The 60948-nt window shown below is 42.8% G+C and overlaps 1 protein-coding gene across 1 annotated transcript; it reads right to left on the bottom strand.

Moving 5' to 3' along the window:
• Nucleotides 1-702: 702 nt before the first annotated feature.
• On the bottom strand, nt 703-42574 carry KIAA0319 (KIAA0319 ortholog). The gene is made up of 20 exons (XM_035549613.2): nt 42428-42574; nt 34627-35402; nt 28659-28842; nt 26365-26469; nt 25629-25726; nt 25168-25255; nt 24530-24622; nt 23546-23678; nt 19851-20079; nt 18195-18318; nt 15308-15440; nt 14273-14421; nt 12212-12363; nt 10939-11077; nt 9532-9691; nt 8106-8248; nt 6700-6822; nt 4001-4091; nt 1715-1806; nt 703-881 (listed from the first exon to the last, which is right to left on the bottom strand). The coding sequence occupies exons 1-20, from the start codon at nt 42474-42476 to the stop codon at nt 703-705; spliced, it is 3240 nt and encodes a 1079-aa protein (XP_035405506.1). The 5' UTR covers nt 42477-42574.
• Nucleotides 42575-60948: the final 18374 nt, after the last annotated feature.

The following is a 60948-nucleotide window of genomic DNA, read 5'->3' as shown; positions in this document are numbered from 1 at the left end:
TGCAGGCATCATACCTTTCATGTAAATACAGAGAACACTGCATCCCACAGGACACAGATTTGTCACATTAGTTTACAGCTCAGTACAACTGCTAGATTGCAAACCTCTTTTAAAAACAGATGTTTTCATCTGATGATCACTACCCTAGAAAAGGAAGTCACGAAGCACATTCAGAGAGGAAAAAAACATTACAAATGTTCCTTCTGTGTCCCTGATCTAAACTGAAAATTAAGATGGAGCCTGCAGTCACATATTGCTCTCTATAGCTGTAACAGAATTTACGTATGTTGGCTTTTGCTGTTTTAGGTCAGCTTCATAACCCCATTGCTCCTCTGAGAAAAAGACAGGAGCACACGATACAAATATATATACACATCTCAATTACCACTGTTAGTGGTGTAACAGCCCTGGCTAGTTTTGTAGCAGTGATACAAGAAAAACATCTTTCTGAAGTTCACACAAACATCAGCACGGAACTCCCGAGAAATAAAACGTGCTTTTCCTTGTTCCTTGTGGTGGCAACAGGAGTTAGCTGACCATGAAATACTTCCTCCGCCCTTCCCCACCACTGTGCTAGAAATCTACTCTTTCACCTGCAATTAACTAATACTTTAGAAAGCTTTTGATTTGGAAAAACAGAAGTGGGCCAACATGTTTTAGATGTGTTGGATCAGCGTGTTTTGTGCTTTTACCCTCATTCAGTTATCTGTCTTTGGAGTTGTAGTGGAAAGAAACTCCATTTCTGATTGATCCATTCAAAAGGGTTTTAGGATTCTCTCTTTCAATCTTTTCTCTGCTGAAGATAGTGTCCTGATCACTGTCAAACTCTGATTCGGAGACCATCAGACTGGAGTTGTGTTCTGTACTTCTGTGTTTTATACCTAACCAAAAAAAACAAAGGCAAAACAAGCTCATTAGAAAAATTCCACTATTAACAACTTAATCATCATATCCTCTGCTGAGATATTAAAAATAATTGAAAACACTCTCTGCAGTCCAGCCTGTACCACTACCCATGTCAAAAGCTGGTCTAGGCGATATAAAATACTGTCAGACAGATACTCTTTTGACCTCAGTGTAGCCCCACTGGTTTATGGCTCTGAAAAGTGAATATAATTCTAATAGCCTGAATCTGGAAATTAGCTTGTTTAACCAGCTACCTGATTTAAGTGACTGGTAATGAAAGGTCATGATTTCTACTGAAATGTTACATCTTTCTAGGACAGCAATTTCTAAGGATGATTTTATTTCCCTGCATTCCAATATTTCTCTTGCTAAAAACTGAAATAAGGTAAATTAAAACATATTTGAACAGAGCAGCTGAAGTCTCTAATGTTTAACAGGGCACTTATGGTCCAGAGGGAAGTGTTGTGTGCACAAATAAAAACAGATCCAAACTATAAAGTGTGTGTGAGGGGAAAGGAGGTTATATGTAAGAAGTCTGTGGGACAATTAGATGGTCTAAATTAAGGTTAATGAAGAAGCTCAGAGCTTTACTTAAGCCCAAGGACCCATGCAAGAAATGAAGTGATTCTTGACCAACCATTTCCCCATTTATGTTTGCCTCTGTCATTCTCAACGTTGTGCTCCAGCTTCCAGGCTCCTTTTGATTGCAAGTGCCAACTAAAAACATTAACTGTAAGGTTGGTGGATGAGTTCACAGCTTAAAGATTCACTGCTTAAATAAACCCCAAGTGAAAGAGAGAGCTCTTACCATATTTGGGTCGCAGCTCCATTCTCTCCTGCTCATCTATGTTATCTAGGATGGTATATTTTGTTTTCTTTCTTATCTTTGTCCTCTTTCTGCTAAAAAAAAAGTTACCAAAAAGATATTTAGCTTTCACATACACACATAGATCTGCTCCTTCTCCTTTACTGTACACATAGCTACATGCCCCATATACAGAGCCTCAAAAAGAACCTCCAATCAGAAAGAGCTACTCCAGTATATACCTGTAAAAAGCAGCTGCACAATCTGGATCAAAGGATAGCATTTACTTGATCTGTTTGATATATAGAGATGAAGAAAGAGTGACTTGCTTCCCTAACCCAAAGGAGTTCAGTTTGTTCAATTTCAACACAGTAATTAGACACAAGATAGACACACTCATTAGTTTCCAAACAGAATTTCTGTAAGAAGTGTTTCATTCCTAAACTGTTTAGGTATCTTTTTTGTTGCTGTTTATTTGGTTGGTTGTTTTAAAACTAAGAGAATTCAAGTAGAGCTTGTCTCATTACATTTACAGAAAAGACCAGTCAAAAATGGAGATTGGCTCCTTCATATATATGCAGGGACAAAGCACTACTGGTCTGTAGCCAAAACCTGACCTAGTCTTTCCTCATTTAAATCCTTCTTCTGCATTCACTTCTACGATGTGGCAAATCTCTACCTTAAGTTTTAGCTGTTTGCCAGAGTTACCTTTGTGCTTTCTACCTTACTGACTGTAGAAAGATTTGGAGCTAGAGGAACAGACAGGGCTGTTTGTTTTAATGGACAGGGAACAACTGAAGGATTTCAGAGTAAAAGCAAGGGCATTCATGCATGAAACAAAGGGGGGGCGCCTCCCAGAAGATGCTGTCACACCTCAGGCATTTTCCTCCCTTTCCTTCTTTTATATATATATATATATATATTTTTTTTTTTTTTGGGGGGGGGGGGGAAGCAGGGAGCATGTGCCTTTTTTCATGGCAAGACTTTTAACTCCGACAACATCTGAAAAAGCACTCCCAGACACCATAGGTCAGATGTGTCAGATGTAACTTTTATATTTGAGAAGCAGCTACCTCTCAGTTGGCATCACAGCAACAGCCAGCCACCTGGCTTCTCCTCTACATTCTTTTGAAAAATTATTTCATTTGGCAAGTCATCAAAGCCTTTAAAATCCCCAAATTCCAGACGAATTTTGGACTAAAATGCATCTTCTTCCTGTAGTTTCAACAATGCAAAGGGCATATCTTGCCATCTTGTCCTGTGCAACACTGCCCTCCTCTTTTCACATGTATCTGCATCACTCAGCACTCATTCTGGCACCAGCCATGTGAAGACAAAGGCATGGAAGCAGCTGAACTCCATAAACACTCCCTTTCTCATCAAATCCACACAAGCCTGCAAGGCTGTGCCTCATGCTGATATGATATTCTATTTAAACCTTTCTACTAACAGCACTGTTCCTTCAACCATAAAAAAAGCAAAGCAGTATACCAAGTCCAATGCATTTCAAACAGCATCCCTTACATGCTGCAAAGACACCCTAGACCAAGTTAAAAATCAAGAAAAATTTTGATAGCATCTCATTTTTTATAATACCTGAATACCCTTTTGCTGTGCTTTTTTGTGAAGCAGCAAAAACACTCTAGTGACAACACTTGCAAGGATTGTTACTTCAAAGAATTTCTTAATGGCTTACTAGGAAAGACAACAGGATGTGGGGAGTGACATGCAGAGGGAAATATGACATACAGTGGTAGGGAAAACTGTTTAAGGAAAGAATCAGTAAGTATTTTGAGACAGATTCTTGGCTTAGAAAAGAAGCTTTTCAAGGCTCCTATCCTTGCCTGCCAGCCAGATACAGCCTACATATCCATTTTTCCTGTCAAAGACAGACACCAGGTTGGGAGCAGCTCCCTTTGCAAGGCCCAGAACACTCCTATCTCAGTGACCTTCAGGATGTACCTCTTTTTTTCTTAGCACGGAGTACCTGAAGGGCTCAGTAAGAGACCAGGAAGATGTGCAGTACACACTCAGCATTTTTCCATAAATAAGCTCTTAATTTGAAGGATACTCCAGCACTGGCTTTTTATTTTTCAAAATGCAGAAGAATACACATAGCCTCAGACAGATACTCCTTTTTTCAAAAAAGTACATATTTACAGAAACAGCTACAGGAAGCTCCTCAAGTGTCTGAGAAGTTGAGTGGTTTAGTGCTAAGGACTCAACTAAAATGTGGCAGCTGTGTGCAGTTGTTGCTTACACCCCCTCACAATGAAACATATTATGTACCTTTTGCAGCAGCAGATGCAGAACCAGGCAAGCCCTATTGTGACCACAATCAAAATAAAAGCAGATAGAGTCACATAGAGTATACTCCACTCTGAAAAAAGAAGCACAACATTTCTTTGTAAAGTAATATGGATAGGATAATTTCAACTACTTCTCTATTAAATACTTCTCCGATCCTGGGCAATGGAGAGTGCCAACAGGATTTTAGCAGAACATGGCACCTACATATATTCTCAGAAGAATACTCAAATATTCTTAAGTTTCCATACTGAAAATGCTCATGTTCAAAACTTTTCCTCTACCCCATCCCTTTTACAATACCAGGATATGCAAAGTTTACATAGGAGCTGGAAGCCAAGAAGGTCATGTAACCACCTCAGCCATCATTCTCTAACTAAAGCAAGCATAAGTGTACTGTCAGTCATTCTAGCAGCACCATAAGAGAGAAGCTGATTAGTGATACATCCTTCTACCTACATGCTTAGATTTTTAAATCCTGGAAAATCTAAGAGGGATTCAGAGAGATGTGCAGTAATGCGAATCTCCCACACGCATATACTATTTCAGTGTTGTTACTGCACTATGGAACAACAGAGCTTTAAAGGCAGAACTGCAGGAAGCCCCAGCCTCACGCTTAAAAACATACTGTCCCATTTCATTTGGGCAATTACCAACCACTAATCACTAACAGCCAGACACGTGCCCCACAGTTACTTAATGGCTTGTAGCAAATGGCACATTTCCTATTAATTTCTACAGAACTATCTGAAGACTCGCTCATTGCCCAGCAAAATGTCTCCAAGTCTGCACAGTACTAAAAGTTCAGCTTTACTTGAACTTAGACCAATTTAATTACATTAAAATTGTGAAATACTTTAATTAGAGAGTTCCCATGCAATATCAAATTGGCTTAGTTGATTTGTTAGGTATGCCACAGAACACCAACATGATTAAGTTGCACCTGGGAAATAGTCTTGTTTCATCAATACACACACTATCAAACAACCCTTCCATCTGGCCCAAAATTGTCTCAAACTCTCTCCCTTGACAATGACAGTTTTTATAATTCCCCGGCCCACATCTCAGACAGTGATATGTTTTTAATTCAAGCTCCTAAAATATTTAAAATATTAAAAATAAAGACTACTATAAAATAAAGACTTTATCATTTCAAGACATTAGTTAAATAATTCCAAAGATATTGTTTTCTACAGAAGGTTATTTGGGGGGGGGGCATGGGGAAACAGTGACAAAGGATGAGGAAAAGGCTGAGGTACTTAACACCTTCTTTGCCTCAGTCTTTAGTAGTAAGATGAGTTGTTCTCTGGGTACCCAGACCCCTAAGCTGGTAGATAGGGATGGGGAGCAGAATGAAGCCCTCATAATCCACGAGGAAATGGTTAGTGACCTGTTACACCACATAGACACACAAAAGTCTATGGGGCCAGATGGGATCCACCCAAGGGTACTGAGGGAGCTGGTGGAAGTGCCACTTTCTGTCATTTATCAACAGTCCTGACTAGCAGGGGATGTCCCAGTTGACTGGAGGCTAGCAAATGTGATGCCCATCTACAAGAAGAGCTAGAAGGAGGACCAGGGGAACTGCAGGCCTGTCACTCTGACCTTGGTGCTGGGGAAGCTTATGGAGCAGAACATCAAAGTGCCATCTTGCAGAACCTACAGGACAACCAGTTGATAAGGCTCAGTACGCATGGGGAAGGCAGGTCCTGCTTGACTAACCTGATCTTCTTCTGTGACAAGGTGATGCACTTAGTGGATGAAGGAAAGGCTGTGGATGTTGTCTACTTAAGACTTCAGCAAAGCTTTTGACACCGTTTCCCACAGCATTCTTCAGGAGAAACTGGCTGCTCACGGCTTGGACTGGCGTACGCTTCACTGGGTAAAAAAACTGGCTGGGTGGCTGGGCCCAAGGAGTTGTGGTGAATGCAGTTAAATCCAGTTGGCAACTGGTCATGAGTGGTGTCCCCCACCGCTCAGTATGGGGGCTGGTTCTCTTTTAATATCCTTATCAATGATCTGGAAGAAGGGATCGAGTGGACTCTAAATTTGCAGACAACACTAAGATGGACATGAGTGTTGATCTGCTTGAGTGTCCAAAATGGGCAACAAAACTGGTGAAGGGTCTAGAGAACAAGCCTTATGAGGAACTACTGACAAAACTGGGGTTATTTAGCCTAGAGAAAAGGAGGCTCAGGGGAGACCTTATCGCTCTACAACTACCTCAGAGGAAGCTGCAGTGAGAAGGGGGTCAGGCTCTTCTCCCAAGCAAGAAGCAATAGGACATGAGGAAATGGCCTCAAGTTGTGCCAGGGGAAGTTTAGGTTGGATGAAATGGTTGTGAAGCATCAAAACAAGCTGCCCAGGGAACTGGTTGAGTCACCATCCCTGGAATTATTCAAAAGATGTGTAGATGTGGTGCTTAGGAACATGGTTTAGTGGAAGACTTGGTAGTACTAGTTTAATGGTTGAACTTGACGATCTTAGAGGTCTTTTTCAACCTAAACAATTATATGATTCTATCATTTTGGTAGGCTGTAGGCTGAACAATAAAGAGACTGTTCTACCCCTTCCTCAGCATCTACCTCCTATGTAAGTACCCCATTCTGATGGCAAATATTCAACAGTCTCACAAAAAGGCAAATGATTCTTGGAATACATCCCACAACATGCAAACTCACCACAATTACTCTCGCCATCATTTAGGTAACGATGAATCAAGTTTTCCATCCACAGCTGGTAGCAAATGCAGCGCTTTGTTATAGGGTCACAGTGTCCATGTCCAGAGCATTTTAAAAGACATGCTATGAATAATGCAAACAGATTAGTTGTGTAAATGGTCAACTTGCCATGCGTTCTCTTACTGTGAGGACTAGATTGGTGGTAAAGCACCTAGTTCATAACATTCTGATATTTTAAAATCTCTTATCTTTGATGTTACATATTAAATAGCTGCACAGTTCAGCAGGCTGTGAAAAGATGAGAATATCTTATGCATACAATACTGAAACTATATCCAAGTCAACATCAGCTTATTCCAAACAGAAGTAAAGATGAGTTGAAGTTACAGAGTTCAGACCTCCTCCTTTCTTTATGACATATTTGTAAGAACTTCTGAAGTACCTGAGAACTAAAGAATATTAGTATTCTCAGGTAGTGTAAGGAAAGCATCACACCGATAAACTATAGTGTATTTCAGTATTTCAGAACTCAATTCCAGCAACTGAGGCCTGAACATTTATGTATTATTTGCTTACAGTAATACCTGTTGTTAGATCAATGCACCACGTTAGAATAAAATAAATAAAAAAAAAGTTATCCCCATTAAACTTACAGTAGCAGATTTGCAATGTCAGGAAAACATTAAGGACCATTTTCAAGTGATACCTACACATTTTGGTAATCCAAGTACATTTACAATAAAACAAATCCTTTTCAACAGGTGAACAAAGCCAGAATTTATTACAGAACTTATGACTATTTAAGTGCTAGAGTTTATTCACTCTGTTTTCATTTGGATCACAGTCTCCTAATTTTAAATCTAAGAGGTAGTCATATCTGTAATATCTGAGGATCATAAAGGGTTCACATTACTAGCGTAGTTTAATATAAGGCTAGGTTTTGAAGTTCAAGATTCTTTTAGGAGAAAAGAAGAAGTTCATTATGAGAAACCTCAGAGGCCTGTCCGTGATGCAAATACAACCTCATTAGAAGACGAGGTTAAACCACAACGATGACCTGACCATTTTGCCTGCTATAGACAGATAAAAACAAATTACATTACAAGCCCATCACTGAACACTAAAAGCCTTGAACAAATCAGACATTGAACATTCTATATTATGGCTACATTAGGTTTTGCCCATCTTCCAACAGAAGATGGTATCAGAGGGGTACCTTTCTCCTCATTCCTCAGGACTTCCTGATGCAGAACTGATAAGACTAACAGCATGCAAAAGCATTTATTTTAACAGAACACAAGTACTGGCACCAGTCTGTCACAAATGAGCATGCATTTTAAGTATTGTCTTCAATGTCATCTTTCAGAAAGAAAAATCCAAGCCCAGACACCAGATGGCAAACATACCAGCCGTGTCAACCCGCAAGACTTTAAAAAGCAGAAAGTCAGCCTTCTCTTTCAAAAGCTGCACATGCAGAGTTCGAGAGACATCTGATGCCTTGAACACCTTGGAAGGATGCCCGTTCTGGACATAGAATACAACTGCAGTGCTGCGGAGAGAACAGCATAGGTTAGGACTACGGTCAAAGATTACTTTTGTCAGGCATTTAATTTATGGCCTTTGTTTTGCTTGTTTCTGTATCACCACTGATACAGATGCAGCAACTCTGTCCATGTCCATCCAAATGTCATGACTACTGTACTTCATTCTGACCCAGAAGCACCAATAGTTCTCTGGTTCCTTGGTTTCACAGAAGAACACTGAGAACAACAAGAAATTAATTCCCTCCTTGGTCTTCCTGACTCTCACTTTAAGAGAAGTACATATGCAATGTTTGCTTTCCCTATTCTTGTCGAGAACCTGCCACAAAGCGCTCTGAAGCAGTGAGAGTAACTTTAGAAAACTGAATTTAAGAAGAGGAAAAACATAGGACCAAGAGAAACTTGTGGCAGCTTTTTATTTTATTTTATTGGGTGGTGTTGATCTCATCCTATGTCACATGCTTCAGGCAACATCTGAAGCTGAAAATCAATAGCTGGAAGATGTGATTAAAATATTATAGCTATACATGCTATATTTATTTTTCCCCCTTTCCTTTCAATTTTATGAGGTTCCCAGAGAAGTGAATAGATAACAAAATAGATTTTAAATCACCAAGCAGTTAGCAATAAGTAATTTAAAGTAAGATAACTCATGTCAACAGGTTTTTAATCAATCATGCTGTGAAGTTCTTCTGGCTACATACAGCCATTTCCACTCCTCTAACCCTAGCAGAGCAGGCATCTGCTTTGAGTAAGATACTACATGTAGCATACAACATACTACAAAGTCTGCTGTTTTCTCTGTGAAAAAGGATTTTTGTTATCAGTAGAACAAAAGTACAATAAAACAAGTTTGAGCAGATACAGCTGGAAACTTATTTTGAAATACAGTACTTGCTTCTCTATGAGAAGGTCTGTCTGTCTTATTCCAGCCAGCATTCAGGAAAAATAATAGTACAGTATGGAACAGAGACACTGGAATTTCTGCAATTTCTGCATGTGCTTTCTTTGAAGGAATGTAAAAAAATTAAGGGAATAAAAAAACTGATCACCTGTATGGAAGTTTTTTTTTTTTTTTTTTTTAAATAAAACATTTCAGACCTAAGCCTTTGGAGAGCTCACTTCATCAATCTTCTACCACAGAAGAAGAAATTAACTTCTTAAAGTATATACTGTTGAGAGCTACAGCATTTCTGGTAATCTTTTCTACATTATTTTGTAACTAAATATGAGCTGTGAGACAGTCAATGAAAATCACAAATCTTCTTGGCACAGCAGTGCATCTTTGTACCTTATATCTGAGTAGGCTTGTATCTTCTGAACTTTGATATCTGAATCCAAGACATTCAGTAATACAGCCAGCTGTCTCACCAGGGTGTCCTTCTGCTGTTCACTCAGCTGTCCCACTCCAACTTGCAAAATCAGCTCCACCAGACCACTCCTTTTGGGATCTAACAGGAGAAGATGATATGCTATCAGAGTTTTGCAAATATTTCATTATCAACTGAAGACAACGCTCTGTACCAAAAATATTTATTAATACTGTATTTTCCTGCTTAAGACCAACATCTCTTACAATCCACCCCTTTTGTGTTCTTAGAAAACTACTAAGATAGCCTACATCTCCACATTGCTTCTGAAATAAATCTGGTAGGTCCTAAGATAGCAACCCTTCTTTTACTAGCTGGAAAAAGGCACTTCAGTGAGTACTTCAGTTCAGCATTACTGTATTTTTGCACAGAATAACAACTTCTGTTTCACTAAATGCTGCCATCTTAAGGTAAACACTACGTGAGTCTAATTCTTACATTCCCTGCTAGTGATCTACTACTGGCTACCAACCAGAAAAACGACTCAAAGATGAACTCACACGGTAGTATGCAAAACTGTGTGAGTCTAAATGAGGATGGTCAGCTTCAGAAATAACAAATATATTTCCCTTCAAAAAAAATGGAGAGTTGTTAAGTAATACTTGCACTTCTAGAGTGCTCTGCAAACTAAACAAGCTTCACAGATAGGCAGTGAGAATTCTGAACCAACTATCATGTCTACATTCAACGACAAAGTGAGGAATAAATAAAATCTTTGCTCAGGAACCAGTCAAATAAGAACTCTGTGACAGACCCATGACTTCACACTAATATCCTGAGACCTCAACTTATACTTCTATCACATAGCCGTCTAGATTACAATTGAAAACAAGACTACATACAATTGAAAACAAGACTACATATGAGCAATATCAGACCATGAAAAGCCAATTTAAAAAAACTGAAAGTCTTTGGGGTTATTGTCCTTCAAAATAAAAAAGGAAAAAAATAACACAAGTACACTTTCAACAATCAAATGTGTTATTGCAGCATTTGCACCTAAACTTCATGCTCAGCTCTCATCTTTCTAACTGCTGAACTAGTTAACGACCAGAAAAAAAATGCAAGAAACGAAAAGCAACAGAGTAACCAAGTGAAAACATTAACTAAGAAGTATGATTTTCGTATCTCCAGTACAGCAATGATGTAATTGGTGGGAGAGAACAATCTTCATGTGCCTTGTTCTCCACACACAGGTTACTGAGAGGTAGGAAGATAGACAGACTTAGTGTTTTAACCTGAGAGAATCTTGTCAACACTGAAATAAGTGAGAAGGAGAACAAAGATGAGGTATTCACAACGTATCGATGACCTTTTAATTGTCATACCAGGCCGCACTTCAACAGTAGCAGAGTCAATATCTGAATCTCCTTTGGCATCTGTCACTTTCAAGTGAAAAGTATAGGTTCCTTCCACCAGATTGGTTAGCTGCAGTACTGCCTCACGGTCTGAGCCACGGATCACATCCTGAAAAAAAAAAAGGTACAAGAATGATTATACCCTCAGAGAAAGTTGCAGGTGTGACTATCAACTCAGATATCTAATATAACAGTGTTGGTCCTTGCTTTGGCTTTTGGACAAATGTGATGTGCCCCCAGTTTATAGCACAAGTGGGAGTTAAATGAGGATGTCTGCACACAGTAAGAATGCTTTTTCATAAAAACACAAAAAAACCCACACGACTCAGATATAACAGCTGACATCCTCAAGTACTCATCTGCCTGAAGATCTGACAGTTACATTAGTATTTCTGAATCCTTAGTTCTGCTTTCTTACCTACTAAATCCTAAATTATTTCCTCTCCTTGGTGTTTATGTATTTCCAACAATCATCTCTGCCAGCTCTAACTTAAACCTCTTCAGTTCTCCCCATATCCTTACATGAATTACTTCTCTAAGTGTTGCTATCATTTTGCTGTTTCTCCTCTCCCAGTTCTTGCCAATTTGCCACTGCCTTTCTGGCTGTGAAGAGCTGCCTACAACGCTTTGTGGGGATAGGGAAATGAAGAACTTATCACAGCTTTAGTAGCTGATATGTAAACTTCAGTTTATCAGGAGTAATTCAGCTGTCTGCCCACACCCAGAGAAGACTCCACTGCCCTAATGTCCAGGCTATTCCCTGTAATCCGCTAGGCAAGATTCTACTCATCCAGCACTAAACACCATTTTTATTATAACAAACTGGCTATCTCACCTCATCTGGTACTAGACAGAATTCCTTCGTATTTATTGGCACTTCTTGCTCTCTCAGAGCTTTCCTGTTTTGGAATACCTGCATTTCAGATTATTTGCTTTCAAACATACTAGGTCATTACTATTGCTGATTAGTTGTGAAGGGTCATGACTTTATTCTTCTGTCTCAAGTCTTTCCCAACTAAATCTGGACTGCTGCAGTCCTCTTAACTAAGATATTCAATAGCTGTACTGGAAACACCACCAAGCTTCTTGAACCAAAGCATCAGAGAGAGCTGGGAAGACAAACCAGAAATAGATACTATCCCTCTCATAGCAGCTCATGAGTCGTTATCTGCTTGCCCTACTGCAGTGAAGCTACATGCATAATTCAAAATTTGACTCCAGTTAAAGCCTTCAAGAAACTTACCCCAGCTGCTGGGCTTTGACCATCCCGGATCCACAAATATGACACAATCCCCTGGTCATCGGAAGATCTTGAGCCATCCAAAGTAACAGAGTTATTGGGAAGCACCAGCACATGCTTCCCACCAGCATGTGCCCGGGGTGGACTGTTGTTTTCTAGCCATGAAAATAGTGGAAGAAAAGGATTTGCTTTCAAATCATGTGAGATGTGACACGCAATTGCCAATACACCCACACTGCAATTCTCTACCTGATGATTACAGGCAGTAGCAAGAGAATCTTGTGCCAAATGGACAGGGAAATGATGAGCGAGTATCCAGAATTTGGCTCTGAGATTATTAGATTTTAACAAAAGCAGAGCTGCACTGTGAGTAGAATAGCAAAAAGAAATACCATCTAAAAAGATCTTTGACAAAAAGCATTGTGGGATACTCTGTTTACAGTCTCACAGTAACATCAGATCTCAGTCAAGCAAAATTTTTTCTATCTGCCTTAGAAGCCCAGCCTAGCATAACATCACCATGCTGGGCTCTTCTCTCTTTCAGAGACCATTACTCAGTTCTTAATAGAGGTTTGTGTAAAGCCCTTACATTTTCACAATGTCTATATTAAAGCAAAGTGTATCCACTAGTAAATACAGTTCCCAAATGCTTTTTGCTCATTGTAAGCAGTGAAGTTTGAGCATGCATTCGAAGTATGGCCAAAAACACCAGAGAAACATGAAAACATTTTCTTTCCAGAAGCCAGACATCACTGGACTTTTTTTGTAGAACATAACTGGTAAGACAGTACCACGAAGCTGTGACACTAAACGTAATACCTCACTGGTCTGAATATTAGGTTGGATGTAAATCATTCCACTTTGGGCAGATGTCCAGTGCATTGGCTGTAACTCTGTGCTTCAGAACAGCACAGTTCTCTGTGACAGAGGCAATCTTCTTGCCTCTTCCTAATGAGCCGGGTCTAAACTTGGCTACTGGAGCACTTATTCTTTTTAATATTGAGCCTGTGACTGTAATCAGTATACGCTGTGGCTATAGTCCAATGCAAAATGAGGCCATGAGATAAATTTAGGCAGAGCTGTTGCCATGTATTTCTGATTAAAGACCTAACTGAAACTCTGAACAGTTCAACCGATGATGCGCATGGGTAAAAATGAGTTCAGCTCCCTCTCCAAGATGCATTCGTTCTTCAGTGATGTCACAGTGAAAAAGAAACAAGTCTGTACTGTTTTAGAGAAAGTCAGCAGCTAAGATTCTGATGCAACTCTACTATTATTTCATAAATGGCACTGGTATGACATTTTCAGTCAGAGTGCGTTGCTCCCCTCAGAAAACAAGGTATGCAAAACAAAGCTTAACTCTGTAAATTGGAAATCTATCAGGCCACCTTCTTTAAAAGGAGGCATAGGCCCATACAGATTGCTAAATTACTCCCAAAGGAGCAAACTGGGTTAAAAGATCATTAGGTTATCATCACTTACAAACTCACGGATTTAACACTGGGCAAAAGATATGAAATCTGTCAGAGTACCTGCCAGTATCTTACACAATAGGTCCTACAGCCCTACAGCCTTTTCTACATCTTGCATACCAGGTTGGGGGGGGGGCAGGGAACATAACTGTTTAGCAAAATCAAAATAAATACAGGTCTTTTAATGTTAAGTTTTAAAGTAGAAATTGGCATATCATGAAACCTCATTTCTTGGATGAGACTTAAAACCGAGTGAAATTGCTTTTCTGATCAAAGCTTAACTTTAAGAGTAAAATTAAAACATATCCTCTTATGGAACTAGAAGCACTATGGTCAAAAATATTTTGGAGTATTTTTATTACACCCAATTCTACACGTATTTAACTTGGAAAAAAATGCAGGAAGTGAAGCAGTTTTACCAGTTAATCTGAATACTCCTTTATTACAAAATGATGGCAACTCTTCTTGAACACCCTTGAAACATGACAACAAATGCATTATCTGTTTCTGTTGCAATTTCTTTTACATTGTCAGTGATTGAATTAACTGGCAAATTGCCTACCACATCCTAAGCAGCAGCAACTAGGCTTACCTTCCTTCACAGTAATTGACAGCACAGATGCACTGCTTAAACCCTGCTGGTCTTTTACTGTCAGCCTGAAGCGATAGGTGCCAACCCGAAGACCAGTCACAGTTGCTACTGCTTTGTCACCATTTTCCATTTGTACAAAGCTTGGCCCACTGAAACAAAACATCTCATGAAAAATAATCCTGCAAAGCCAGACTAATTTTTCCTCTAAGCGGCATCACTCATACCATTTGTCTTTATGGATGCTGGGGTTCTACCACTTCTACAAGCATTGATAATAAGAGAATTACAACAATGAATTTAGATCAGAATTTATAATTCAGTCTTTTGCAAGACTTTGAAAACATGCAAACAACACATACCTTGTAATTAGAAAAGCAGAAAATGGAGCCCAAGAGTCCAGTCTCCTTGCTGTACTATTCCATAAGAGCTTGCAAATGCTGTTGGTCTAACAGCCACTTACAACAGGGCCAGGGTGCCACCAAAACTCTTTCTGTACCACGGACAGGACAGTGGCACAAGCTAATACCTTCATCCTTTTATTAAGGATCAATTAGCTTGATCCTTACTACAACCTTCTGTAAAGTATTTTCAATTATTATTTCAGAGTGTCTTAGTCATCTACTAATGAAAGCTCGGGCTAAACAGATTGTGATTTTACTTTGTTATTCAACAAATACAAGTGACTGAGAAAGCACTTGACAGTAGAAAAAAAAAGTACATTACAGGAAAGTACCAAAGTACCATTACAGAAAAGTATCCAAGCCTGTTACTCGCTTTATTGAGAGATATGGGAGTTTATGTAACTTTTTCATAAAATAACTTCGTAACTTAAGATGACACAGAGAAAAACATAGGCAGGCCAATTTGAACATAAAATTCTTGTCTCTCACCCTATTACCACCTGAGAAGGAAAAGCCTCAAAGCAGTTCTCAAATACTGCGTCACCCAACACAACTGCTTAAGAGGCTCTGGAACTCAAGCACTTTCACTTTTTTTTTCTTTTTAAACCAGAGACAGTCACCTCTCTCTAGATACCTGATATTTTCCCAGTGATAGAAGACAATGCCTTGGTCATCTTGGCTTCTGCTTCCATCCAGTGTTGTACTTTCTACTGGGAAGGTCAATTCCTTGTCAGGGCCAGCCACTGCTATTGGAGGACTGTTATTTTCTGTAAAAATAGTATTTAGTGCATCACATTTGCTAGCTAGTCACCATCAAGGACTGTCAAACAAAGGAAAGATTTTACACAGAATATTAGATTACAAGCCTTGTATATCGGCTCAAAGGCGTAAATCACAAAATGGTTGAGGTTGGAAGGGACCTCTGGAGGTCATCTGGTCCAACCAACCTGCTCAGTCAGGGACACCTAAAGCAGGTTGCCCAGGACCATGTCCAGACAGCTTCCAAAGATATCCAAGGAGGGAGTCTCTACAACCTCTCTGTGCAACCTGTGGCAGTGCTCCGTCACCGACCCGTACAGTAAAGAAGTGCTTCCTCATGTTTAGATGACACCTCCTGTGTTCCAGGTTGTGCCCACTGCCTCTCATCTTGTCACTGGGCACCACTGAAAAGAGCATGGCTCTGTCTTCTTGCACTCTTCTTTCAGTTATTTATAGACATTGGTAAGATACCCCTGAGCCTCCTCTTCTCCAGGCTGAACAGTCCCAGCTCTCTCAGCCTTTCCTCACAGGAGAGATGCTCCAGTCCCTTCATCACCCTTGTGGCCATTCATTGTACTCTCTCAAATAGCTCCACGTCTCTCATGTGGAGTCCAGACCTGGACATAGTACTCACTCCACTGGCAGCCTCACCAAAACTGACTAGAAGGTAATTACCTGGACGTATCTACTAATGTAGCCAAGAATGCCATTAGCCTTCTTTGTGGCAAGGGCACACTGCTGATTCATGTTTAATTTGGTGTTCACCAGAAGCCCCAAGCCATTTTCTGCAAAGCCGCTTTTCAGCTGGGTGACCCCCAGAACGTAATGGTGCCTGGGGTTGTTCCTCCCCAGGGTACAGGACTCCACACTTCTCCTTGTTGAATTTCATGAAATTTGTCAGCCCACCTCTCCAGCCTTCCAGCCTGTCTAGGTCCCTCTGGATGGCTACATGACCCTCTGGTGAGTCAGACACCCCCCATTTTTTTTCCCCATCATCCACAAATTTACTGAGGGTGCACTCTACCTCATTGTCCAGATCATTTATGAAGTTCTTGAACAGGACAGGACCTAATATTGACCTATGTGGTACTCTGATCATTACAGGCCTCCATCTAGGCTTTGCACCAGTGATCACTACCCTCTGGGCACAGTCATTCAGCCAGTTTTCAACCTACCTCACTACCTGCTCACCCAGACCATAATTCAGCAGATTCCATGAGTATCTTAGTGGAACCTTATGAGGAACGGTATCAAAGGCCTTACTAAAGTCCTGGAAGACAATATCCACTGCTCTCCCCTTATCTAATAGGGTGGTCATTTCATCACAGAAGCTTATCAGGCTGGTCAGGTATGACTTCCCTTTGGTGAATCCATGCTGACTGCTCCTGATGACTTTCTTGCCCTTCCTGTGCTTGCAAATGGTTTCCAGGATTAGGTGTTCCATCACCTTCCCATGGATATACTTGTGAGTCTCAAGTCTAATGTGCTCAAACCAGCAAAAAGTACTAGGTGGGAGAAATGAGCTTTTTAACAAGCTGAATTCTACAGCAAGTACTTCCCTTTTTCACAGTCACACCTGGTGGCACAGTCACACTTCATGAACTTTACAGTCCACTCAGTACACTGCATCAGAATGTTCTTATGACAAGAGCGGTGTGGTATTGATCTCGTTCCATCACTGTGACCCTTTCAAACTACCCACATGAATATGGTTCTTTACCTTAAAAGAAGAACTGACACAGGTTTCCTGCTGCTCAGTGTCAGTGCAATGCCACTAACCTAACATCAGTTTCAAGCCTTTGAATATTTAGTGCAGAAATGTAACCTATTAACCTGTTTTCAACCTTTGCTGTTGTGGCATGGTAAACCATGAACACTACCATTTTTCTGAGTATTTGCTTTCCCTTAGACCTGCCTTCAGCAATAGCTCCTTCCCATTTCCACACTATCACCAATCTAAAAGGCACCACCACATGATGCACTTGTGATTCATGTTCCTGATTTCTCCATTAAATGCCCACTATAAAGTTTCCCCAGAAGGGGTCATCTACAAAAAGCTGTAGAATAAGCAACACCAGGGAGACACCACGTTGCTCTATAGTGGAATATGGAACCTTCAGATAGGCAGAAAAGGCCACTTTGGATGTAAGAATCTACAATAGGCAAACATATTCCCCCCCTGCCCCAATTTAAAAAAATAGTAAAAGTTAAAAAAAAAGTCTGATGAGGCCTGGTCCATTTGAGCCTGTTCATCATTCAGCTTCCAAATCTAAACAACCAAGTGAAAGAAGCAGTCTTTGAAAACTACTTGCTTGACCTTTTTTTGACCCCTAGAACATGCAACAGAATTCTAGGGAGAATTCAAACCACACATGGATTCTTGAAGAACTACAAAACAGTAAGAAAACTGAGTAAAACATCGACTGATATATTGAACACCTTTGCAAAACAGACTTTGCAGGATATTAAACTGAGAGCTACATTTTAGTTTTCAGAAGTACACTCAAGCATCTCTGTGCAGGGTGCCTTACATAATCAGGCTGGTGGAAGCCTTCAGGATCACCATCCGCACTTTCTGCAGTTCTGTTCTATTGTTTGCTTTGATAGAAAATGGAAGTGGAAGAGTCCTTGATGCAGGGATACCGGCTGTTCAGACTGCCACCTGAGTGGTGCAATGCAGGGAGATGAGGTATTTGAGGCTAGTGCTAAGGCATCAGGCTGGTCCACCCCGAGGGACCCAGACATGCCTGCAGTCAACTTACCAGGCTGTACTATCAGAGTGACCTCAGCTGTGGAGCGCTGCCTTGCCGAGTCTGTGACAGTCAGCTGAAAAGTATAATCTCCTTCCTGCATTGCAGATAACTGGAGGTACGGAGTCCGCACTCCCTACACAGCAGAGAGGGGGGAGGGTAGAGGAAGAGAGATGGATACAGGAAAGCTCAAAACATCTTAGAGCAAATGTGGAGGAAAAACAAAATTTGTTGTAATTCACAATAATAATAATTCATTGCTTGAGCAACCAGTGGAAGCACCTTGTAGACAAAGAGCAGACTTTTAATTTGATGCACAGATGTCATATATCCAATACTGAAGCTGTCTACCAACCCAGAGATCTATATAGAGACAGTAAACCTTGATTTCTTATGTTACTATAATTGCTGCATTATTTCTGGACAACAGTAATTGTAATGAACTTGTAATAAAACCATAGAGAACAGTAATGAACACATGGGAAACTAACTTTCTCAATTAGCAAATTAAACACCAATGAAAGATACTACAAAATTATTATTTTTTTTTAAATCATGACATTGTTTAACATAATATTTATTTATGAAAGACAGTTAAACACAAAAACAAGTCATTAAACACAAAAGCATACCTGACTTGACCCCAGCCAGGAAGGCTTGGGGAAAACACACATATTAAACAAGACAACTCGGTCCTCATTATACACTTACAGCAGTAATTATTTGACACACATATAAGCTCACAATAAGACTAGGCCCAGCTATATGTTCTTTTGCTAACAGAATTTGAGGCATATCTCATGAGAAACAACAAATCACAATTTCCTTCTTCATCAATCACAACAATCGTCTTTTCCAGGGAAGTCTCGTGTGAACTAAATGATATGGAGCAGATCCACCTGGAAACTCTGCTAAGGCGCATGGAAAATAAGAAGGTGATTGGTGACAGCCAGCATGGCTTCACTATGGGCAAATTGTGCCTGACAAATCTGGTGGCCTTCTACAGTGGGGTTACAGCACTGGTGGAAAAGGGAAGAGCAACTGACATCATCTAACTGAAAATTGTTATTGACTTGAGTTCTCAGATTTAAAAAAAATACTAAAGAAGAAAAAATAAACATGCCACCATAAAAGAGCATAAAATCAGTTGGCCTTCATAGGAAACCCATGTTCTAGTGAGCATAAAAAACACCAACCAGTGTGAACTGTGAGAAAGCTGACAGAAGTCTTGTGATCTTTCATTCAAAAAAACCGAGTCCTTTCTCAGGTGCTACTTTCTCCAGGAAGAGAAACTGTTTAAAGAAGACGCTGATCACCACTACCTTCTCTCAGTTTGTGGTATGTCTAGCCTCTCAGAAGATGCAAACCTGTGGAGCAGGTGCCAGGGTCCAAGGTCAGACAGAGTGAACTGAAATTTCCATACCCTCAGGGAACAAACCATAGCAAGAAAGACAACTGACAATAAAGCATGAAAGAAAAAAAAAAAAAAAGAATGATGATGAGAAGGAATTAGAAGTAACATCTGAAAAAGCTGAATACATCAGAGAGGAACAGCAGTACTCTAGATATTTTAGTACTCCTGAATAGTTACTTTTGTATGTGTTTCTTCATAGAAAGGCAAGGATGAAAAAGAGCTTTCTAATACTATGTAAGGAGAGATAGACATACCTGCATTGCTACCACCTTGCCTTTGCTTTTGGGACTGAGTGACCACTCATAGCTGACAATTTCATGGTCATCACTGCTCTGGTTTCCATTCAGTGTGATGAAGTTTTGGGGCAAGGTGACTGCCTGATTAGGTCCTGCATTAGCAATAGGTGGGTAATCCACTGGTTTGTTGACAGTCAGAGATGCAATTGTGGAGTTGGCTGCTCCATCTGAATCAATCACTGTGAGCCTACAATAGGAAAAAACAATATTGGAAATTGTTAGACCAGACTGCTGTCAAGTTATAAGGTCAAAGATTCACATTTTTCTGGTAGTTGAAGAGAGCAAAATCGATACGTAAACCAGAGCCGCTGATCTAGATTAGATGAACTTCTGCTTCAGAAAGACAGACTTGAACTAAGGCTGGAAAGAAATTCAGAAGTCTAATTTTCAATGACAGCTTGCAACCTTAAAAAAAAAAAAAAAAGCCTAGCTATTCTGGATCCCAGATGAAAACTGTTCCCTGCAATCAACAGCAACTCCATCATTTCAAATAGCCTTTGCTACAAAATCTTCAAAGATTTAGTCACTAAAAACAGGGATTTCAGTCACTGGCTATACTCCAACAGCCCCTGTTAATAACTACACCCAGAACTATTCTAAATGTTCAGAAGGTCTGCTTGTCATAGCACAAAAACAGCTTGTAACTTCTTATTTCTTTGTAACATGCTGCTACTAATATTAATGGACTTTATTATCAGCTCTTATTTTGGAAGGAGACCTCAAGTCACAAAACTAAACATAGCACATGGTTTAAACAATCACTATTGCCTTTCAGAAACACAGTGGCAAATTATCTAGAAGTGAGAGACTTGAAAGCGATGACAGACTGACCTCCACAGTGTGGTAACCAACTACATCTCTAATGCACCGCTGTTGCGACTACTGTATACAGCTGAACATATGGAGGGGAATCACTCCTGAAGCCTTTCACAAGTGAGAACAAAACTAGTGCTCCTTAGTCCTGTCATTAGGGAATGCATACTTTTGCAGTGGATGCACAGCCATGTGTGTCAGGAGTGCTGGATTTTGTTTTCCAACTAATTTCCTGTGAGCTTGAACAGGCTACTTACTCTATCGTTCAATTACCTCATCCTCTCCTAAAGAAACATGAATATAGGAGGTGATTTCTTAATTCCCTTGTGTACACTTAACAGCACTGCTTGTAAGTGAGCTCCATCCTTTTCAACTGAGGAAACAAAATCTTACTCTCACTTCTGCCACTGTACAGTATGGCACAACTCCAGTAAAGAACAGAGAACGGAAATTGAAGCAATTTTTGGTGATGTTTATACAAAGAAGCATGTTTCACATACATGTACACTGGTCATCAGCAGGCTTCAACATTCTGCTGATGCTACACTGATACCTGATGTATCCACTGGCAGGCTGTTACCTACTGGCAGCCAAGGCTGGTTCAGTGGAAAGCACACAAGTACAGGACTAGGCTTTAAATTAAGAAATCCAGAAAATGAACCCTGATTTTAATTAAAGCACCCAGAACTGCAAACATTGCTTCTGTTGTATGGACAAAATCCAGTGGATTTTGCAAGTATTAATTGGAGGAAAACGGCAGCAAAGAAAAGGCTTTTAGAAAGAACAGAATTACACTTATAAAATCAGCACACCACATCGCCTTGCAAAGATCAGTCTCCCAATACTGTTCTGTCTGCCACCACCACTCAGGGGATGACTTTCACATCCTGACTGCAGTCTCATGTCAGGACATTTGCCAAGTTCTAAGTTGAAAAGAAATAAAAGATGTTCTCTCCCACTTATCGTTGCAGGAAGTGGGAGGTTATTTCATTTCTTATGCAAAACGAGGTGTTACTTTGTGCTGCAAAGCATCATCACACCAGTATCACAAAATCACAGCAAGCACTTCTTAATGAATCTGGTCCCTATATCTCTCTACTGTGCAAAACAAAGGTGAAAAGCATACAGAAGAAAAATGAAGCTCTTTAAGGAGGCAGACATGAGCTCAAAACCAAACAAACATTTAATCATTAAGGTTGGAAAAGACCCAAGATCATCCGGTCCAACTATCACCCTACCACCAATGTCACCCACTAAGCCATGTCCCTAAGCACCAGGTCCAGCCTTTCCTTAAACACCCCCACGGACGGTGACTCTACCACTTCCCTGGGCAACACGTTCCAAGGCCTGACTGCTCTTTCTGAGAAGAAATTTCTCCTGACTTCCAACCTAAACCTCCCCTGGCGCAACTTGAGGCCATTCCCTCTAGTCCTATCACTAGCTACCTGTGAGAAGAAGCCGACCCCCAGCTCCCCACAACTTCCTTTCAGGTAGCTGTAGAGAGCAATAAGGTCTCCCCTGAGCCTCCTCTTCTCCAGACTAAACAACCCCAGTTCCCCCAGCCACTCCTCACAGGACTTCTGTTCCAGACCCTTCACCAGCTTCGTAGCCCTTCTCTGGACATGTTCCAGGGCCTCGATGTCCTTCTTGTACTGAGGGGCCCAAAACTGAACACAGTACTCGAGGTGCGGCCTCACCAGAGCAGAGTACAGGGGAACAATCACCTCCCTGGTCCTGCTGGCTGCACTATTCCTGATACAGGCCAGGATGCCATTGGCCTTCTTGGCCACCTGGGCACACTGCTGGTTCGTGTTCACGCAAGCATCGACTGGCACCCCCAGATCCTTTTCCTCTGCACAACTTTCCAGCCACTCTCTCCCAAGCCTGTAGCGCTGCATGGGGTTGTTGTGACCAAAGTGCAGGACCCGGCACTTAGCCATGTTGAACCTCATCCCGTTGGCCTCTGCCCATTGATCCAACCTGTCCAGGTCCCTCCTCTGCAGGGCCTTCCTATCATCCAGCAGATCGACACTTCTCCCCAAATTGAAGTCATCTGCAAACTTACTGAGGGTACACTCAATTCCCTCATCCAAATCATCAATAAAGACATTAAAGAGGATGGGCCCCAACACCAACCCCTGGGGAACACCACTTGTGACCAGTCGCCAGCTGGATTTCACTCCGTTCACCGCCACTCTCTGGGCCCAGCCGTCCAGCCAGTTTTTAACCCAGCAAAGAGCGTACCTGACCAAGCCATGGACTGTCAACTTCTCTAAGAGAATACTGTGGGAGACTGTGTCAAAGGCCTTGCTGAAGTCTAGGTAGACTATGTCAACAGCCTTTCCCTCATCCACCAGGCAGGTCACCTAGTCATAGAAGGCGATGAGGTTGATCAGGCAGGACTTGCCTTGCATGAACCTATGCTGGCTGGGCCTGATCCCCCAGTGGTCCCACATACATTGTGTGATTGCATTCAAGATGACCTGTTCTGTCACCTTTCCTGGCACCGAGGTCAGGCTGACAAGCCTGTACTTCCCCAGGTCCTCCTTACGACCCTTCTTATAGATGGCCGTCACATTAGCAAGCCTCCAGTCATCCGGGATCTATCTGGATGACCAAGACCACTGATAGATAATGGGAAGCGGCCCAGCAATCACATCTGCCAACTCCCTCAGCATCCTTGGGTGGGTCCCATCTGGCCCCATGGACCTGTGACAGTCCAGGTGGAGTAGCAGGTCTCTAACTGTTTCCACCTGAATCATGGGGGGTTTCTTCAGTTCATCTAGCTGACATCAAAGAAAGACTTATAACCTGAAAAGAAAGTATCCATGCAGGCGTACCTGAAAGTGTAGTTTCCAGGAACAAGCTTAGACAAGTGCAAGACAGGTGTGTTAGCAGATGCCTTCTGCTCTCGCAAAGGGCCTTTAATTTCCTCCCAGTGATAACTCACTATCTTCATATCATCTATACTTTCTACATGCATTAAAGAAAAACGTATCAGTATATTGTAACAATGGCTTGTACGAATACTAAAGTCTCTCACGAACTGATCCCTAACTGATGTTTTATAATCATCTTTACAAGCATATTCAAACAGAGTTCACGTACCACAGCTATTGAACCACATATTATGAGTTACCATAAAAAAAAAAAAAAATATATATATATATATATGTATATATATATATATATATATATATATTCTTCACACATACAGATAAAGTTAATCTCAGTCAGATTCACTGCACACGGAAGTAGAATGCCTACATACTCCCATTTGTTTTTTCTTGGTAAATACAAAAACGTAAACCTTCGCTTAACTTCAAAACAAACTCACACATCTCATTGTACCTTACATGGCAGCTCTCTACAATGAGCCCAGACTGGCACAGAGGCCCATAATGGGGATTCCAGGCAGGACAAGAAAATACTCTAAGATTATATGCTGTTTGGATGTAGCAGCTTCTGACACACTGCCCAAGTTGAAGGCTGGATTTTATAGTCTTGACATGCACTTGATTGTGTTTAAATAAATAAATAAAATCAAGCAATCATGTTTTCTGTAGCTAGGAAGAACAACAGAAAGAAAAAATTTCAAAGTACAGCTCATTCTAGAACCAATATTACTCAGCCTCATATCATACAAATATTTTATCTAATTAACTTTTTCTTTTTGAAAATCATTCATAACTGGACTCATATTCTCAAAATGAATCACGATTCAGGGAACTTCTGTGAGTACAGTGGAAAGGAATTTCATTTGTTACCGATAAACAGTAGTGTTCTAACTGTATATTAAAAATACAAGTTGGTCTAGTACATACGACTGCCATCAATGAAGGTGGAAGTTGTAGGCAAAGAAACTTCTTGTACTTTGGGTGAAGCAACAGCAACAGGTGGTTGATTAACTCTGATTGCTGTAAGAAAGACAGGGAAAGCATTGTGAAGACCCAGGCAAAGATAATCCAGTAACTCTACAGATCAACAGTCCCCAGTGATCCAAGGCTAGGACTGACAGCTGTGTAGCATCTGCAGTCCTTTTTGGACAAGGGACAGGAAAGGTTACTGAAGAGCAGTGCACTTAAGCAACAGTCTTCTGTTGCAGCCACTTCCATCTGGCACGATTTAGGTAGACCTGTGCACTGTAACTTACAGCTACAGCCAGTTCAGTACCTACTTGCTGATCCTAGTTTTAGTGGAGAAGGGGACCACAGAAGGTATCATGATGCCTTCTCAGGTCTTGCCTCAGGAGGGCACAGGCTAGAGAGCACTTAAATGCAGTAAGCAGGATCCTCAGCCACACTTGCTTAAAATGGTTTAAAGACAGCAAGACACGAAATACATCTCTGCATGATTGTACTACTAGATGTCTTTGGAAGACAATAACTGACAGACTACTACAAAGACAGGTAATACTACTACTAGCATTGAAGAAATTAATTATTTTAGCCAACTGATTTACCTGGTTTGACAGTGACATTTACAAAACCTTCTCCAAAGGCATTTTCACCAGAAACCGTCACTTTGAAGGCATAAAGTCCCACCGATAACTGAGACATACACAGAACAAATCCAGTTACATGGTGAAATATACAGATGCAATCTGCATACGATCTCCCAATTGTGTTGTACACATAGAAAGATCTTGATATAAAAGGAACTCTAGGTTTCAAATAAGCACATACATAAAAGGCACTGGCTACTGCCCCAAGGTGAGGAACACTTTGGAATTTTTACTCAATCTCAGAAAATTATGAGAGCACTCAAAGAGGCATTTCTGGAAATCTGAAAAAGTTGACACATGCAAGTGAAGACAACTCAGAGTAATCAGAATTCCTCAAATAAAAGTACTCTTCATTACAGGTTAAATCCCCGTGAAAGGACTGAACACACTGCATGGGCCTGAACTTACAGCTCACTTACATGAGACAGCTTCAGTGTCTGGGTGTACCTGTGCTCCATTTCACCACCATAGTCAGCAGGGTGACTGATTAAGCTCCACTCATAGTTGTAGGCTGTTTCTAAGACCAATAACATAGCATAAGAATAATCATCTCTGCCTTCAAGATAAGCCCAAGAAGCAAAGAAATTAAGTTCACCAGTCAGGTAAAATGCTATAGCAGGAAACCATGACTGCTATTATTTGAGTCAGCAAAATGGAGTGTTATGAATACATGTTAAGCTTCCACAGTGTGTTGTAACTTGGTAAAGTAGCAACGAAGGTAACAGACTTCACAAATAGGTTTAAAAACCAGCTTCACATGTTTTACACAGCTACCTATGAAATACATATTCTTTGCTGCAGCTCAGTAACTCGTAGTTTTAAGGTAAATGTTGTGTTCGGAACCTAGTTCTTCGCATCTCTGCTTAACAACAAGATGCTATAACATTGGCCACATCATCATCTTTTGGTAGAAATCATGGGCTTTCTTTTTGAATCATTTGGCTAATTAGTTCAAGTTCTGAAAATACAAGCCACTCCAAAATCTCTAAAATCCAAAGGAGGAAATGCTCTCTGCAGATGAAGCCACAAAAAAGGTAGAAGGAGGACACTAGATTTTATTCTAAAGTGTGAACATTCACACAACTTGGGACTTATCTACATTTACAGGCTGGTAGTGCGTGAGCATCTCCTGTATGGCGAGGCCATTCAACTCACCTGTAGGCGGTGGCGGGACAACAAAGGCATTCAGTTCAACCTCATTTTTGGGTAGCATCACTTGTATGTTATCTCCAGCAGATACAGTAAGTTCTTTTACCATATCTAAGACAGAAAGAGTACATTACGTTTAGAAAGATGCAATGGATATAAATTTTGTATCTTCAAGTATTATTTGTAATGGATTAAGTAAAATTCGACAAATGCTCTGCAGTGAATAGGCAAAGATAAATAAGAAAAAAATCCTGATACATAATCAATTAATAATCTGTTATAATCATGACTACAGCTCCTTCACCTTTTACTGAACTATTCAAGACAATTGTTCTTCCACAAATATGAAATAGTATTTCACCTACACTCGTCTGCTTTAGACAGATGAGTTCTGATTTTTCTTGTATATCACAGTTAACACTTCTCTGCATAAAGAATTATGTATTTTTTTTTAATAATTGGTTGAAAGTACAGGAGTTCAAACATATGCAACAACAAAAGACAAAAAAGAGCTATCAGCACCAGAATAAACTTCATTAAACTTCATTAAGCTAAGTAACATAGTCCATCCTAAAACCAGCGTTATGCCTTTTCTCCACCAACACGCTTCTATGTTTGTGTGGCACTTGAATAGGCATGTACTAAGTGTCCAGCTCATCGTGTCACTTTTAAAAATTCTGCTAGTGCAGCAGGGTTATTTCCTTGCTAGACTGCACATTCTGTCTACGTGTCATCCAGGAACACCCTGACAGTTCTCATCTGTGCAAATTGTTTTCTCTTCCAAAAACGCTGAAGTCTACAAACCCAAACCAAAACATATCAAAGCATAACTTCAAGCAACATTCTCATAGACCTGTTTTTAAAATGTTTTAAATGTGTTCCTGACTACAGGGAGACCACAGAATAAAGGTTCTCCAAAGGCAACACTCACTAGTATCTAAGTGTCCAACTTTTACTAGATGAGCAAGAGACTACTCAGCTGTGGCAGCTGACAGGTGTAAAAAGGGATGAAGCAAAAAGGTTATGCTGACAGTACACTTTCTGTCCCTGCTACTTAAATGTGAGGCTCCAGAATTGCTTGTGGAAGTTGCCCTTGACTCCAGTGGAGATTTGTGCTTCTAAAAATCTTTTGACCTCCACATGTGATGAGAGCAAAACGGCTAGATGAAGGTGATGACCAAAGGAGGAGGAGGGACTCTCTCCTAGACTGAGACAGTAGGGCTGTGCAAAGCAACTTGAGGAAATCCTTGCACAAAACAGTACTTACAGTGAGATTCATCACAACCTTTCCTTCAGCTGCTTCTTCCAAGCTCTTTTTTGAGTCCTCTTCAGCCTCCTCTTGTGAGGGAGGGGGAGGAGCTGCCTAGTCAGTACTCAACGGTAATGATGATCCATTGTCTTGGAGAGGATCCCTCTTGAAGCTTGTCTCCTCATGTTACCTCCTACTGCTATCCTGGCTGGCATGTTGTAGTTTCGCAGAATGTGCTAGGGATGTCCCAAACAAGACTTGCTCTACCAGGAAGCAAAGGGCTTAGCTCTCCATGTCCCTCAGGAGCACAGAACACACATCTGTGATTCCCTGCTTCTTGTGAACTTTCTAACCCTTTGTCAGGGCACATAGAAAGGCAGGAAACTCAGCACAAGAAAGTAGATAGACTAACATATACACAGAATTTAATGCAACTACAGAGGGCAGAGCAATTAAACACATCTTTTTCAAAATAAGAACTTTTCCTCTGTAGCTGGGAATCTGATAAGCCTTCTTCCATGTTTGAAATTAGAGTAAAATTTTTTTCAGGATGAAGTGGCCAAGTTCTCCTCTATTAAGGGCTGGGCTTCCTCATGTCCCACCTGCTCTGCTTCATGATACCTGACCGCTACACAAGGTGGGAACCCTACTGATGATTTTCTGAGAGCAAGCAATATTCTGCAGTCACGCAAAAACAAAGGAGTGGCTGGAGGAAACTATTGTGTAACTCCAGAAAGTCTTAGGTATTTCTCACCAATAATAAAAAATAATGCGTTAAGAAAATGCTCTTAATTTGCTTTTTACTTTACTGCATTTGACTGAGTTATAATTTCCCACTGATGTTAGGCTTGGTCAGAGTTTTTCCTCAGAAAGAACAAGCTAAAGGTTCTGGAGTTTGCAGTGTAGGACTACATGCTTGAAGTGGGACCATGCTGCATTTGGATAAAGAGCTTATACCAACAGGATACAAGCTTGACAGTAGTAAAGCTATCCCCACCTGCTGTCTAACCTGCAGGTACCCCTCAGATCTCCAGCCATGTTGAAGTATTACCTGCTTTAGGAGCATTAGCAGGAGTTGGGAACTGCTGCATGGGCTCAGATGGCACAACATTAGTGGGAAGCAGCATGACCCCACCTTCAGTGATGTTCTCTGGGGCCACTGTGGGAGTCTGGGTTTTCTCTGACACACCTGGGGAGAATTCCACTTCGTCTGAAAGAAGGGAATGCGTAGGAACCTGCAAAATGAATTATTGAAAGAGTGTCATTTATGACTTGTATTTCACATTTATAGATTTACAGGTATGCTTTTCTTTAAACAGCATGTTGGGTTTGCCTGATTTATGTAGTGTGGTGGTTTCATTCAGCTGGGCAGCTGAGCTCCACCACAACCGCTCTCTCATTCCCCCTTCTCAAATGGAAAGAGGGAGAAAACATGATGGAAAGCGTTCAAGGGTTGAGATAAGGACAGGGAGATCGCTCAACGATTAACACAGGCAAAACAGACTCAGAATAGGGACATTAATAAAATTTATTACCTATTGCTAACAAGATACAGCAGTGAGAAACAAACAAAAAAACCCGCCATCTTCTCTCCCATTCGCCTTCTGCTACCTCCTCCCCCTGAGCAGTGCAGGAAAATGGGGAATGGGGGCTGCGGTCAATCCATGAAGCTTCGTCTCCGCTGCTCCCTCACGGTCACTCTCTGCCCCTGCTCCACGTGGGGTCCCTCCCACAGGATGCCGTACTTCCCGAACTGATTCCGCAGGGGCTGCCCACAGGCAGCAGCTCTTCAAGAACTGCTCCCACATGGCTCTGTACCACGGGGTCCATCCCCCAGGAGCAAACTGCTCCAGCACGGGTCCCCCACGGGCTGCAGCTCCCCCCAGACCCCCTGCTCCTGCGTGGGCTCCTCTCCACGGGCTGCAGCTCCGGCCCGGGGCCTGCTCCTGCAGGGGCTCTCCATGGGCCGCAGCCTCCTCCAGGCCACATCCACCTGCTCCACCGGGGGCTCCTCCGTGCAGATCTGCTCCATGTGGGACCCATGGGCTGCAGGGGGACAGCCTGCTCCACCAGGGGCCTCTCCACAGGCCGCAGGGGAACTGCTGCTGTGTGCCTGGAGCACCTCTTGCCCTCTTTCTGCACTGACCTTGGGGACTGCAGGGCTGCTTCTTACGCCTCACTTTCCCAGCTGTTTGTGCAGCAGTTTTTTTTCCTCTTTCTTAAATCTGCTCTCACAAAGGCCCAATCAGCATCGCTGTGGACAGCAACAGGTCCCTTTTGAAGCCATCTGAAACTGGCCCTTATCTAACATGGGGCAGCTTCTGGATTCTTCTCATAGAAGCCACCCCTGCAGCCCCCGCGCTACCAAAATCTTGCCACATAAACTCAATACTTGCAATCAGGAAGTTTTATTCATATGCAGAGTATCTACCAAATAACTTTTCTTTTTTTTTCCATCAGGCCATGCATGAAACACTATTCTTTTTCCAAGTTTCATATTCAGAACAATTGTCAAAATAACAGTGGTAACAGAATAGTAGGGCAGATCTAGATGTAGTCATAACCCTTTAAAAGCCAATAATCATTGCAGACTCTATCACTGTTCTCTCCATGTGCACACACAACAGGATCCTTGCCTCTCCTACTACATCTGCTCAGTCCAGGATTCACTCATGTTTCTTTCTTTCCTCACTACTAATAAAGTGCCCTGAATCTTTCTGCTTCAAGCAACAAGCAGTAGTGTTCTTCTCACCAGCCACCTTGTAAGTAATTGAGAACCGCAGTAAAGGACAGAGCAAGTTATGCAGGAATAACCCACCATTGTGTTATCCTGGCCCAACACCTCCACCTGTCTCTCAGGCCCTATTACCTTTCAGAACCAGTCTGAACAGGCCAATCATTCTTTCTTTCCTTCTCCTCCCAAGACTCATTTCTGACCAAATATCTGTGCAGCTGGGTCAGTGACAGCTGTGTGAGGTTGGAAGGGACCTCTAATGACAGCTGTGACTGCAGTTTCCCTCAGGCAGTACCTTCAGCATGCTAACCCTGGGCCCTTGGCAGAAGTCTCATCCTGGACATTACCACCCAGAGGGAGAATCCCAAGCCCCTCCTGCCTTACGCCTTGATGAAAAGGCAAGCTGCCTTTATGCATGCACTCCATCCCATGTCTTCAAAGATTTTCTTTACCATGCTTTGACAAAGCAAAGGGTTCCTTTGCCTTCCAAACTCAATAGAAATCTACTGTTCTGAGCATCCTTTGGCTTTCCTCCTCTCCTGACCCTTTGCCAGCCTATCAGCTGAGAAGCAGCCATCCAGGCTTTGCAGGACAGACAGGGCAAAATCACACCTTTCCTGAGACACTCTTCTGCAATGGCACCAACCACCTCTACACTCCTCAAGCCTAGACAAGGCTTTGCAGTCAAAAAGGTGTTCTGTGGCACTGTCGCAGCCAAAAAGCTTAAGACTGAGAACATTAGCAGTCAGCAGATAAGTGGACTGGGGCAATATCAGAAATTGATCTCTCTAATCTCTTGAGCAGAAGGTATTACTGAGAGCAATGCTGGAGCAGACGTGGTTTGAAAAATGAAAGGAAAATGAAAGAAGAGAAGGACTTCTTGGGGGGGAGGGTTGTGCGACATCACTTCAAGGAGTTGCAGCATTGCAGATTTCTGTTTTGGGCAGGCTGACAGTGACTCTGTACAGATTTCTAAATGTATTCATGTTACTGAGCTTTTACAGCCCATGGAAAAGCCCACAGTGGAGCTAAGGAAACATGTTATTAGGAAGAAGCAGTGGCAGAAAAGAGCACAGAAACAATAAGCCACAAAAGGAAAATGCTATGCACTGAGCTCAACCTCCTGTGCTGCTGGTCACCTCACCAAAGGGACTGGACCGTAACATCTAGCAAAAAGAAGGGGACTGGAGACTATGAAGGGGAGAGGTGTCTGGACAGCAGCTGAGCCTAGGAAAGGCCAGGGAACGGTGTTTGCCGTAACTGTTTGCCATCTTAGTTTCTCTACAGATGTCTGAATTCAAAGGGCTCCCACTTGGGAAACAAGGGCTTCTTGGGCTTTGGCAGTTTCTCAAAACCTTCTACTTCTCCAGCTCCTTAACATTTTTAACATTGCTCTATGTTAACTGAAAACCCTTAAGAGTCATTTCACAAACAGCTTCCCAGTGATATCCTATCAAGCCTCTACAAATTTCATAACAGAGCACTGCCAGACCACCTTCCAACTACAGATCTTATCACAGAATGGCCGAGGTTGGAAGGGACCTCTAATGACCATCTAGTCCAACCCCCCTGACGAGCAGGATCACCTAGAGCACATTGCGGAGGATGGCATCCAGGTGGGTTCTGAATATCTCCAGAGAAGGAGACTCCACAACCTCTCTGGGCAATCTGTTCCTGTGCTCTGTCACCCTCACACTAAAGAAGTGCCTCCTCATATTCAGCCAGAGCCTCCTGTGCTTCAGTTTGTGCCCTTTGGCTTTTATCCTGTTGCTGGGCACAACTGAAAAGAGACTGGCTCCACCCTCTCAATACGCTCCCCTCAGGTATTTATACACATTGATGAGGTCTCCCCTCAGTCTTCTCTTTTCCAGGCTAAACAGGCCCAGTTCTCTCAGCCTGTCCTCATATGACAGGTGCTTCAGTCCTCTCATCAACTTCGTAGCTCTCCTCTGGACTCGCTCCAGTAGCTCCATGTCCCTCTTGTACAGGGGAGCCCAGACCTGGACACAGTACTCCAGGTGTGGCCTCACCAGGGCTGTGTAGAGGGGGAGGATCACCTCCCTTGACCTGCTGGCAACACTTCTGAATGCAGCCCAGGATACCGTTGGCCTTCTTGGCCACAAGGCCCATTGCTGACTCGTGGCCAGCTTGCTGTCCACCAGGACTCCCAGGTCTCTCTCTGCAGAACTGCACTCCAGCAGGACAGCCCCCAGCCTGTACAGGTGTTTGGGGTTATTCCTCCCTAGGTGCAGGACCCTGCACTTGCCCTTGTTGAACTTCCTGTTGAACTTCTCATTTTAAGCTCCTGTTCACATAGGCAGTACTTGAAGAAAAAACAAAACCTTTCTATCCTAGCTGGGATGGCAAAAATCAGAAAAGAAATTTACCAAGAAGGCTGGGCCATGTTATCTTCTGCAGCACAGGCTATCTTCAGTTTAGAGGAGGTGATCCTTGAAAAGCAATCAGCTTTAATGAACCCCTTTTATCTCCAGGACAGTCTCCCTTGGAATTCTTCCAAGGGGATCACAAAACAGGCTCTTCTGAAGCCTACTGGGCTGTGACCTTGCTTTTTGACTTACTCCCTCACCTCTCAAGAGCCCAAACTCCACCACCACACGGCCATGCCCCTGACCAATCCCTCTGCCTGCAAGGCTGAGGTAAGAGGCCCTCTCCCTGTTGGCTCCTCCATCACCTCTGTACAGAAGTTATCATCAGTGTATTCCAGAAGCTTCCTACGTTGTGTCCTGCTCCCTTGCTCTCCCAGCTACCCAGATAAGCTCAAGTCCCCCATTAGGGTCAGGGGCTGTGATTATGAGGGTCCTTCCAACTGTCTGAAGGAAGTCTCATCTGCTTCTTCCTGACCAGGCAGTCTGGAAGAGACATAATAATCCTGACCCACAGACTCCTGACTAGCTCATTGCCATCCCTAGGCAGAGCTCCTGATGCCTCTCTCTAGCACCTGCTGATAGGGTGCATTGCCTTCCCTGATCATGAGCCAGCTGCAGCAAAACCACAAATCATCATTTGATCAAGAACAGCTGACAAGAACTCTTGAGAAGCTCTTAGAGGTTCCAGTCTCAGCTAGATGTCCTCTACCAGCTGCAGCAGCCCCTCTCATGTTCCTCACAGCACTCCCAGAGCCCTCCCAAGAATTACAGGATATCTAGATCTCAAAGCAGAGTCCAGAAACTGCTGCACCTCTAGGCTGTGATGGCATCCAGCTGTTCACCATGCATACGCTTCTGCTATTTCGGTCATACCCTCCAAGAACCTCAGATATCATGGATTTCAAGCAACTTTCGTGTTTTCATGTCTTTTTCTTCCCTACAACAATGGCAATAAATTGTCATTTTTACAGCAAGAGAGAGGCAGCTGTTGGTTACAAAGCCTGATGTAATTTAAGGCAATCAAGACAACACCACTTAATTTGTACTTTCTCCCCTCAGTTTTGGGGGTGAGTCAAACCCAGAAGATGATGGCTTTACAGCCCGTTTCAACTTTCCCACTGATCCCACCCTGTTCTGAAGGAGACAAAGACCCTTTAGAACTGATCTAACCCATTGGCATAAATAGAGAACAAGTGCATGTCTTAGGTATCTAAATTAGGTTTTAAGTACTTAACAGATATTTAACTTGGATTCTTTTGTTGTTGTTGTTTTGTTTCTTATTGCCAGACTCAAGGAAAGGATTCTGAGAACAAAAACTTACCCAATTTATCCCACTGTACGTTGTGGTCCAAAAAAAAACAGTGTTCCTTCCCTTAAGTACCTTTCCTCTCACATTTTAAAAGCATTATCAAAGTTATTTATTCAGCACTATTACATCTATAACACCACTAGGCATTTAGTAACATGAAACCTATAGAACATGCTTAATTTTATTGATAGAGGAACTTATGCTTACCGGTCTTGCTCTTTGGATGCTGGTGGGCACTACTATTGCTGAACTTACTACTTGGATTTGGATCAGCAAGTGTCAGAAAGGCAGAATACCAAAACATTTCTATTAAGACAGGTCCAAGCCTACTGTTCTGAGTAATTCCAAGGAAACCCCACAGTATCCTAGAAGCAGCTCTGCTCCTTATCATGACAGAGAAGCGTCCTTCAGCGATTCATGTGCCTATTAAGGCAATCCCTTCCCCTTCAGTCTTTTCTACACTATAACAGGACTGTAAGTCATTTGAATTTTATGGTTACATTATAAAACAATAATCTAACTTGTTTCATCAAAACAATAGCAAAGTGGCCTCACCATACTCTGCCTGCTTCTTGAGGAGCACACATACCTCTTCTTGCAAAGCATCATCAGGTTGTGCAAGCAGCTGAACAGCTGCTCTGCTTCCAGATGTCTTCCCAGGTAATGGTGTAATCTCTGTGAGAGAAGACAACCTCTCTATGTAGCGCTGTTCACTAACAGAGCTCACTTCAGAGCTGTTTTTATTCAGAAGGCCTTCCACTTTTACAGCTTCCTCTTCCTTTTCAGCAAAGTCTTCCTGGTTATCTCCATCATCAACCACTGAAGAGTTGAAGCCATTTTCACCTGCCACCATCAGGCCCCAGTCAGCATAATCTGTGCTCTCCTTCTGTTTATGTTTGATGCTCACCTGGAAGGGGTCCTGCTCCAAGTCCTTATAGTCATCTATGTATTCAGGTATCTCCTCAAGGCTGAGATCTTTGCCAAGCAAAGACAGCTCCTTCAGGCTACTCACCTCCTCAGATGGCTCATTCTGGCGTCCCACAGAGTGGACCATGCTTGGGATCACCTGTCCAAATCCCAGTAGCGAGGCTGGCCTCTGAGAAGGCCTCAGCACAAAGATTAGATAGGACTTTACCGTTTCAATTTTTTTAGGTTCACAGTTCTCTTTGTGTTGGCAGTTCACAATGTAACAGCGCCGTTCAAACATCCAGGACAAGTCACAACCTGAGAGGTCACAGCACGCTGTGATGCAGTCAGACACCGACGTAGCATGAGGAACTCGCATAATTTTAGCAGTCTCTAAGTTGGGAGATATTACTGCACCTGCGTACGTGGCTCCTTCTCTGCACTGCTCACAATAGGAACCTGAAACAATAAAACCAGCATGAGGTACAATACTACAACCAAACCATAATATTGCTTTTTATGTCCAAAAAGGGCTTATGACAGGAGACAAGACAGGTAGTACCCAGCTTAAACAAACTCATTTAACTAATGTCACCACTACTTTTCTTTCAGTATGTCCATTTGCAGTAGTATTTGTACTTAGGATTTTTCAGTGTAGGATCTCTATTTTATCAAGTATTTTGTATTTGGAGCAAGCCAATAAAAATGCCAGCATGAAGAGACCAAAGTCATCTGTGGATACTTAAAAACAAAACAGAGCAGGGAACGGAAAAAAGAAATGAGGTACTACGATACTCCCCATAACATAGGGAGAAAAATAAAATCTTAAAACAAAAACAAGAAGCAGTAACATCTCATTGTTCTTCCATCTGAGTGAGAAGGCAGCTAAGATCTACACTTGAGAAACATCTATCATCTCACTCAAACTTTGCAAAAGGTCTCTCTCACCAACGTAAATGCTGGACTTGATAATAAAACCTCCAGGGGCAGGGAGGGGAATCGAATTCTCAAAATTTTGCTGCTTTAACCATTCACGTGAAATCCCAAGAGCTTGTTCCAGTGCTGAGAATCTTTATACCTTCACTGCAAAGGAAGGAATCTTTCAGTATGACATCCAAATTATTTTCATAGCACAGAGATTACAAGTGCAAAATACTTCAATATGAATTGACATAACGTACATCTCAATCAATATTTGACATTTTTTTCCATGTGTTATGACTGCTGTTCAAAATTCCTCTCCAAAATGCAACTTTAATCTGGTCATGCTTCAAAAAAATGTTTAATAAAACCAACACATTCTTCTCAACATGGTTTTCAACCAGGCTTGCTATCTCAGCCAGTGAAAACATGATGCCACCGCTGTGGAGCTAACACAGCAATGGAAAACAGAGTTTGATTTGCCTGCCTTGTATGTCATTAACAAAGCTGTCAGCTGACTACTGGTGGCAGAAAACTTTTTTAATGATAGTATAGGGCACATAAAAAGAAGACAGTTTAATGGATTACAGCTCCTAGGAGATTCAGCAACTCTCCTTCACATGCAAGCGTACCCAACAACCACACCACAGCTAACCCACTCCTGGGCTGAACTGCAGTACACTCCTCACAACACACTGACTGTGTCCAGCTACTGGACTACCTGGGGAGCATCATACTGCCTGGGATGAATGCACAGCTTGCAAGACAGATTAATTGCAATGCAAGACACTCACAGGACCACAGACTATTCCAACTGACCTATCACCCTGAAGGACAAGCTGACAGGACAGCCTGCCATTCAACCACTTACTTCTCTCCACTCCACTCAAACAACATAGCAGAAAATATAGAGAGGGCAAGATTTTATGACGGTTTTGCAGAGCTAGCTATTTGGGATGAGGGAGCTGGTTATTTGGGACTTTTTTTTTTTTTTTTTTTTTTTTTTTATAAATTCACTTGCTTGCAATTAGGTATAGCTGAATAGGAAGCTGACAAAAAGGATGAACAGCTTCAAGTACTGTTTTTCCTGACTCTAGCTACTCCTTCACACAGCTGGGAGGCTGATTAGTCTTCTACTTTTCAGATTCAGTGAGAAATCTACTCAAGCAAACAGGAACTTTTAACAACCTAGCCTAACAGACAGACATGAAGCATCTTTACCTGCACCCTGAAGATGCATGATTTGTGCACTTTTTCTTACACGTGCCATAAAGTTATTTCTTCCACATTTCCCTTCACCTCCAAGAACACAAAACCCTGGCAAAGACTGTGAGCTGCCATCACAAATTATTCCTTTAAGTTGACGGGGCACCCAGAAGAGCTCTGGGTTAAAATGCTGGAGCGCCTCCCAGCATGCTGAGGTGCCTCTGTAGTGCCTGTACGCTAATGCATACCGTATGGGGAATAAACAAGAGGAATAAAGAGATCTGCACACAGCTGCAGGGCTATGACCTTACTGGGATCACAGAGATGTGGGGGGACAGCTGCTACAGCTAGAATATTGCAATAGAGGCTCTTTAGGAAGGACAGTCTAGGAAAACAAGGAGGGGGTGTTGCCCTTAATGTAAGTGAGCAGCTGCAGTGTGCGGAGCTCTGCCTGGGGATGGATGAAGAGCTGACTGAGAGCTTGTGGGTTAGCATTAAATAGAGGACTGGGAAAAGTGACCTCACAGCAGTATGGCTGCTACACACCACCTGACCAGGAAGAAATCCTCTGGGTAATGTTTTAATCCCTTCCCTTCTTTACCTCATCATTGAAGGAGAAAGTGACTAACCAATTAAAAGAAATTTGAAAGTTTAATTATTTTTTTGTTCAGAAAAGACTGACCAGAAATTCTTAGAGACAAGACTCACCAACTGGAATAATCCAAACTCTAGCCTTGGGCCAGACTTACGTCCTCACTCAGCCTGATGTCAAGCAAAGCTTCAAATCTCATTCTGCCACTTTCAGATTGATATACCAGCTATGATATTGCAGCCAGCCTCCCACAAAATTTATGGTGTTTCATTATCTGTAGAGAGAAACATGTCCACAACACTCCTAAGATAATGCATGACTTTGAACCTCAATCTCCCAGTCAAGCGTCCTAGACAGACCTTAGCCATCCCCTTCTTCTCATAAAGAAAATGTCAGATCGCCTCTGTTTCATCCTGATGAGAAATGGAAAAAACATTATGATACGTGATTTCTATACAGTGGGAAAATTATTTCCCAGCCAGCTCTAAATTAACTGTAATCCAAATATGAAAGTAATCGGTTTCACCTCTTGCTTCAGCTAGAGCTATACCTAACTGACATAAATTCTAGCAGTAACTGGGCAAAAGTGGATGAATAAAGGGAGGTTAGATCAGCCTGACACTAGGTGTGTCTATTAATCGTTTTCAGATGGGAAATACAAGATCTACTTCTACCGAACTTCATCTTAACTCTAATATCACATTTCCCTTCCTCTCACTCACAATATCCAGTCTGCAAAGGGCTCAAGTAAAATGTAGCTTGCCATTTCTTATTTAGAGTATTTTCTGAAAGTGACACATGAAATGTCACATAGTGACATTTGTGTCTGCTAAAACACTCCCGTAACAGATAGCAAGGCAATACTGTCCTTTTTTTCCTTCAGTCAGCTGGACTCAGAAATTAAAGCACTCTTCTACTCTGAACAGTACTTGCCAAAAAAGCATCATGCAATTTGGTTGATTATTTCTGAAGTATGCATTCAGGTTACCACCAAAAAGAATGCTTCCCTTCTTTATGAGCCCTGAAAGCCTTCTGGTGCCCAGACCGTCAGTAGCCTACAAGTTCTGCAAGCGTCACATGCCTGCAGTAGGACAGTACTGACATGTCCACAGACCTAGTTAGGCCAGTTGGTTACCTTGCCCACCCCTCAAAAAACAAACAAATAAAACAGCAAACCAAACTAAAAACTAGTCACACTATGGAATATAGCTTCATTTTAAAGGGATTCCTTCCTTTAGTGAAGAAACACTAACATCCTCCTTCAAGCTGCACGCCACCACTCTCATCTGCTTACATGAGCCCTCTGATGTCAAGAGCCCTGAAGGAGCCCAGCTGGTCCTCCATCGCAGCACGCAGGGGACCATCCCTTGACTGGGCAAGGGGACGAACTGCAAAATCTAATGGAGGCTCTCTGCTCTCTTCGGCAGGTTCACAGAAAAACCTAACACTTTGTCCTGGTTTCAGCTGACTTCATTTTCTCCACAGTGGCTGGTGCATGCCATGTTTTGGATTTAAGAGAAGAATAACACTGATAACACGCTGGTGGTTCAGTTGTTGCAGAGCAGTGCTTACACTAAGCCAAAGACTTCCCAGTTTCTCATACTGCCCTGCCAGTGAGAAGGCTGGGGGTACACAAGTAGCTGGGAGGGGACACAGACTGTCTTGGCCTCAACCCACGAGTTCTCACACTTTCACCTTTCTGACTCTCTTCTCCACCCACCTACGGAGAATGAGCAAGCAGCTCTGTGGTACTTAGCTGCCTGCTGGGGTTAAACCACAACCAAGAGGCATGGTGCACTAAAATCTGTATGACACTAACACCTATTGCCACACGCAGCTTAAGCCTCCCAAGAAGCATTAGTCAAGGTCACTGGTACATATCAGGATTCATTAGGTGATCTGCCTACTGTTCTAGTTTTGCTTTTCATCAAAACCAAATCGAACATTAGCCAAAAACCATCACACACAAAATAAACAAATAAATGCCATCTAAATAAGAGAGCCCCCTGCTCGTGCAGGGACACCTAGCACAGGTTGCCCGGGACAGTGTTCAGACGGCTTTTGAAGACCTCCAAGGAGGGAGACTCCACTATCTCTCTGGGCAACCTGAGCCATCGTCCATACAATGTTTCCTGATATTCAGACAGAGCCTCCCATGTTCCAGGTTGTACCAATTGCCTCGTCCTGGCACTGGGCACCACTAAGAAGTACTGGTTCTGTCCTTTTTGCACCCTCCTTTCAGGTATTCACATTGATAAGATAGCCCTGAGCCTTCTCTTTTCTAGGCTGAACAGTCCCAGCTCTTTCAGCCTTTCCTTGTAGGAGAGATGCTCCACCTTCACCATCTTTGTGGCCCTTCATTGGGCTTTCTCCAGTATTTCCACATTTCTTGTACTGAGTAGACCACATTAATTCCTTTTGACAAACTGAAGTGTATTATTCAATATAATGATCCTTATGGGTCCCTTCCAACTCGGGATATTCTATGATATCTCTCTGAAGATATTCACTAATAAGCCTGTTTCTCTGTTCTTTCTCAACGATGCAATGTTAAACCTTTCTTCTATTAAATCTGCCTTCTTGTTATCTGGGTTAAAACAAGTGGTAAAAAAAATACTTGGTATAAAAAAATGGAACAGATGGATGTCTTAAAAGATTCCTCTTTTCTTCCTGCATTTCTCCTTCCACCTGCTCCTCTTATTTATTTTAGGGGAAAGAAAAAGTCTTCAGAGGCACAAGCTCATGTGCAGAAAAATCTGCAGAACAAACATCTAGCAGCTTCTTAAGCCTGAAACAACTCACATTTTAGATTGCACACAAAAAGAAGTCCCTTAGATGTACCAAAGGTGAGCATCTACTGACAAATTTCAGCAAACATATCCTGGAAATCAGTGAGTACGTTCCAATTCAGAGTTGATCTTAATTGGAGGGAAAATGCCAGCAAATTATTGAGATGTAAATAAATGGAGGGATGATACTACAATATTAGCCTTTAAACACTGTGTGCTTGTACCCGATACAGCGAGAAGCTTAGAATACAGCCAGCAGTCTGAGTGTAATGGTCTTGGTCTCAGATAAATCAAGAGAAGGCAGCAAAATTGCAACTAAAGAATGAGAACAATACTTTCCATGTGCACAAGGAGGATACGCTAACAATTAACATTTTTGAAAGCCTAAAACTGTGACATTCTTAACAGCCAGAATTCAGCATTTACTGCACATTACCACCTTCTACTGAAGGTTGTGTGTGGGGTGGGATTTTTGTTGTTGGGTTAGTGTTTTTTTTTTTTTTTCCCCCCTCCTCCTCAAGATACTGGCATGGACACTACAGCAGATACTCAGTATCTCACAGTAGATTTATTTATTTTTTTATTTACAAAGGATATACTTATTGTTTAGTACAAACGAACAAAAAAACCCACTCAGTTCCATGTTCCGCTAAAAAACTTGGCAGGGTAAGATCCTCAGGGCAATCCTAATGACTACTCCAAAACAGCTACCAGCATACCTGTAGTTAATGCCTATCCCCCAACCCACCATTTCCAAATTCAACAATCAATTTAAGCCTAAGCACATATGCAAGGCTCAGCCTCGTTAAAGAGCCAATTCTTTTTATATTACAGGATAGGTAAGCCAGATACCTGAATAACATTTTCTTAATTCCTGCTAATATAGATACTGCTTTGTGGCCCTCCTTTGGACTTGTTTTAAGAGGTCCATGCCCTTCTTGTGCTGGGGGCCCCAGAGCTGAACACAGTACATGGGGTCTCAGGAGAGCAGAGCAGAGGGGAAGAATCACCTCCCTTTACATGCTAGATACACTTCTTTTGATGCAGCCCAGGATATGGTTGGTTTCCCAGGCTGCAAATGCACGTTACCAGCTCGTGTTGAGCTTCTCATCAGCCAGCACCCCAGGTCCTTCTCCTCAGGGCTGCTCTCAAACCACTCATCATTCAGCCTCTATTCACATTTGGGATTGCACCAACCCAGGTGCAGGACACTTGGCCCTGTTGAACTTTGTGAGATTCACTTGGGTCCACCTCTCAAGCCTGTCAGTGTCCCTCTTTATCGTCTCCCTTCCCTCCAGTGTGTCAACTGCACAACTCAGCCTGGTGTTGTCCATGAACCTGCTGAGGGTGCACTGTCCACGTCACCAACAAAGATGTTAAGCAATACTGGTCCCAATACAAACCCCTGTGGGACACCACTCATCACTGGTCTTCACCGGGACATCATGTCAATCATTCTTCATCCGATTATGGAAATAATTTCTGTATTTCTGTGTCTGAAGCAGAAACCTACGTGACTTTCTTGGGGTCTTTAAAAGGAAATACATGTCTGAAGAGGGAATGAAGAGGTAGAAAATGTGAGCAAATGCATCTCTGCTTCTCACATGTCAACCATCCTATGATACTTCAGAGCAAAAAAGGCAGCTTAGTACACAAACAATTCATTGATGCTAAACTGCTGTCCTGCAAGAGAAAGAGAAGGAAAACTCCTCTTCCTCTATTCCCTCTTGCCCCATACATCTCCTCTGAAACAGCCACATTGAAATTATCTCCAAACAGCCACTCAAAAAAAATGCATTGCTCCTTTGCAACTAACTGCCAGTTATGAAGCTGTACCTTATGAGAACTCACAGAGGAGCCACAAGATTTCCCAGCTCTTGTCTTATTCATATTTCATTCACTCCAGCATTCACACTCCAGGAGCATTTGCTTCACTCATTCTGCATGACTCAGATACACAAGAAGTAAACTCCTACCTGTTATTGCCCATAGTAACAGGCAGAGAACACCAAGTCCAAATGCCATGCTGCACCCAGAGGGCAGTGACAACTGCTTTTCCAACCAGCTGCGTGGAAATTATAGGACTTGATGTCGGTTTCCTCTAATATTGTTTAATACCCTGCTGTGGCCATGAAGCACTGCAACAGACAGCACAGGAAGAAACAGGTCAGATGTGAGCATCAATTAGAATGTCACAGTAAAAGCAAACAGGTTAAACACAGGCTTCATTATTACTTCCTGACTTGACCGACGACATAGTAGATTAGGCAAGGTGAAGATGCAGAACAAATTACCTACCTGGAAGTCTCATTCTCTGGAGATACAGAAATGTTTGAGACAGATTAGTACTTGGTCTCCTGTACTTCCAAACCCACAAATGCTACGGGTGAACTTATCCAGACCCTGGTTTTGGCGAGGCTTTAAATGGAAACTGACAGGGATTCCTAACTAAGCCATCATGGACAGTATCAACCACACTAAAAATCCATCAAGTGTTAAATCAGTTCTCAAGGCAGCATTCAAGCTATTCCCTCTCAGCTACCAAGGTAATACAAGCAGACACCTCTCCAGAGTTTCTAAGCTGACATTCCCTGCCAGGATACTAAGTTCTCCATATAAGACAGCCAAAGCAACAAATAGGTCTACGAAGGAATGAGCAATTCAAATCCACATTATTCATCCAAGGGAAAAAAAAAAAAAAAGTTACTTTAGCCAAACTTACAACTCCTTCCATACAAACAATCCTAAACAGATCCAAAAAAACATCTTTGTAAAGGAAAACATGAGCGGTGTTTTAATTAGAGAATAGTTCTTCTCAAAGCAGAGCATTCCAGTCAATTCCCTTTGATGTTCGTTAAGTGACTTGGTAAAGACAGTGACATTTAAATCTCAGCTACCTGTATGACAGAAATGCTGCTAACTGGCTGCTTTTGGCAAGTTCCTTAAAACATGTACTTTTATATTTTTAGTTTAAAACCATTCCTGCCTTGTCCTGTCATTATCTGTCCAAGTAAAAAGTTGAAAAGTTGTTCTCTACATTTTTTATAAGCCCCATTTAAGTACTGAAAAGCTGCAATAAGGTGACCCCAGAGCTTTCTCTTCTCCGAGCTGAACAGCCCCAGCTCTCTCAGCCTTTCTTCACAGGAGAGGTGCTCCAGCCCTCTGAGCATCTTTGTGGCCCTCTGGACCCGCTCTAACAGCCCCACAACCTTCTTGGGCTGGGGGCCCCAGACCTGGATGCAGCACTCCAAGTGGGGCCCCACAAGGGCAGAGCAGAGGGGGACGATCATCTCCCTCCCCTGCTGGCCACTCCTCTGTTGATGCAGCCCAGGATGCAGTTGGCCTTCTGGGCTGCAAGTGTGCACTGCTGGCTCATATCGAGCTTTTTGTCTACCAGCCCTCCTCCCCCACCCCCCCCAAGTCCTTATCTTCAGGGCTGCTCTCAGTGAGTTCTTCTCCCAGTCTGTTCTCCTATCTAGGACTGCCCTGACCCAGGTGCAGCACCTTGCACTTGGGCTTGTTGGGTTCACACAGGCCCACTTCTCAAGCTTGTCCAGGTCCCTTTGAACGGCATCCCTTTCTCCTGTTGTATTAACCGCACCACTCAGCTTGGTGTCATGTACAAACCTGCTAAGGGTGCACTTGATCCCACTGTCTATGTCATTTACAAAGACATTAAACAGCACCGGTCCCAAGACAGACCCCTGAGAGACACCACTCCTCACTGGCCTCCACCTGGACACGGAGCCATTGACCACCTCTTTATGGGTGCGACCTTCAAGCTAATTCCTTATCCACTGAATGGTCCACCCATCAAATCCATCTCTCTCCAATGTAGAGATCAGGATGTCACGTGGGACAGTGTCAAAGGCCTTACAGATGTCCAGGTAGATGACATTTCCTCTTGGCCGGCTGTCTTGGATCACCTCCTTGTTCTGTACGTGCCTCAACACTGCTTCCAGGAGGATCTGTTCCATGATCTTCCCCATCACAGAGGTGAGGCTCACTGCTCTGTAGTTCTCTGGGTCCTGCTTTCAACCCTTTTTAAAATGGGAGTAATGTTTCCCTTTTTCCAGTCACCACTGACTCCTCCTGACTGTCAGGACTTTTCAAAAATGATGGAGAGAGGCTTGGCAACTCCATCAGCCAGTTCCCTCAGGACCCTGGGATGCATGGCATCAGGCCCCACAGCCTTGTATCTGTTCAGTTTCATCAGGTGGTCTCAATCGTGCCCTTGCTTACAGCAGGAGGGATTCTTTTTTCCCCCAGCCCTTTCCTAGAGGCTCAGGGACTTGAGAGATGTGGAAAGCCTGACGGTCAGTGAAGACTGTGGCAAAGAACTTGGTGAGTACCTCAGTCTTTTCTGTGTCTGTTGTTACCAGTTCACCCTTCTCATCCCTCAGAGGGGGTATACTCTCCTTGGCCTTTCTTTTCTGGCCAACGTACCTAGAAAATCCCTTCTTGTTATTTTTTGCACCTCTTGCCGAGGTCAGTTCCATTCATGCCTTGGCTTTCCTGATCCTATCCCTGAACATCCAGACAGCATCCCTACATGAACATGCAGACAGCATCCCTGTACTCTTCCCGGGCCACAAGCCCCTGCTTCCACTGCCTGTGCATTTCTCTCTCACACCTAAGTTTGTACAGCAGGTCCTTGCTCAGCCATACCAGTTTCCTGCCTTCCCTGCTTGCTTTCTTACACACGGAGATGGAGAGATCTTGTGCTCTAAGAAAGGCTGTGCCTTAGAAAGACCACCAGGATTCTGCCAGGTACCAATTCCTTGACACAAACTCTTCAGCAACAGGGCCATTTTTTTTTTTTTTTTGCAGTCTCTCATTTCCCAATTGCTCGTGTCCTTCCATGGTTATCTGTTTTCATAACAGACAAAAAAAGCCCCATAGTACCGTGGCAGCCTCTGGACCCAGTAATCCGGGAGCGGCCTCATCAGCACTGAGGAGAGACTAAGGATCACCTACCTCAAACTGCTGGCAGCACTCTGCCTAACGCAACCCAGAATACCATTAGCCTTTTTGGCAGCAAGGGCACACGTGGCCAGCTTAGTGTCCACAAGGACCCACAAGTCCTTTCCTGCATAGCTGCCTTCCAGCTGGGGAGCTCCCCGTGGGTACTGATGCCTGGTGTTGTTCCTCCCCTGAACTTTGCGTTTCCCCTTGTTGGCCAAGCCAGTCCTTTCATCACAGCAGCTCATCACGCTGGTCGGGCATGGCTTCCCCTTGGTAAATCTATGCCGACTGCTCCTGATGACTTTCTCGTTGATCATGTGCCTGGAGATGCTTTCCAATTTTAGCTGCCCCGCTACCTTCCCATAGGCTCCAGGTGAGGCTGACAAGCCTGAGGTTCCCCAGGTTCCCCCTCCTTGCCCTTTTTGAAGACAAGAGTAACAGTTGCTTTCCTCCACTCCTTGGGAACTTCTCTCAATCCCCACGATCAAAGATTTGCAATTTGCAGAAGAGCTTATTCCTGAAACTTGAGGTGTCTGAGGTAGCGGGCATTTGCTGTAACCTTCACTTAGTCCCAGAAGCAGCCAAATGGACCAGATGGGTAAGACAGATTTTTGGTCCTTGAGACTACAGAAAAATGCACCAGGCTCGGAAACAGAACATCAGAAGGGCAAATTTAACACTGATCAGAAGGCAGAAGAATTTTGCTTATTTTACAACCTTTTTTCCTAAGTAAGGCAAACTTTACTGCCACACTGCCACTAAAAGGAGACAAGTAGTGGTTTCTATATCCTGGAAGGGGGGACTGAGGAGTCCACGTAACTTCTAGCAACACTACAAGAAACCATGAACTCCAAGTGGGGCCAGCCCAAGGCACAGGTTATATCACTCCTCCGAAGGAGCAAGTATACCATCCCTCTATCCTTAGCTAACACAGATTTCAAACAAAGGGGAGAAGCTTTGCTTTATGAACACCGCTCTGCATGTTCTGTATGTCCTCTGCTACCTGGTTCACACACACACAAAAAGGTATTTGTAGGAGCTGAAATACTGGATACCTTTTTCTAATGCCAGTTACCAAGATTTTTGCGACATCCCTTGCCTTGGTTCAGAAACATAAGTACTTGTAAAAAACCCGAACATATGTATACATGTATGCATATATATATATTTATACAGTTTGTATTAATAAAAGTTACCAAAGCAGCAAAATGCCAGGCTTTGGACTGCACACCCAATCCTTACAGTATTCACAGCACGAGGATACTCTGTATGCACAAAAGCAGTGTCTTCCATGCTGCTTTGTGGCAACACATCTATTTGTGTTTAATTCGTACATAATGAAGGAGCTTCTACTCACTGCAAAACCAGTTTGTTTCCCAGTATTATGATCGCGCTCAAACACAAAGCACACATACCCATAATTCAGCGCATAGCTTCTGACCCAGAGAGAGAACAACCACCAGAAACCAAATACTTTCTTCAACAGTTAAGACAGTAAACACTCAGAATTTCAAGAGCTTGCATGTATATGTGTAATGCTTTTCTTATCTTCCTCATCATACCATTCTGTTCCCAAGTGCACGCTTCAGCACACAAATGAGACATTAAAAATCACATAGAAGGCCAGTCATGAGATTCCAACAGTTAAAAGTAAGTAAGGCCATGAGATAGATTCTCCAGCTGAATCTGTCCTTCACTCATATAACAAAGAATTACTTCTGTTTTGCTACAAGCAGACAGATAACGCTGCTGTTACTGACGTTGGATTTTCTTGGCTCTTGAAGATTCAAGACTGATAGACACTTTTAGGTGGTTGAGGGATGGCAGCCTTGAGCCCACAGACAGTTAAAAATAACTGTATGCATATACACACATGCATACACACACATTATATATATATACACATATTTATATATTGCCTTACTCTGAGCATTTGGCTCTGTTCTAGCCAACAGAAAGGAGATTCTGAACTGATCCCTCAAGACAAGTGTTTTGATTTTATGATATTTTAAACATCTGTGGTTGCTGATCAGGACCATGATGTCATTTGTTAGATAACACATGAAGTACAACTTTCTAAGGGAAAAGAACTGCCCTTTCCCCTAGGGGATGTTCCTCCTCCACCCCAAATCTCACTGTGCATTTTGTTTTACCTGGGTTTCAATGCAGATTCAACTCATTTGCTCAGAGAGAAAAGGGTCAGCCAAGCAGAACTACCTTGCCACCTTTTACACATAATTAGTCCACAGCTATAACAGTAAGAACACAGATGGACTGCATTACCTGTATTTGGAAATACATTCAAGTCCTAGAGCTGCAGAACAGCAAATGGTGTAAGGCAGTATACTGCTGTCCTACTAGCTAAGGAAATCAGAGATAGGAACAAGTGGTGCCTTTGAGTAGCCAGTGAGCAATGCTAGCCAGCTGATGCCTCCAAGAGAGTGAGGGCTATATGAACACTGGGCACAGTGACACTAATGGTGGTGGGAAAGGCAAGCAGGGGCTTCTCACCTCCTTGCCCTTCTGGTCAATAGCACAGCTTGGCAACAGGACAAAAGAAATGCTGAAACAGTATCTGAAATCTCAAGCTGCAGTTAAAGAAAAAAAAAAAAAACAACATTATTTTTGATGGACAGCATCTCTCATATAAATCAGGATGGCAGAGTAAATGAACACATTACCACTTAGTCCGACCTGCACCAAATGGAAGTCTCTTTATATATTCTGCTTCATGGAAACATTAACATATATAAGACAATTCTTTAGGAAACCTAACACCCACGGAAGAATTCGTACCAGTTATTTCATCAGTTATCACACCCGCATTAATACCTGAGCCAGTGAAGTAATAGATGAGTATTAGTATTGTATTAATGTTGCAGAAGGGCAAAAAAGAATATCTCATGACATTAGCATTTGTCCCTAGCATCACAGAAAAAAAACTCAGGATACTTGCAGACAGCAGGAATTCTAGTATTAAAGCTACTACATTAACGCATGTCAACAAAACAGGCACATCCAAATAAAGGGGACAATATTCAAGCTTTTCAACAGATGTAGAAGGTATGAAAGAATCATTACTACTTATGACCTGTGCAAAATCACTTTCTTCTCATACAACTTCCTCTCAGTATGTACCTATACTTGAAAACACAGAACCAGGACCACCACTGGGAAGTTCGTTATTGCAGCTATGGGATATAGCTGCAATTGTCAACATCTCTGCTTTATTCAGAGGGGCTCCCATAGGTCTTATTGGAGGCTGACACCTAGATCGATATTATGGCCCAACTCTAAATCAATTCTCTGGGTCAAGTTTAAGACACAAATAGCAAGGTAATGGTGATAAAACAACTAAATGAAGAAATGAAAATATCCTGCCGTGTTACACTGGTGGACTGTGTGACCCATTACTTCTCCTGACACCCACAGCTCTGTCAACTGGTAAAGGATACCAAATGGACAAATAGCAACAAAAGGCAGTGCTCTGTAGGAAGAATAATTTTATTCTAATAGATTTATACAGCCTTTATTACAATTGCTGTGGAGACAGCAAACAGTGGAATTCCTAAAGATGAGATGCTTAGCAGTGTTATATCGTGTCAAGAATTATATGCATGGAAGAAAAAAAAAAAAAAAACACCAAAAAATGATGGAACTGCTCTGAAGAGAAACTGAAGTGCCATTGTCAGTATCAGGATTTATACCATATTATGGCATAAAATAATAACAAACAGAAAAAGTCTGAATCATTCAGGATTGTTAGTGTGCAATTTGCATTACAGATATTTGTAAAGCCTTGAGGTCAGCCAGACCAGCAGGAAAGGGGCACCCACAGATCAAAAGCTCCTGTCAGCAGAGGTTAGTAGCACAGATGGACAACCCTAGACATCTCAGAACTCTGCACTCCCCACTGGCAGGACAGGGAAATATCTATTCTCCAAAGAGAGACATTAGAGTGAGGAAAACTAATGGATAATTCCTCCAAAACAATATACTTTGGATTCCATACACATTTAGTTCTCACCAGAACAGGGCCTCATGTATCAGTTCTCTTTGTTATCATCAAACACGTACTCTGCCAAGAAAATGAAATGAGTCCTGGAAAGGGAAAACTTGAAGGAAGATGGTATCTTGTTCCATGCACTGCCCTGGGGCAAGACAAAGAATCGTTAAATCCTCCTTTGGATTTCTGTCTAACCTGTTCCTGAGCCTGCCCTGAAAGGTATTTCAGAATTTCTTTAAGTATCTTCCTCCATTGCTTAACTATTTTTACAGCACGGAAACAGACCACAAAACAACTATCCCACTGCTGTACATAACATCACTTCTGAATTTTGGAAAAAGTGAGAGAAACTTAGCAGACTTCCTGCAAGGAGGAGACATACGCAGGCAGAAAAGGTGGTATGAATCTTTTTCAAGCTTGCACAGCTTAAAGTTGTTACTGTCTGACAGCTGACTGAAGGTCTGGGTGATGACACCGTGTGGTCTCAGTCCAATTCCAAGCAGAAGTATATCTTCTGCTTTTTGTCGTAGAGAAAGTTAGCTGCACCGCAGGGTCCAACTCGATGTGGAGACGTCCTTTTGTGGCAGAAGTAACATTTCAGGCAAGGGTTAATAATTCCAAGGAAATGTGAGTGAACTCTAAGGAGGCTTAGAAGAAAGATACTCATTCAGATAGTTTTAGATGGACCAACTGATCAGATAAGCGCACAGAACAGAAGAACTATTTTGCACCTGTTCAAGGTCAAAAATGATTGTATTAGTCATCTATTAAAACCAGAACAAAAGATTAGCTATAGCATCAAGTTGAAGCTAACAGTATTTTTTTTCCTACTCAGACTATCAACCCTCAACTATAAATAAAAAGGAGATATTTGTTGGTTCAAATCATCACTGTTGTACTGCAGTTCTTAGGATTTTCATAAATTAAGTGCCTGAACTATAGCAATCACTGAAAAATTTCAACCTACAGTAGAAAAAATAAGTTTCTAACTCTCATTGCTGCAGAGAAAGTTTTACAATTTGAAAATATAAGAGTCACATTTTAACATTAAAAAGTTTAAACACTGGCACTTTTTTTTCTTCTTTTTTTTTTTTTTTTAAAGAACTTCAAGAGACAAAGTCATGGCCCCACCTAAGTCAGTATCAGAATTTAGGAGTTCTCAGCCCACTTGAACCGTTGTAGATTTTATGTAGCAGAATTATCATCTAATACTTAAAAATCAACTTTTCTTGTAACATCACCTCTACGTAGCTATTATCATCAAAGCTAGCATTTGCAGACCTGGAGGACCCGAGTTTGTAAACGCACTGCATGAGAACCCTGGACACTGATCTCAGAAGTGCTGAGCACAGAAAACATTAATGGTGAGCAAATGAAACTGCAAACAAACAAACGAAAAAAAGCTCATATATTGTGTCTTGGGTACAACAGTATACAACCAGAAAAGCCAAGATCTCAAAGGTGAATTATATAAACACTCTCTCCAATTGTGTCCTCCTCTTTTACTGCTTTCAAAAAAAGACTTAATACAGTTGGATGCTGTACATCCACTTCTAGGTTTGAAAGCTTGTATGCTGATACAAGACCAAAGGAGCAAGTAGTTTGTTTTCTTACACAAGAAAAGAAGGATAAAAAAGTTTTTGCTCACATGACCATACTAATTTTTACACCCATTGTTAGCCTTCGTCTTAAAAAAAAAAAAAACGAAAAAAAAACCAAAGAAACAACAACAGCAACAAAAAAAAGAAAACACACACACACAAAAACCCAACCCCTACAGCCATTGAGCAGATTTCAATTTAAGAACAGTTACCAGCGGGTAATTAACTTCCTACCACTTCTGTAAAAGCAGCCAAGCCACAAGAGGCAGAACTACTATTTGAACTTCTACAGGCCAGCCCCCCCCCCCCCCAAACATGCCACCCAGTATCAATAATTAAAAATGGCACTCCTGTGACACCGTCAATGCACTGTGTAGAAAAGGGGGGGCTTCATGCAAAAATATAGAGGAATATGCAAAGATAATGGAAAAAAAAAAAAAAACACTTGTTAGATTTCAGTTTAAAAGCCAGTTGACCTCAAGATAAAAATTCACAGAAAGCTTCTTTAACCATGCCGTTTAGAAAACTACTTGCTTGCTATAAACTGATAAAGCAAGCAGGCACGTGCACATACCACCACCACCCCTACTGAGAGGACAATCTCTGCAGCCCCATTTTAGATGACTGAGCACTTTTTTTTTTTTTTTTAAAATCCATCTATATTTAACCTGTGGAACACCTTATAACATGCAGAGGAGTTAAATTGTATAGAGAACAGATTTCCTTTTTTTTCCAGGAAAAGGTATTAGGACTAAACAATCACTAAAACATCTCCTCAACAAAGTTAATTAGCTGAAAACTGAACACTAAGTTAACCACGTTCATGCTACCTCCAGCTGGACTGACTAAATTCATATCTGCTCATTGCAAAGTCATATCATCCTGAAATATACTCAAGTTAGACCCTGATATTGGTCAGAAAGAGATGAGACATTTAAATGGAAAAAACTGTATCTACACTTATATTAGATTATAAATTTGTACAGAAAGACAGTTTGTGACAGAAATTGAAAGCTAACTGCTTTATAATAGGAAGAATTTCTCCCCAGGGGTACAATATCCATTACTATGGCTCTGTACTTCCTCTGCAGTACTGAAATTGCAGATTGTTGGATGTACAGCACTTGATCACAGACCTGCCTCTAATTGCTGAATCCTACTACAGATATACATTTAGTAGCATTACCAAAACTGGCAAACAAAGCATCACCGCTTTTCTTTAAAATACATATAACCTAAGTCCATGTTATAAATATGTGAAGAAGCCCACGCAATTATTCAACTGGAAAGGGTCTGAAGTTCTCCATCTGAAACAGACACTGTGTGTGCACGTGCAAAAGAAGGGAAGCCAATTCTATATGAACCATTCCTCATGGACATTGCACTAGCAATGGTTCAGAAGGTTCAGAAACCTGCATGTGGGAACTCCCCCAACTCTACACTGCTGAGATTAGTGTTTATGAAGTGCACTTCTATCCCTCCATCACAATACTCCCTGTAGGTGGAGGAAAACTAGCCTGGGCAGGCAAGCATCCCCAGAGCAGTCTCCTCCACAGGCCATGACCTTAACTCCAGTGAGCCTCAACAGCGTAAAATCCAGGCCACACTGCCTCTTCCGTTGCACAGTGCTTAAGGGAAAAACACCTGCCTATGAATCTTACACACACATACCTGCACCACTCAGACACAGTTTGATGTGCAACATGCTGAACAGCTCAACCCCCACCATCTAAGTTACCAAAACAAATAGGGTCAGGATCACCTATTAACTTTGTAATGTACCAGCTTTTTAAGGATGTAGATTTGGCTTAAGACAAAGCCTAATTGTGAAATAACAGCTGCAATAGTAAACCCTGCAAAACACGAGTGGGTAATTAAACAAAGCAAACGTATTACAATTGTGTGGCCGAGGATCAGGCTCCTGCTATAAAACACTGTAAGGACAAAGGCATACAGAACCTAACCTGAAGAGTTTAAAAGCCAGTATCCTTTATCAATACCAGTATTTTGTCACATAGTCAGTATGAGGCACATGGGAGTACTCCTACAGCACAAACAGATTAGGGAGGACCACAGTGGAAAGCAACGCGTGTTTCATTTTCATCCCTCACCTATCTGACTAGCTCATTGGTTATCTGTTTAAATGACGCAGTCCTGAAGGGGGTCAGAGGAATGATTGGGTTATTTTCTGTATTTGTAAATAAATCGTAACATAGATAGCTCCCAAAATTACTGTAACAATTGTGACTGTATTTTCTTCTGTTTAAGCTCTGCTCTACTGCTCCTAACGCACTGACAAAGCATTTCACATATTAAACATTAGCATCATGTTCCCCAGCCACACATAAATACTTGTTTAGGCTGTAACACACATGTTGACAGAAGATGGGATGATAACTTGACATAAGCAATATCCTCATATCCTTCAGATATCTATATCCAAATAAACACACGAGGACAATGTAAAGTTACGATTTCTGAGCTCAGATAGAGCTACACACGCACACACACACACATACGTATATAACGTCTGCAAATGAAATCAGCACATACACATCCCTCTCATGCAGCCCACGGCTGTTTCTTCCCACACTCCCGGCCTAACAGGTTGCACACACACGACACACACACACGCTTTGCCTCGGGTGCTGGCGGCGGGAGGGCGAGGCACGAGCTCCCTGACGGCCGGGTTACCCCTCGCGCTGTCCCGCTGGGGCTCCGGCACGGCGCTCGCCCACCGCAGTGCCCGGACCCGACCTCCCGAGGGCCCTTCACGCCGGCTGGGTGTCCCGTTGGCCCGGCGGGGAGCAGGGACCAGCCGCCCGGCAGCGAGATGGGCAGCGCCGCGGCTCCTTTCCGCCGTTCGGGCGCGGAGGCCGCGGCTGCGACCTACCTGGCAGCGGGGCCTCCGCGGCCCCGTCCCTGCCGCGGGTGCGCGGCCCCGCGGCTGGAGGCGGCGCTGACGGGCCGGGGCGGTGCGGGGCGGTGTGGTACGAGCCGGCGGTGCGGTGCCGTGCTGCCCGCCCCCCGCTGCCGGCTCTGGAGCGGGCGCGGCGCCTCGCACAGCCCGGCTCTCCGCGCAGGGTGGCCGCGCAGAGCCCTCCCCGCGCCATCCCCACGCGGAGGCTGCCGAGCTGGGAGGAACCTCACCTGCGGGCGGCGGGGGATGCGGGGCTAGTCCCGCTCCGTGCCCAGAGGGAGCGCGGGCCTTGCCTCCCGCTGCCGAGAGGGAGAGGCGCGGCGCCTCCATTTTGGGGAGGGGGCGCAGGGGCAGCAAATGGCGCCGCCAGCCGGCAGGGCTGGGAGCGCGAAATGGCGCTCTGGGGTCTGAGCCTCGGCCCCCGCAGCACGAGCCGGCTGCGGCGAGCTGCAGCGTCTCACAGCAAGGTGGCCCTGAGAGGGATTTTAATCTCGGTGCTGCTGCAGGAGATAAAGCACCAGGAGGTCTTAGGAATCAGTTGACTGGAAGCTGGCAAATGTTGCCCCAGTTTTCAAGAAAGAAAAGAAAGAAGACCCTGGTAATTACAGGATCCTCAGTCTCACTTCAGTGCCTGGAAAAATTATGCCGAAGATTATTCTGGGAGTTACTGAAAAACACTTGAAAGACAACACAGTCATTGGGCATATTCAACATGGGTTCATGAGAGGAAAGGCCTGTTTAACACACTTTGTTTCCTTGTGTGACAAGGTTACCCACCTAGCTGACCAAAGGAAGCCAGTTGATGTAATCTTTCTGGATTTCAGCAAATTTTTCAATACTGTTTCTTACAGTATTCTTCTGGACAAAAGTTCCAGCATATGGCTAGACAAACACATGGAATGATGGGTGAACAACCAACTGATGGGTCAGGCTCAAAGGGTTGTATTAGGCTGGCAGCCAGCCACTAGTGGGGTTCCCCAGGGCTCCATTTTAGGGCCAGTTCTCTAATGTTTTCATAAATGACCTGGACCCAGGACTCAAATGCATACTAAGTTTGCAGATGATACTAAGTTAGGAGGAGCTGCTACTCCTTCAAGGGTAGAGAGGTCTTGCAGAGAGATCTTGGCAGACTAGAGGGCTGGGCAATCACCTACTGCATGACATTTAACAAGAGCAAGGGCCAGATTCTGCACCTGGAATGGGGCAACCCTTGATATACGTACAGACCAGGGGACAAGAGAGTGGAGAGCAGCCCCGTGGAAAGGGATCTGTGGTTGATGGCAAGGTGAATATGAGTCAGCAGTATGCTCTGGCAGCCAAAAAGGCCAACTGTGTCCCGGGGTGCATTGGGCACAGCATTGCTAGCCGGTTGAGGGAAGTGATTGTCCTGATTTACTGTTTGCTGGTGCAACCTCATCTTGAGTACTGTGTATGGTTTTGGGAGCTACAATATGAATAGGAAATAAAACTATTAGAGAGTGTCCAAAGAAGGGCTACAAAGATGGTGAAGGTCTCGTCATGGTTTTGGCTATGATAATTTTCTTCATAGAGGCTTGTACCATGCTGCGCTTTGGATTTTTGATGAAAATAATGTTGATCACACACCGATATTTCTAGTTGTTGTAGAGCAGTGCTTGCACAGAGCCAAGGACACTTCAAATTCTCATGCTGCACTGCCAGCAAGGAGGCTGGTGTGTGCAAGTTCGGAGGGGACACAGTCAGGACAGCTGACCCCAAATGACCAAAGGGATATTCCATACCATATGATATCATGCTCAGCAATAAAAGCTGAGATAAAGAAGGAGAAAGGGGGAGATGTTCAGGGTGATGGCAATTGTCTTACCAAGGAACAATTATGCATGATGAGTCCTGCTTTCCTGGAATTGGTTGAACACCATCTCTGGAGGTGTTCAAGACTAGGCTGGATGTGGCCCTGTGCAACCTGATCTAGTGGCTGGCATTCGTGCCCATGGCAAGGGTGTTGGAACTAGGTGATCTTTAAGGTCCCTTCCAACCCAAGCCATTGTGTGATTCTATGAGTCTGTGATCAGCCTGCTGATAGGAAGTACCGATTGAATTCCTCATTTTGCTTTGCTTTCACACATAGCTTTTGCTTTGCTTAGTTAATTGTCTTTATTTCAACCCATGAGTTCCCCCTCTTTTACCTTTCCAATTTTCTCTCCCATCCCACCTGGGGAGAATGAGCAAGCAGCTCTGTGGAAGACAGAGCTCCTGTGGAAGGAGAGGTGCTCCAGCCCCTTGATCATCTTCGTGGCCCTCCTCTGGACTATCTCTAATAGGTGCATGTCCTTCTTGTGCTGAGAGCCCCAGAGCTGAACACAGTACTCCAGGTGGGGTCTCACAAGAGCAGAGTAGAGGGGGAGAATCACCTCTCTCAACTTGCTGGCCACACTTCTTTTGATGCAGCCCAGGATATGGTTGGCTTTCTGGGCTGCAAGCACAAATTGCCAGCTTATGTTGAGCTTCTCGTCAACCAACACCCCCAGGTCCTTCTCCTCAGGGCTGTTCTCAATCCATTCCCTGCCCTGCCAGTATTTGTGCATAGGATTGACCTGGCCCAGATGCAGGACCTTTTGCTTCTGGATGCCTGACAGAGAGTTAATTGTCCTGGGTGATGACAGCTTCACAGATCTTTTTCTCTGACCAAATAAATGCACTGACTTTGGAAAGGCAGCTGGAAAAAAATCAACAACAACAACAAAATCAACATTTACCTAGAAGACTACATTTTGAAATTTTAATTATCTTCAGATACAATTACACGACCTTGAGCCTATTATTTCATTGGGGTTAAGCCTATTAGTTCATCAGTGATATGAAAGGCAAGAATCGGTTTAGCAAGAAAATATAATCTTAGCCTAAGCCATCTGCGGTGAATTTGCTCTCTTAGTTTGTTCCTCCACTTCATAGCATTTCTGGTGTTTGCAGACTGTGAGTAAGCACCAGGTACTGCTGCTGTGTTTCTTGAATGGGACGTGTTTGCTCTGATGCCTTTGTATTTGCATGGGACTACCTGCATCCTGTCTGTTCAGTGGAGAAGGAATTCTGTGTGGAAGATTCAAGGGTACTGAACCAGCTACTCTGACACAGAGAAAGTAAAAAGAGGAATAGTCGCTGCTCTCATCCTCTTCCCCCTGCTTTCACTAACATCATGGGACTTATCTCCTGACAGGACAAGAAGAGAGCTTGTTTTCCTATGCCTGTGCTGCACTAAGGAGCCTTTTGCATACTTGCACAGATCACTCAGAAAGTGCTAGCACTGAGTATACAACTGAATATTTTTTCCTGCAGAAGAAATAAAAATGAGTGTGCAGCTGTATCTAGTGCTTTTACAGTCAGCACAACTAGGATCCCACAACTATGCAAGGCATTAGTAAAATCAGGATCTCACAACCACGCAAAGCACGGACAACCCTCTTCCCCTACTGGGTCAGTAAATCAACCTTCCGTACAGTCAGGAAGGCTGCAGGGCATGAGAAATGGGGCTGCCTCACAAAGGAAAACTAGCCATACTTCCTCTCTCTGCACACACTTCACCTTCAGTGTCAAGTAGTCTTGGTCAACATCAGAAAAAGTATAGTTGTCTTCTCGCTGACCCTTTAGTGTTGTTATAATTGTTAAGAATCCACATTATCCCTTTTACTTCAAATAAGAAGATTTCAGCATCCATTTGTCCTGGACAGCCAACACATGGAAATCACAGAACTGAGGCATCAAAATCGGCATAACAATACAGCAAAGAAAATTTAAATATATATATAAACAGACAATTCTTTTAGGCTCCATTGCATATATTCACAAACAATCCAGTATTACAGTTCAGAGATTTAATTCCTTGCTTTACAGAGCAAGTAGATGAGTTAAGGGCTCCTTGTACCAAGATTTGAGTGGCTTCAAGAAATGTCATAAAGCTTGTTAAAAAAATGTTTAAGTGGGAATAAAAAGGAAAGTAAAAAGAGAAGGTAAAAGCAGCCGCATGCTGAAGAGATTACACTTTTATGTTTTTGAACAGTTTTGTTCATCATTCTGTAGGACCTGCAGAATACCATTTTCCTGAGTCAAGCATTGACAGTTTATTAAAGACTAAGCAGAACGCAGCAATATACAAGCATCCCTAATGGGTGGAACAGAGAATTTGGGACCTTGACAGGCTGGTGCAAATCAGCATGAAACCTTAACTATAAAAGTTTGAAATTCACAGCTCTTTATGCTATATTTCACTTGAAAAAATGAAGCTGCTTGCTTGAAACATTGTCGATGGAAAAATTTAAACCATTTCTTTTCAATGGAACATGAACTTTTGTGTTGAGTAGAAAAAGGCCTCTTTCCAAATGGAAATAGGCCAATTATTCTGGAGTGCTATTGAATTTTGGAGTGCAAGAAAAGAAATAAACAAACCATTTCTGCATGTTCTGATTGCCAATATCTCTTAGTCCCTCAGCAAAAATTTTGAATGAGACAAGAACTAGGATAGCACAAAATCAAAGTGACAGAAATACTGAATATTTTATTTAAAAGCTGTGCTGGATAAGCTATTGGTACTCTTACAGTGGTTTCAGATGCCATTCAGAAGACTTCAGATATCAGAAGCTTCCTACTTGCCATTACGATATGGGGCTTTGCCAGCTGAGCAGCATGGGGTCTCTAGCCCAATGTTTTTAAGAAAATGGGAAAGGAGGAATCAGAAGTAGAGTAGAATGAAGATCTGTGTAGATCCAGGTGTTTACCCCAGAATAGGTCACCTAGGAGCAGCACATGCTAGAGGGGTGCTGGCCTCTGTCTCCTTTTTGAACTGCAGCAGCCCTGATGCAGCTGGTCACTGCGCAAAGTAGAAAATCCCTACTGAGAGTGACTGTACTCAAAACATTGTGCTTGGGCTTACAGCAGTCACCAGCCATGGAGCTGGCAAAGCAGCATGACAACATGAAGGAGGTAAGATCCCACCTTCAAGGCCCTTTGGAAGACCAATAGGGATACTGAGTTTGTCTTTCAAGCACCAGTACACTGTTGCGTGGAAAAGAGGGCTCAGCAACCTTTGCAGAGCTGGGGTTATTTAGTCTGGAGAAGAGAAGGCTCAGGGGAGACCTTATTGTACTTTACAATTACCCTAAAGGAGGTTGTAGCGAGGTGGGGATTGGGCTCTTTCTTCTCCCACACACCAAGTGACTAGACAAGGGGAAATTGCCTCAAATTGTGCCATGGGAAGTTTAGATTGGATATTAGGAGAAATTTCTGTACTGAAAGGGTTGTGCAGCATGGAAACAAGCTGCCCAGGGAAGTGGTTGAGTCACCATCCCTGGAGGTCTTCAAAAAATGTGTAGATTTAGAACTTAGTAGCATGGTGGACTTTAGTACTAGGTTAAAGGTTGGACTACATGATCTCAGATATCTTTTCCAACCTGAACAATTCTATGATTCTTTGACTTTTATTTTCTGTAGCAAACTGTTGTGGTTTAGCCCGGCTGGCAGCCAAACACCACACAGCCATTCGCTCACCCTCCCCTCTCCCTCTCCGGGATGGGGGAGAGAAACGGGAAAGTGAAGTCTGTGAGTTGAGATAAAGACAGTTTATTAAGACAGGGAAAAGAATAACAACAACAACAATAATAATAATAATAATAATAATAATAATAATAATAATAGTATTAATAGTAATAATGTGTACGAAATAAGTGATGCACAATGCAATTGCTCACGACCCGTTGACCGATGCCCAGCCTATCCCCGAGCAGCCGGCCCCCCACCCCGGCTAGCCACCCCTATATATTGTTCAGCATGACGTCAGATGGTATGGAATACCCCTTTGGCCAGTTTGGGTCAGCTGTCCTGGGTCTGTCCCCTCCCAGCTCCTGCTGCATCCCTAGCCTGCTCGCTAGCAGGACAGAGCGAGAAGCTGAAAAGTCCTTGGCTTGGTGTAAGCACTGCTCTACAACAATTAAAACATCAGCATGTTATCAGCGCTCTTCTCATTCTAATCCAAAACATAGCACCCTGCCAGCTACTAGGAGGAAAATTAACTCTGTCCTACCTGAAACCAGGACAGATATCCACCCCTTAATCCATACCATTTATGTCATGCTCAGGTTACACTCTTTCCAATACCTTCTAATTAATCACCATTTTCATCTATGATATATAGCAACCATGGTAGTGATGACATACAGTATTATATGATAATTAACATACTACAATTCAACTCATGGGCTATTCTCACCCAGTATTAGGTCCCCTTGAGGTACACACCGGACCTCCCCATTCTTTTGCATTACCCACCAAGTGCATCCAGGTCCCTGGGCAAAAGCAATCCCACGAATGGGCTTGCCTTTTCCTGAGGCAGGAGTAGCCCAGACTGTCTTACCCAGCATGTTTCTTACGTGCACTACAGGAACTTTATCCCCTTCTACAGTGCGTAACAGGTTTGATTGGGCAGGTACAGCTCGGTTGGCAGATCCTCTAGTATTGACTAACCAGGTGGCCTTTGCCAAATGTGTATCCCAATTTTTGAATGTCCCAGCACCCATTGCTTTCAGTGTAGTCTTTAACAGTCTATTGTATCGTTCAACTTTCCCGGAGGCTGGTGCATGATAGGGGATGTGATACACCCACTTAATACCATGTTCTTTGGCCCAAGTGTCTATAAGGTTGTTTCGGAAATGAGTCCCATTGTCTGACTCAATTCTTTCTGGGGTGCCATGTCACCATAGGACTTGCTTTTCAAGGCCCAGGATAGTGTTCCAGGCAGTGGCATGGGGCACAGGATATGTTTCCAGCCATCTGGTGGTTGCTTCCACCATTGTAAGTACGTGGCGTTTGCCGTTGCGGGTTTGAGGGAGTGTGATGTAATCAGTCTGCCAGGCCTCTCCATATTTGTATTTCAGCCATCGTCCTCCATACCAGAGAGGCTTTGACCGTTTGGCTTGTTTAATTGCAGCACATGTTTCACAATCATGAATAACCTGTGCTATAGTGTCCATGGTCAGGTCC

This window comes from Cygnus atratus, chromosome 2 (genome assembly GCF_013377495.2).
Source record: "Cygnus atratus isolate AKBS03 ecotype Queensland, Australia chromosome 2, CAtr_DNAZoo_HiC_assembly, whole genome shotgun sequence".
NCBI classification, from domain to species: domain Eukaryota; kingdom Metazoa; phylum Chordata; class Aves; order Anseriformes; family Anatidae; genus Cygnus; species Cygnus atratus.
This window is presented reverse-complemented; position numbering and strand designations above follow the sequence as displayed.

What these genes read in the sequence shown, in the direction of transcription:
- KIAA0319 (XM_035549613.2), bottom strand. Translation starts at nt 42,476, where the DNA reads ATGGCATTTGGACTTGGTGTTCTCTGCCTGTTACTATGGGCAATAACA. An exon ending in CACTCTGATAGTACAGCCTG is followed by an intron (nt 15,441 to 18,194) that starts GTAAGTTGACTG and finishes CTATTTTTACAG; the next exon opens with AAAATAACAGTCCTCCAATA. An exon ending in TACTGTTGAAGTGCGGCCTG is followed by an intron (nt 9,692 to 10,938) that starts GTATGACAATTA and finishes TTCTCCTGTTAG; the next exon opens with ATCCCAAAAGGAGTGGTCTG.